General features: G+C 35.4%; 5 protein-coding genes and 1 long non-coding RNA gene across 10 annotated transcripts in view; 1 reads left to right on the top strand and 5 right to left on the bottom strand.

Annotated features, from left to right (window-relative positions):
• LOC137003747 (serine/threonine-protein kinase NIM1) overlaps positions 1-5,065 on the top strand; it is a 10,033-nt gene extending 4,968 nt beyond the window's left edge. Inside the window, exons 2-4 of the mRNA XM_067364031.1 lie at positions 192-506; positions 942-1,210; positions 4,304-5,065. Of these exons, the coding sequence (XP_067220132.1) occupies positions 192-506; positions 942-1,210; positions 4,304-5,065 (1,346 nt within the window). The remainder of the gene's footprint in view (positions 1-191; positions 507-941; positions 1,211-4,303) is intronic.
• Positions 5,066-11,826: 6,761 nt separating this feature from the next.
• Positions 11,827-19,133, bottom strand: LOC137003292 (mucin-17-like). The gene is made up of 6 exons (XM_067363394.1): positions 19,073-19,133; positions 18,459-18,570; positions 17,956-18,038; positions 17,295-17,406; positions 16,643-16,756; positions 11,827-16,606 (listed from the first exon to the last, which is right to left on the bottom strand). The coding sequence occupies exons 1-6, from the start codon at positions 19,131-19,133 to the stop codon at positions 12,913-12,915; spliced, it is 4,176 nt and encodes a 1,391-aa protein (XP_067219495.1). The 3' UTR covers positions 11,827-12,912.
• Positions 19,134-26,987: 7,854 nt separating this feature from the next.
• Positions 26,988-28,649, bottom strand: LOC137002722 (polymeric immunoglobulin receptor-like). The gene is made up of 6 exons (XM_067362556.1): positions 28,555-28,649; positions 28,086-28,397; positions 27,686-27,994; positions 27,565-27,600; positions 27,444-27,475; positions 26,988-27,260 (listed from the first exon to the last, which is right to left on the bottom strand). Exons 1-5 carry the CDS (start codon positions 28,613-28,615, stop codon positions 27,450-27,452), a joined length of 744 nt encoding a protein of 247 aa, XP_067218657.1. The 5' UTR covers positions 28,616-28,649; the 3' UTR covers positions 26,988-27,260; positions 27,444-27,449.
• A 10,255-nt stretch (positions 28,650-38,904) lies between these two features.
• LOC137002723 (polymeric immunoglobulin receptor-like) lies at positions 38,905-40,556 on the bottom strand. The gene is made up of 4 exons (XM_067362557.1): positions 40,428-40,556; positions 39,935-40,246; positions 39,528-39,834; positions 38,905-39,345 (listed from the first exon to the last, which is right to left on the bottom strand). The coding sequence occupies exons 1-4, from the start codon at positions 40,486-40,488 to the stop codon at positions 39,318-39,320; spliced, it is 708 nt and encodes a 235-aa protein (XP_067218658.1). The 5' UTR covers positions 40,489-40,556; the 3' UTR covers positions 38,905-39,317.
• Positions 40,557-41,848: 1,292 nt separating this feature from the next.
• On the bottom strand, positions 41,849-44,784 carry LOC137003568 (uncharacterized). 2 transcript variants are annotated; one of them, XR_010891993.1, is made up of 4 exons: positions 44,638-44,784; positions 44,433-44,509; positions 43,691-43,760; positions 41,849-42,194 (listed from the first exon to the last, which is right to left on the bottom strand). It is a non-coding gene; the product is annotated as an uncharacterized lncRNA (long non-coding RNA). The 2 variants fall into 2 exon arrangements; XR_010891992.1 differs by having other exon boundaries at positions 44,433-44,772.
• A 14,539-nt stretch (positions 44,785-59,323) lies between these two features.
• ccl25a (chemokine (C-C motif) ligand 25a) lies at positions 59,324-63,632 on the bottom strand. Of its 4 annotated transcripts, none has more exons than XM_067362897.1 (6): positions 63,264-63,340; positions 63,111-63,171; positions 62,942-63,023; positions 62,058-62,175; positions 61,640-61,736; positions 59,324-60,469 (listed from the first exon to the last, which is right to left on the bottom strand). In XM_067362897.1, the coding sequence occupies exons 3-6, from the start codon at positions 63,003-63,005 to the stop codon at positions 60,455-60,457; spliced, it is 294 nt and encodes a 97-aa protein (XP_067218998.1). In that variant the 5' UTR covers positions 63,006-63,023; positions 63,111-63,171; positions 63,264-63,340; the 3' UTR covers positions 59,324-60,454. The 4 variants fall into 4 exon arrangements, with proteins under 4 accessions (XP_067218998.1, XP_067218999.1, XP_067218996.1 ...); XM_067362898.1 differs by having other exon boundaries at positions 63,095-63,171; positions 63,264-63,284; XM_067362895.1 differs by lacking the exons at positions 63,111-63,171; positions 63,264-63,340 and adding an exon at positions 63,565-63,632.
• Between the last annotated feature and the right edge of the window lie 8,266 nt (positions 63,633-71,898).

Here is a 71,898-nt window from a genome sequence, read left to right as displayed (position 1 = left end):
TATGGCAATTCTGAGCACATTTTGAGATGTTCTTCTTCTGAAAATCTATAGGAGACATGTGAGATTACTGCACTCTTTTTCTCAGAGAAGCATCTGAAGAAGAAGGCGACCACAGCAAAATCCTCAATTTAATTCCATTGCTTTCTATGAGAAATACCTGGGATATTACAGAGATCTCTTTCTCCCTACAGGGCAGGTGGCCAGGCAGACGATGCCGTCTCACCGCAGAGAGCTCATGCCTCAGCTGGCCTGGATGGAGGTTGGAAAAATAACTGGAGAGAAGAAGACAAGAGGTCAAGGACTGGGCAGAAAACCTTCAGCCGTGAGTCCAGAGGACAACGAGGAGCAGACGCCTTTCGAGAGAGCCGTCTATGACCTTGGACACAAGCAGAAGCTTGTCGATGACCTCACCTTCGGCAGACGGATCGGCTTCTACGAGCTGCGTGGAGAAATAGGCAACGGAAACTTCTCCCAGGTGAAACTCGGCATTCACGACCTGACCAAAGGTGAGAGACACTTTCTGAGCATTTGATCAAGTCACAGGTCTAAATGTCGCCACAAAATATCTAAACTTGCCTTCTTGTGTTGTGGATAATAAATGAACATGTGTTCATCACGCCTGCTGCTGTAAATCGGGGTGAGGGGGTGGTTAAATCTAGGTTAATCCAGAAGATTATAATTAATCTGTTTCAGGGTGTGTTCATTTCTATAAACCCCCCCAAGACACCCAACTTAGTGTCCTGTAAAAAGTGTCAACATATGAATGTCACCTGTTCAGGAACAAAACCACAAAAATCCAAAGGATGTGACGGTTACGCGTGCTCCCGAGAGCCTCTCTTCAATTCAATCTATCATAACAATATAATTTTAATGGCCTCATCTGTCGACAGACATTGGCGATGCATTTTCTCCCCATTCTCTCTTTTATTCCTCTCTCTCAGAAAGGGTTGCTGTTAAGATCCTGGATAAACTGCGTTTGGACAAGCGCTCACAGAGGTTGTTCTCGTCTGAGATACTCTGCATGGAGAAACTGTCCCACCCCAACATCGTGCGTCTGTATGAGGTGGTGGAGACCTTTCGCCGGCTTCATCTGGTGATGGAGTATGCACCTGGAGGAGAGCTGTTCTCCAGGATCGCCACCAGAGGACGCCTGTCTAATCTGGAGACTAAACTGGTCTTCTCTCAGATACTGTCTGCTGTGAAACACATGGTGAGTGGACAATGTGCTGCTGATCGCCTCAGAGTTCAACCTGTATATTTTAAACTTTATTTATTTGAACTAACTGTTGTTGTTGTTGTTTTTTTTTTAACTATATAGCCTACTAGTCGAGGGCTGTCTGTGCACTATAATTGTGCACCCCTAAACAAGCAGCTGGAAGCTTGTTTCCGCCATGGAATAAAAACATTTAAAGGATAATTGCGACTTTTTATCTCACAATTCTGACTTCTTTCTCATATTTGAAAGATATAAACTATGAGTTATAATATAATATATAAATTATGAGTTATAAAGTCAGAATTGCAGGATATAAACTCTCAATTTCGAGAAATAGTCAGAATTGAATTTCTCGCAATTGCGAGTTTGTATCTTACAATTCTGACTTTTTTCTCGCAATTTTGACTTTTTTCCTCAGAATTCTGACAGCTCTTCTCAGAATTGTGAAATATAAACTCGTAATTGCGACTTATAAAGTCCAATTTGGAAGAAAAAATACTTTTTTCCCCGAATTGCGAGTTTATATTGTGAGAAAAAAGATATAAACTCGCAATTTGTGGAAAATTATGAAAAATTATGACTTTTTCAAACAATTATGACTTTATAACTCGCAATTATGACTTTTTTCTTGCTATTCTGACTTTTTTTCTTGGAATTGCAAGTTTATATCTAATAATTCTGACCTTTTCTCGCAATTCTGACTTTTTTCTCACAATTGTGAGTTTGTATCTAACAATTCTGACTTTTTTCTCGCAATTTTTTGTGAGAAAAAAGTTATAAACTCGCAATTTGTGGAAAATTATGATGAAAATTGTGACTTTTTCAAACTATTATGACTTTATAACTCGCAATTCTGACTTTTTTCTCGCAATTTTGACTTTTTTCCTCACAATTGCGAGATTATATCTCGCAATTCTGACATCTCTTCTCAGAATTGTGAAATATAAACTCGTAATTGCGACTTATAAAGTCCAATTTGGAGGAAAAAATACTTTTTTCCCCGAATTGCGAGTTTATATTGTGAGAAAAAAATATATAAACTCGCAATTTGTGGAAAATTATGATGAAAATTATGACTTTTTCAAACAATTATGACTTTATAACTCGCAATTATGACTTTTTTCTTGCTATTCTGACTTTTTTTCTTGGAATTGCAAGTTTATATCTAATAATTTTGACCTTTTCTCGCAATTCTGACTTTTTTCTCACAATTGTGAGTTTGTATCTAACAATTCTGACTTTTTTCTCGCAATTTTTTGTGAGAAAAAAGTTATAAACTCGCAATTTGTGGAAAATTATGATGAAAATTATGACTTTTTCAAACTATTATGACTTTATAACTCGCAATTCTGACTTTTTTCTCGCAATTTTGACTTTTTTCCTCACAATTGCGAGATTATATCTCGCAATTCTGACATCTCTTCTCAGAATTGTGAAATATAAACTCGTAATTGCGACTTATAAAGTCCAATTTGGAGGAAAAAATACTTTTTTCCCCGAATTGCGAGTTTATATTGTGAGAAAAAAATATATAAACTCGCAATTTGTGGAAAATTATGATGAAAATTATGACTTTTTCAAACAATTATGACTTTATAACTCGCAATTATGACTTTTTTCTTGCTATTCTGACATTTTTTCTTGGAATTGCAAGTTTATATCTAATAATTTTGACCTTTTCTCGCAATTCTGACTTTTTTCTCACAATTGCGAGTTTATATCTTGTTTATATCACAATCTTTTCTCAGAATTGTGAGATATAAACTCACAATTGCGACTTATAAAGTCCAATTCAGAGGAAAAAATATCTTTTAACTTTCTAAAGTCGCAAATGCGTGTTAATTGCGAGATATAAACTTCAGTGAGAATAGCAAGAAAAAAGTCAGAATTGCAAGTTATAAAGTCATAATTTTCATCAAATTTTTTTTTTTTTTTCAAATCGCGAGTTTACATCTCGCAATTCCGACTTTTTGTCTTGCAATTATAAGTTTGTATATTGCAATTCTGACATATCTTCTCAGAATTGTGAAATATAAACTCGCAATTGCGACTTATAAAGTCCAATTCGGAGGAAAAAATACTTTTCCCCCCCGAATTTCGAGTTTATATTGTGAGAAAAAAGATATAAACTCGCAATTTGGGGAAAATTATGATGAAAATTATGACTTTTTCAAACAATTATGACTTTATAACTCGCAATTATGACTTTTTTCTTGCTATTCTGACATTTTTTCTTGGAATTGCAAGTTTATATCTAATAATTCTGACTTTTTTCTTTAGTTTATATCTTGTTTATATCACAATCTTTTCTCAGAATTGTGAGATATAAACTCACAATTGCCACTTATAAAGTCCAATTCAGAGGAAAAAATACCTTTTAACTTTCTAAAGTCGCAATTGCGTGTTAATTGCGAGATATAAACTTCAGTGAGAATAGCAAGAAAAAAGTCAGAATTGCAAGTTATAAAGTCATAATTTTCATCAATGTTTTTTCCAAATTGCGAGTTTACATCTCGCAATTCTGACTTTTTTGTCTTGCAATTGTAAGTTTGTATATTACAATTCTGACATCTTTTCACAGAATTTTGAGATATAAACTCGCAATTGCGACTTATAAAGTCCAATTCGGAGGAAGAAATACTTTTTTTCTCGAAATTGCGAGTTTATATCGCAATTAACACACAATTGCGACTTAAGGCTATATCACACAATTATGACTTTACACTTGCAATTGCTAGTTTATATATTGCAATTCTGACTTTTTTCTTGCAATTGAGGAAAAAATACTTTTTCTCCAAACTGCGAGTTTATATCTTGCAATTCTGATTATATACAATTTTATATACAACTTTAGGCTATATCACGCAAATTCTGACTTTTTTCTGATGTATTTTAAATACATTTTTATCAGATTTTTCTCCAAATCATGCAGGACTACTATATACTGCATGCCTACTATATATATATATTTTTTTAATATGTGAAACCAAAGATGTAACTAATATTACAGAGACCAAATGTAAAAGTAGGCTATAAGAAAATATAGCTTCATAACTGATCCTGCAATTTTTTTTTTTTAATCTTAAGCATGACAACAACATCATCCACAGGGACCTGAAGGCTGAAAATGTCTTCTACACCACCACATACTGCATCAAAGTGGGCGACTTTGGTTTCAGCACTGAATGCAAACCCACCGACATTCTCACCACCTTCTGCGGCTCTCCGCCCTACGCGGCCCCTGAACTCTTTCGAGACAAAGGTTACATCGGACCACTGGTGGATATTTGGGCTCTGGGCGTTCTGCTATACTTCATGGTGACGGCCACGTTTCCTTTCAATGCCTCTAGCATGAGAAGACTGCGCTTCTGTATCCTCAGGGGCTCCTTCACCATTCCCACTTACGTCCCTGACATCTGCCAGTATGTTATCAAGGGCGCGCTGAGGCTTGTTCCCGGGGACCGCATTTCCCTGTCGCAGATCATGTCCAGCGCTTGGCTGAGGGGAATTGAGTACCCTCAGCCATACCCACCTGCTCTGCCCACACCTGCGCACCTGGCTGACCCCTCACGGACGCTTTCTAGTGATGAGCACTCGGTCAAGCTTGCGCTCGAGGATCTGGGCATCACCGAAACTCACCTGAAGAACAATGTGGTGATGGACTGCCGTAGCCCGCTGACAGGGATTTACCGGATACTTCTGCACCGAAACCAGAGGAGCAGATCCGGAGAATCTGCGGGATACGCAACGCTCTGTTCCTCCAACACCTGCCTCGGCAGGAGATGCTGGTCTCACCCTACGACAATCTACAGGAAAGAAGAGCAGTCCGCGTTATGTGCCATCCTATAGACAACATAAAGAAACAGACAGAGAAATATGATTGATTGGTTGTGTCTTCTTTTGTTCTTGTTTAAAATGTATGAGATATTTAATGTGTTAAGTGTTCATTAATTGCATGCCAAGCTAAATTAATACATTTAATAAGTGTTGGGGCATAATAATAATTACAGCATTGACAGTAACACGGTTGAGTTTTATTGTATAATTTTATATTACAAGCCTTTATCAATCAGCATTTATCATTTACTGTAAAAATTGTATTAATTGATAAATAAATATGCCTAAATATTCCATAAATCTTCTTATCTTTGGACTTGTGGAATATTTTATGTTTTAAAAAGGGGGAAATATAATGCATAAACTGGACACACAATTCCAGTCTTATTAATACAGTGCATACATTTTTTTGTGATAACATCAAATTAGAAAATTTTTCTATATCTATATTAAAAAAAGAAGCACAACGAAAGATGGAGAATCAATGAAATCACACACACACACACACACACACACACACACACACACACACACACACACACACACACACACACACACACACACACACACACACACACACACACACACACACACACACACACACACACACAAAAATATTTTTCTTTTTTCTATTTTCAGTAGTTGAAATAAAGCTGAAATAACATAACATATAAATGTTAGATTTAACTTAAAAAGCTTAAATGAAAATTAGAAAAGTTGCATTGGAAACTAACTAAAATAAACAAGTCAAATTTTAAGTACTAAAATTACCAAAAACTACTAATTTTATCAAAATTAATTAAAGATATCTAGAAATGTGTTTTGTTTGTTTGTTTGTTTCTTTGTTTTTTAAAAAAGCACATAACAAAATTACTAAAACTTAAACTAAATTAAAATGAAAACTGAAAAATATAAAAAATTAAAAGCTAATTCAAAATGATTAAATACTCTAATCAGATATAAAAATTACTAACATAACAGTATTAGTAATAAAACATTATAGCAGCCATTTTTTTAACAAATTCTGATTGGCTGTCAGTGTTTTATCATTCAGCAGCTGGAAAAAAAAAAATTCTGAAAGTGATTCCAATCGTTTCGCTATATTGTTATCATTATAGCTGTGCTGTGGACAGTGCTATATTTAGGACGATTTTTAGAACTATATCTTTTTCGTTATCTTTATAGTTATCGTTCTTGGTGTGAACGGGCCTTATATTTCAAGTCGTAAAATCATGCAGAGAAATTCCCATAGACTTACTAAAGGAGGTCAGCAACCACCTGGACGCATAGCAACGCCCTAGAAACCAACCAGAACACATAGCAAACCGCTAAAAAAACAATCGTTTTGCACAGCAGCATTAGCAGAGGGCGACAGAGACTGATATTAATGCACAGCCAGTTTGATGTCAATGCTGTGAAAATAGAACTGATATAATGTGCATTGCATCTGTTTTATATATATATATATATATATATATATATATATATATATATATATAGAGAGAGAGAGAGAGAGAGAGAGAGAGAGAGAGAGAGAGAGAGAGAGAGAGAGAAATTTTAATAAAGAAATTAGTTGACTACAATACATAATGTTAAAATATCTTTATTTGGAATGCATTTAATTCAGTTAACTAAGAAAAGTGACAATTTTATGTCTACTTTACATAGAGTTTTGCATACTCTTTTGTTTAGACTTATGGGCCACATTGAAGTTTTGATAACTGGCAGAGACTTGAAGAGAGGAACTACAGGAGATTTTAAGGCTGCTGCTGTGAATGGATCAGTTAGAGAGAAGCTTGTCAGGTCTGGAAATCAATTTAGGTATTCGAGGTATGGCAGGACACACAGATTTTCCATCTGACAGCCTGTCCAAAATCACACCCACATCTCAAATTACAGTCAACAACAACTGGACAGAACCAAGTCGCTGCCCTACAGTTGTTCCTTTCCCGATAATCTGTTGCGCAAAGATGTAGGCCTATGTCAAAATACAGGAAAACATATGAATCACTGCTGTCGTTTCCTGAACATGTAGTGGAAGTTGTAAACAAGATGTTTTAACAGAAAAGGCTTCTTGCATATTTTGCTCTAAATAGCAGCAGGAATTAAACATCAATTATAAAATATAACTGTCACAGACACGCCAGGCTCTTCACTCACCCAATCACAGCGCACTCCCTCCCCTGAGTATTAACTAGCTCCACCTGACACACATCACCTCACTCATCAGCGACACTACAAAAGACACTCTTGTCCAGTCTCGTATACCTACATGCTATGCTTACCTTAAGGACTCCTTAAGGACTACCTTAAGTTACTCACCTGCACTCATCCATTCATCCTCTGGTTGTTCAATAAACTCATCTTAACTAATACCTGTGTCTCTGTCCTCTTGTGTGTGTAACATTTGTACATTTGTTACTGTATTTACTAATCTCCATTAACATTCATTGTTTGTTCATGTTAGATCACAGTGCATTAACTAATGATAACAAGATTTTAATAATGTATTAGTAAATGTTGAAATTAACATTAACAAAGATTAATAAATGCTGTAGAAATACAGTTCATTATTAGTTCATGTTAACTAATGTAGTTAACTACTGAACCTTATTGTAAAGTGTTACCAATATTTTTCTCATATATTGATGGTTTAAGCAAAATATTTGGGTCATTAAAAAAAAAACAAAAAACAAACAAAAACTTTGTACATCAATTTTGGCCACAACTATATGTGGTAAGTTTCGCAATTGTACTTTTTAAGAGCCTGTCATCACCGCTGCACTGCTACATTTTTCCACTCACCAAAAAATGTAATTACTATTTTCATTTCTATGGTTACAGCATTGATTTGTAGAGTGGGATAAGTTATTACATTCAAAGTCATTAAATTTATTAAAATTGTATTAATTACTAAGTTATAATTAAGTAATATTTATTAAATTGATTACATTTATTTTAAGTTATTACATTTCTTATTAGGTCAGTTACAAAAAGAATTGTCAATCAAATTTATATTGTTTTATCAACTATATGTCATCAACACAAATTCATAAAATCTTTATTAAAAAGTGTGTGTCTCCCCTCTGCTGCCATCTTGTTACTCCTAACTAGGTTAGGACACCTCTCTAGCACTCTTAATGGTGCCCTAGAATCAAAAATTGAATTTACCTTGGCATAGTTGAATAACAAGAGTTCAGTACATGGAAAAGACATCCATTGAGTTTCAAACTCCATTGCTTCCTCCTTCTTCCTTCCTTCTTCTATAAATTTCATTTGTTTAAAAGACCTCCGAAGAACAGTTGAATCTCAACCGTTAGTTACGTAACAGTCGGGATCATTAATATGTATGACCCCAATATTTGCATATGCCAGCTCATGTTCAAGGCATTACACAAGGGCAGCCAGTATTAACATCTGGATCTGTGCACAGCTGAATCATTAGACTAGTTAAGCAAGCAAGAACAATAGTGAAAAATGGCAGATGGAGCAATAATAACTGATATGATCCATGATATCATGATATTTTTAGTGATATTTGTGAATTGTCTTTATAAATGTTTCGTTAGCATGTTGCTAATGTACTGGTAAATGTGGTTAAAGTTACAATTGTTTATTACTGTATTCACGGAGACAAGAGCCGTCGCTATTTTCATTATTAAACACTTGCAGTCTATATAATTCATAAACACAACTTCATTCTTTATAAATCTCTCCAACAGTGTGTAATGTTAGCTTTAGCCATGGAGCACTATCACTATTATGAATCATACTTATTCTTAAGTCTAGGAATAAGAGTAAAATTACTTCATTCTTAGAATTTTGACACACTTAAGATGCACTTCAGCAGCTTTATGGCCCCCGAATCCATGTATGTTTTTAAAAAATGATGATTTGTTTATAATGATTTTGTATTATTAGTATAGTTTCATAGTATTTTCATTTAATTGGATAGCTGAGTGGGAAACCCTCGGGTGATCTCCTACCTAAATTAAATTGGAGGGGCGTAGTCAAGACAAGAGCAGTAAAAGGGACAATATTTATTTTTTTGCCGCTAGAGGTCACGTACACTCTAAAAAATGCTGGGTTAAAAACAACCCAAGTTGGGTTGAAAATGGACAAACCCAGCGATTGGGTTGTTTTAACCCAGCAGTTGGGTTAAATGTTTGCCCAACCTGTTGGGTAGTTTTACTTAACTGAACTATTGTTTAAAAATTACAGTATTGCTTACTTAAAATGAACCCAAAATATCTTGAAAATTAACATTTATTAATATGTTTAATAAATTAACATTTTAATTTCATTTTAGATTCATTTGAATCTATAGCCATATAGTCATTTTCAAACAATAGTTGGGTTAAATAAAACTACCCAGCAGGTTGGGCAAACATTTAACCCAACAGTTGGGTTAAAACAACCCAATCGCTGGGCTTGTCCATTTTCAACCCAACTTGGGTTGTTTTTAACCCAGCATTTTTTAGAGTGTAGCTTGAGTGTGGAATCATGGGAGATGTCGTCTTCTCCTTAAAGCCAGGGGAAAACAATCCGACAGGACTGTAGAATTTGTGTTCATGGATGAGAGGGGGACTTTAATATCAATGACTGCCACAGATTTATTAGGATGCTGTCACTTTAAGAGCTGCATGGATCCAATATTCTGTTACACATGCATTTTCTTTCTCAACTGTTTTACATTAATTTAAGACATAACCAACTATGTTTACGAGGATACTGGCCAGAACGGCATTTTGACATATTTGTGTGTAGGCTATTTGACAGTTTAGGCACTTATCTGAAATCCACAGTATACTTCGCTTAATCGCGTTCCCGCTCCGTCTCGGAGCGCACACACAGAAAGCCACCTAGGGAACAGTGCGCTGGACGGAATGCGCCAGTGGCCAAAAATCATTTTACCTTAATTATCTTGTTTTCATCATAGTTGGATGCCAAAATCAAAATGGAAAAATCATTCAGCTTTTCACAGCCCAATTTTAAAATATGTTATATTCAATTCAATTCAATTCAGTTCACATTTACTTGTATAGCGCTTTTCACAATACACAATTTACAATACATTAAAAATTACATAACAAAAAATTACATAAAAAAAAAAAGACAAGACAACAACACGCCCAAACAACTACCTACTTCCGCCTACTCCCCACATGCCCGAATTTATCAAAGAAATAGAAGTAGGAATAAGTTAATGTTTGTACCTGTTACTCCTTACTGAAGGAAATCTTAACCTTAAATTTTAAATTTGTTATAGATTATGTTAGCTATATATATGTACAAACTAAAAAAAAAAATTCTCAGTCATATAATGTTTACTTGCTTTGTACTTTTTGACTGTGTATTATAAATACTGTGAACGGCAAAATAAATTGCATGCAACCTGTCAGTCAATCACTGACTGACTTGTTTATCCCCTTGAATGCTATACATCAAACAATTATTTTTAAATAAAAAATACATTTCAGGCAGGGCAGTGTGATGCATACTCATATAACATTAAGCAACTATGTGGAATATTTCAACTTTACATTTTTACATTTACAAGGCAGGACTATTTATTGTCAATAGCAAACATTAAAAAATAAAAGATATAGTAACCAGTAGGGGTGTGACGAGATGAGATTTTTACACACAATTTTTAAGAAATCCTCAAAGATGAAATAAATGACTAGAAAAATAATCTGCTGGTGCATTTGAAATGTTTTATGAAATTTAAACTAATCATCTTGTAATGAATGACATTTCAGCTCTTTCTGAGTATGAATTATCATATGCAGTAAAAGACAACAATACTCAAGGACTGTAAAAGGTTTTGACACAAACTAAACTGACTAGCTTCTCTTCTGTATTATGTCAGTCTTTTCAGACCTTACTATACATGAATTATGAGCTTCTACAACTTTTGACCTCCTAACTGAACTCCTTTCCACAAATTGATTATAGCAATAAAAACAGTATAAATAAAAATAGTAACACTTTACAATAAGGTCTCATTTATTAACATTAGTTAATGTATTAACCAACATCATGTGCAATATATAATTCACAGTGCATTAACTAATGTTAACAACTTTTGATTTTAATAATGTATTAGTAAATGCTGAAATTAACATTAACTCAGATTAATAAATGGTGTAGAAGTATTGTTCTTCCTTAGCTCATGTAACTAAATTTGACTAATGTTAACTAATGAAACTTTATTGTAAAGTGTTACCATAAAAATTAATAATAGTTTTCTCTTAGTCTTATTAAGTGCAAACAATAAGTGCAACCATAATCAAAGTACTCTCTCAATATTCAAAGTGTAAATAAGGCCAAATTGTTCTTCAAGCATGATACAGAGCTAAAAGATGGTTAACACTACACTGCCCAGCCTAAGGTAGCTTTCATATTGGGAAATATTTGCATGCATCAGGGAGCCGCTTTCAAAATGCGGGGTATTGAAATTGCACTTTAATACGTGCTCGAGTTAACTTTCACTTTCGCAATCATGCGTACTCTGTGAATATGGAGCAGCGGCGACCATTATCCAACTGAATTGAATGGTTTTTATTTCTATAAAAAGCAAAACGACAGTGAAGGTGCAATGTAAATGTAGCGGCACCTCAACGAGAAATCTCATCACAAATTAGTCTTGTGAGATCTCGTCACACCCCTAGTAACCAGCTATAGAATCTAAAAATATACATTTTCTCTTAAAGTTTACATAAATGACAAAACATGATGCTGACATGTATGAAAATATTTGTGCATGGATTTTGAAATTTTAATATACAAATTATATTGAATGAAATTGATCACAATACATATAGAAATAAAGGTAATAAAGGTAAATATATATAAAGGGAAATAAAGGTAAATATATATATATATAATTTTTTTTTTTTTTTTTTTTGGAATGCAGGCAAGTTTTCAATTATATTGTTCATTTATATTTCATTTACGTGATTACACTTTTATCCTCATGGTAAATCAGTCAATAAATCACCAGTCATTCAGAGAAATTACTAGGGGGAGCTACACAGGCATTTCAGGCATCAGAGGCATTTCAAGCATCCGAGGCATTTCAGTCATTTGAGGGATTTCAGTCATTTCAGTCGTTCCTGGCATTCAGGTTGTTGAGGCATTTCAGATGATGGAGGGATTTCAGGCATTTGAGGATTTTGAGGCATTTCAGTCATTCCAGTGTTTCCAGGTATTTCAGTCGTTCCAGGCATTTCTGTTGTTCCAGGCATTTCAGACATTTCTGTGATTCGAGGCATTTCAGCCCTTTCAGTCAGTCGAGACATTTCAGTTGTTTGAGGCATTTCATTCATTTGAGGCAATTCAGTCACTCGAGGCATTTAAGGCATTTCAGTCATTTGAGGCATTTCGGTCGTTTGAGGTATTTGAGGCATTTCAGACATTTGAGGAGTTTGAGACATTTCAGTCGTTTGAGGGATTTCAGGCATTTCAGTTCGAGAAATTTCAGGCATTTCAGTCGTTCGAGGCATTTTATTAGTTTGAGGGATTTCAGGCATTATGGTCATTCGAGAGATTTCAGGCATTTCAGTCATTTGAGGCATTTCATTAGTTTGAAGCATTTCAGGCATTTCAGTCGTTCGAGGGATTTCAGGCATTTCAGTTGTTCGAGGCATTTCATTAGTTTGAGGCATTTCAGGCATTTCAGTCGTTCGAGGGATTTCAGGCATTTCAGTCATTCGAGGGATTTCAGGCATTTCAGTCATTCGAGGGATTTCAGGCATTTTAGTCCTTTGAGGAATTTCAGGCATTTCAGTTGTTTGAGGCATTTCATTAGTTTGAGGGATTTCAGGCATTTCAGTCGATCGAGGGATTTTAGGTGTTTAAGACATTCCTGGCATTTCAGTTGTTTCAGAGATTTCAGGGATTTCAGATGTTCGAGGGATTTCAGGCATTTTATGCATTTCAGACATTTGAGAAGTTTGAAGCATTTCAGTCCTTCCAGGCATTTCAGTCATTGCAGGCATTTCTGTTGTTCCAGGCATTTCAGACCTTTCAGTCAGTTGAGGCATATCAGTTGTTTGAGGCATTTCAGGCATTTTAGTCGTTCGAGGGATTTCAGACATTTCAGTCATTCGAGGGATTTCAGCCATTTCATTAGTTTGAGGGATTTCAGGCATTTCAGTCGATCGAGGGATTTTAGGTGTTTCAGACATCACTGGCATTTCAGTTGTTTCAGAGATTTCAGGGATTTCAGATGTTCGAGGGATTTCAGGCATTTTATACATTTCAGACATTTGAGAAGTTTGAAACATTTCAGTCATTGCAGGTATTTCAGTCATTCCAGGCATATCTGTTGTTCCAGGCATTTCAGACATTTCTGTGATTCCAGGCATTTCTGTCGTTTGAGAAATTTTAGTCATTTGAAGCATTTCAGTCATTTTAGGCATTTCAGGCATTTCAGTTGTTCGAGGTAATTCTGTTTGAGGGATTTCAGGTATTTCAGTCATTCGACGCATTTCAGACGTTCTAAGGATTTCAGTAGTTTGAGGCATTTTAGGCTTTTCAGTGGTTTTAGACATATCAGGCATTTCAGGCATTTGAGTCGTTCGAGGAATTTCAGTCGTTTGAGGCATTTGAGTCATTTGAAGCATTTCCGACATTTCAGTTGTTCGAGGTAATTCTGTTTGAGGGATTTCAGGTATTTCTGTCATTCGATGCATTTCAGACATTTCAGACGTTCTAAGGATTTCAGTAGTTTGAGGCATTTTAGACTTTTCAGTGATTTGAGACATATCAGGCATTTCAGGTGTTTCAGGCATTTCAGTCATTCGAGGCATTTCAGTTGTTCTAGGCATTTCAGGCATTTCAGGCATTTCAGTCGTTCGAGGAATTTCAGTCGTTTGAGGCATTTCAGTCGTTTGAAGCATTTCCGACATTTCAGTTGTTCGAGGCAATTCTGTTTGAGGGATTTCAGGTATTTCTGTCATTCGATGCATTTCAGACATTTCAGACGTTCTAAGGATTTCAGTAGTTTGAGGCATTTTAGACTTTTCAGTCATTCGAGGGATTTCAGGAATTTCAGTTGTTCGAGGGATTTCAGACATTTTAGTCCTTTGAGGGATTTCAGGCATTTCAGTCGTTTGAGACATTTCAGGCATTTCAGTTGTTCGAGGCATTTCAGTCATTCGAGGGATTTCAGTCGTTCGAGAAATTGTAGGCATTTCAGTTGTTCGAGGCATTTCATTAGTTTGAGGAATTTCGGGCATTTCAGTCATTCGAGGCATTTTAGTAGTTCGAGAGATTTTAGGCATTTCAGTTGTTCGAGGCATTTCAGACATTTCAGTCGTTCGAGGGATTTCAGGCATTTTAGTCCTTTGAGTTGTTCGAGGCATTTCAGTCATTCGAGGGATTTCAGTCGTTCGAGAAATTTTAGGCATTTCAGTTGTTTGAGGCATTTCATTAGTTTGAGGAATTTCTGGCATTTCAGTCATTCGAGGCATTTTAGTAGTTAGAGAGATTTGAGACATTTCAGTCGTTCGAGGGATTTCAGGCATTTTAGTCCTTTGAGGGATTTCAGGCTTTTCAGTCGTTTGAGACACTTCAGGCATTTCAGTTGTTTGAGGCATTTCAGTCATTCGAGAATTTTTAGGCATTTCAGTTGTTCGAGGCATTTCATTAGTTTGAGGAATTTCTGGCTTTTCAGTCATTCGAGGCATTTTAGTAGTTCGAGAGATTTTAGGCATTTCAATTGTTCGAGGCATTTCAGAATTTTCAGTCGTTTGAGGAATTTCAGTTGTTTGACGTATTTTAGGCATTTCAGTTGTTCGAGGCATTTCAGACATTTCAGTCGTTCGAGGGATTTCAGGCATTTTAGTCCTTTGAGGGATTTCAGGCATTTCAGTCCTTTGAGACACTTCAGGCATTTCAGTCATTCGAGGGATTTCAGACATTCGAGAAATTTTAGGCATTTCAGTTGTTCGAGGCATTTTAGACATTTCAGTCGTTCGAGGGATTTCAGGCATTTTAGTCGTTTGAGACACTTCAGGCATTTCAGTTGTTCGAGGCATTTCAGTCATTCGAGGGATTTCAGTCGTTCGAGAAATTGTAGGCATTTCAGTTGTTCGAGGCATTTCATTAGTTTGAGGAATTTCGGGCATTTCAGTCATTTGAGGCATTTTAGTAGTTCGAGAGATTTTAGGCATTTCAGTTGTTCGAGGCATTTCAGACATTTCAGTCGTTTGAGGGATTTCAGGCATTTTAGTCCTTTGAGTCCTTTGAGTTGTTCGAGGCATTTCAGTCATTCGAGGGATTTCAGTCGTTCGAGAAATTTTAGGCATTTCAGTTGTTCGAGGCATTTCATTTATTTGAGGAATTTCTGGCATTTCAGTCATTCGAGGCATTTCAGTAGTTCGAGAGATTTGAGACATTTCAGTCGTTCGAGGGATTTCAGGCATTTTAGTCCTTTGAGGGATTTCAGGCTTTTCAGTCGTTTGAGACACTTCAGGCATTTCAGTTGTTTGAGGCATTTCAGTCATTCGAGAAATTTTAGGCATTTCAGTTGTTCGAGGCATTTCAATAGTTTGAGGAATTTCGGGCATTTCATTCATTCGAGGCATTTTAGTAGTTCGAGAGATTTTAGGCATTTCAGTTGTTCGAGGCATTTCAGACATTTCAGTCGTTCGAGGGATTTCAGGCATTTTAGTCCTTTGAGGGATTTCAGGCATTTCAGTCGTTTGAGACACTTCAGGCATTTCAGTTCGAGGCATTTCAGTCATTCGAGGGATTTCAGTCGTTCGAGAAATTTTAGGCATTTCAGTCATTCGAGGCATTTCATTAGTTTGAGGAATTTCGGGCATTTCAGTCATTCGAGGCATTTTAGTAGTTCGAGAGATTTTAGGCATTTCAGTTGTTCGAGGCATTTCAGACATTTCAGTCGTTCGAGGGATTTCAGGCATTTTAGTCCTTTGAGTTGTTTGAGGCATTTTAGTCATTCGAGGGATTTCAGTCGTTCGAGAAATTTTAGGCATTTTAGTTGTTCGAGGCATTTCAGAATTTTCAGTCGTTTGAGGAATTTCAGTTGTTTGACGTATTTTAGGCATTTCAGTTGTTCGAGGCATTTCAGACATTTCAGTCGTTCGAGGGATTTCAGGCATTTTAGTCCTTTGAGGGATTTCAGGCATTTCAGTCGTTTGAGACACTTCAGGCATTTCAGTCATTCGAGGCATTTTAGTAGTTCGAGAGATTTGAGGCATTTCAGTTGTTCGAGGCATTTCAGAATTTTCAGTCATTTGAGGAATTTCAGTTGTTTGAGGCATTTCAGACATTTCAGTCGTTCGAGGGTTTTCAGGCATTTTAGTCCTTTGAGGGATTTCAGGCATTTCAGTCGTTTGAGACTCTTCAGGCATTTCAGTTGTTCGAGGCATTTCAGTCATTCGAGGGATTTCAGGTATTTTTGGCCTTTGAGGCATTGCAGTAGTTTGAGGCTTTGGAGGCACCACAGGCCTCTGAGGCTTTGGATGCACCGGAATCACCGGAAATGTGTGAGGCCTCAAAGGCACCAGAGGCTTTGGAGGCCTTGGAGGGCTCGGAGGCCTCGGAGGCCTCGGAGGCTCCGGAAACCACACAGGCCACCCATCTGACAGCCCGTCCAGCCTCTGCATGAGAGAACTGACCCATCTTTCCATGGGATCAGCACAGAACTCCTGATCATTTTCCAATGTGAATCTGCAGGACAATTGCATTAAACATCATTAATTGTGATGTCTGAAAGAATCATAAAAGTTTCTAATATTTACTGTGCTTCAAGGCATTTTATTGCACCACTGTCTCATTTGCTCTCCAGTAATGTGAAATAATTTATCTAGTAATTATTTCACAGTCACACACTCTGGGCCTAAACATCTTATGGACACATTTCCCATATGGAAAATATATATGAATATGAGTATTATTTAAATAAGTAAGAAAAAGAAATTCTAATTTCACCTAAAAAGTTTCATTCCAAATTATATCATCAGCGTAACAATCTGAATAAAAAGTAAAATTAATCCTAAAACTTTCTGTAACATCTGACATCTAACATCTGAATAGAAATGGTGGATGTGTGTGAGTCCAATGGATAGAAAATAATAAAACTCATCATGAGAAACTTAATTTCTTTACATTATTTGCAATTTCTTTATAACAGTCAGAATTGATTCATACTGTATGAACAAGTTTCATACCACTTTCATAGAGCTACATATACAGACGGGTATCTTACACAATAGCAGCGATCCTGCAGCGTCTGCCCGGATTTTGTCTTCTGTAGCTGGTCACTCTATTCCTTGTGGACAGTTTAACACTCATGGCATACTGCAGACAGCAGCCACCATCTAAGAGACACACAACAAAGACATTATGTGTTAACATACATTGACCCAAACTCACATGCAATACGATTTTATAGTTCACTAGAGACAGATGATCGTAAATATCAGCATATGATGATATGCAATGAAAAGATGGACAACCAACAGATATAAGGACTGTAAGTAGAGCCTCCCAGATGATTTTCACAGAAGTGAAAGTGAATTCAGTGACTATTTAAAGTACACAAATGTTTGAGAGATGAGATTTACACTGCAAAGAAAACAAAATGTTCAATAACCAGTGAGACTGAGTTTTAAAACATCATTAGAGGAACATGAACACCGTCCAGTTTTGTTTTGTTGGGGTTTTATTCAGGATTTTTCCATTGTTATTATTTTTATTATTTATTTTTATATATTATTTTCCATAAGAGCTCAATAACAGAGAATGAAGTGTCTTTAATTTAATCTTTTAAATTAATTTAAATTTCTTTCGTTTAAAAAATAGCCAGAACTACTTTTAATTTTACTTTTATGTAAAATTAAGCTTCTTACCCATAAACGACCCTGGAAACAATTTGTTCACCCTCCGCACGAGATTGTGGACCCAATGCTCTCTAGGGTCAGCACAAAACTCGGAATGATCCAATCTGAAGCTGCGGAGAGAGAATTGCAGTAAACATCATGAACTGTGATGGTTGAAAGGATCACACATAAAAGCTAGAAAGCTTCTGCAATTCTTACTGACCCCGAACTTTTGAACAGCAGTCTAGAATTTTACAATTTTTTTTTTTTTTTAATACTACATCAAATAATCATGAAAAATCTGAAAAGTTTTTTGAGCAGCAAATCAGCATATTAGAGTGATTTTGATCACAGGAATAAATAATAATTTACAAAATATTCACAAAGAAAACAATTATTTAAAATTGTAATAAAATTTCACAAAATTACAGTTTTTACTGTATTTTGGATCAAACAAATGCAGCCTTGGTGAGCAGACGAAACTTCTTTTAAAAGCAATAATAAATCTGGCCAATCAAACGTTTGAACAGAATGTATGTGGTGTTTCTTACATGACAGCAGGTAACGTGCAGTGTTTGCCCATCTCTTGTATTCTGTAGCTGGTCACTCTTTTCTTTTCAAAGAGTCTAATTTTAGAGACATAGTTCTGACAGCAGCCCTTAACTGAGAGACACATGACAAAGACATTACACATACTGATAAACACTGACACAAAACTAGTGTTACTTTAGTATCACTGAGATACTATCATATTTTTTATTAATATTCTGTATTAAGTTTTATTTTTATAGTTCCTTTTAGTAATTTTGTTGTTTTTGTTATTATTATTATTATTATTATTATTTAAAATAGGTATATATAGTTTATTATTATTATTTGTTTAGTTGTTTTACTACATCAACTGAAACTAAATAAAAATGAGAACTGTTCCCTTGGTAACTAGCTGAAAAAAAAAATGTTATTTCATTTAAAATATTTTACTTCAAGTAACAATTTTTTTTAATGTAGTTTTAGTTAAATATACCAAACCCCAAACTGTATGCAGTTGAACTACTTTATACTTCGGTATGTTCCAGTATGTTTTTTTATACTTCAGCATTGCCATTTCTAAAATCATTTTCTGCATAAGGCATCTCAAATATCTACTTCATTTGAGGTGTTTTACCTTGAGCCAGTGTGAAGTTGATGAAGCCCAGCAGAACGATGATGAAGATGCTAAACCGCATGATATTCCAGTGTCTTTACTTTACAGTTACTTTACTCAAAATCATGAACCACTTCACTAGATACGCTTACAATAATGAGGGAAATGATAACAAATAATGGGCATATCACGCCCACATCTCAAATTTCATTCAACAACAGCTGGAAAGAGCCAAATCATCCTTCTACAGTTGTTCCTTTCCCGAAACTGTTGCACATAGATGTCAAAATATGAGGAAAAAATATGAATCACTACTTTCGTTTCCTGATCATATAGCGGAAGTTGTGAATGTTGACAACTTTTGATGTTTTGACAGAAAAGGCTTCTTGCATATTTTGTTTCTAAATAACAGCTAAAATTAGACATTTTAATCAGTAATCAGGACCATACAAAGAATACAACTTCCACGTAGGATGTGGAAAACCTTTGGATGCATGAACAATGGTTATATTTGTTGCCTGTATCTACTGGATAATGTTATAATTGGAAGTGTATTCTCAATTGCAAAATCCAAAATAGGTCTACAGTTTTTATTTAATTTTTTTACAATCACTGGAACCCAATTCTCAAAATGATCAGAACTGGCTGTGTCCCAAATCGCCCCCTATACCCTTAAATTGGGCACTATTTCAGGGGACAGCCATTTGTAGTGGTGTCCAAAACCATAGTGGATGTTATCTAGTTGAGTGCACTCATTCAATCCCATAATGCACCGTAAAAACAAGTATGAAGTGAAAAGTTTTTTAAAAACAATACCGTTATCCTCTCTGTATAAACTACAAAAATGGAAATTTGTGAAAAATGGTGACGTCAGGTTTAATGCAACACACCTTTGACTGGTTTGGTAAATATAACGGTTTGGTTATTTGCAGGTGACACAAGGGAGAGGAAAAAGTTGGAGAATGATCATTGGAGGGAATTGCTGGAGATAGAGGCCGGAGAACAGGTAAACCCTGGTTTCCACCAAAATGATCTGGAACAATTTGTCCCAGGAAGTTTTTGCCCCCCAGACCTGTCGTTGTCTGTGTTTCCATTACGGTCTGAAGTACTGTGTAGATTAGACTGCACGTGACATTTCATCCTGTGCATATAAGCTTAATAAAGCCTGAACCTTGTTGTCGGTCCATCTGTCGTATTTTTTAAACTCCATTGTCCATTAGAATAACAAACAACTCTTACTGCATGCACCCCAACAGACTTTTAAAAATGGTGCTTGAAATAAAAAGCTGCACGGAGTGAACCATTTAAAATGCTGTGTGAACTGAACCAATCAGTTCCATCTTGAGCTGTAGTTAGAAGCATAGTTTCCTGTTTTTATGACATGTGGACTTAATAAATCGTTATCTTGAGCAAAATAAGCAAGCTGACATTAAGTACAATGTATATCTTTTATTTCAAATATATAGAAATGTCATTTACAGGTGCTGGTCATATAATTAGAATATTTTGAAAAAGTTAATTTTTTTATTGTAAATTATTAAAAAAAAAGAAACTTTCATATATTCTAGATTCCCTACATGTAAAGTAAAGTTTTTTATTTATTTATTTTTTTTTATTTTGTTGATTAGAGCGTACTGCTCATGAAAGTATCTCAAAATATTAGAATATTTCCTATCAATCAAAAAATGGATTTTCAAAACAGAAAGAAAGAAGTATGTTCATTTGTGCACTCAATACTTGGTCGGCAGCACATATTACAGCAAATGACTTGCTCCTAGCACAAATTACAGCATCAGTCAAGTCAAGTCACCTTTATTTATATAGTGCTTTTTACAATGCAGATTGTGTCAAAGCAGCTTTACATTGATAACTGGTACATAATTTGGCTGCACAGCAGCTCTTAAATAATAATGTCAATGCAGGCAGATCAGAAGCACTGTTGAATAAATGTCAAGAATACTATTGAATATCAAATGTCAAGTCAAATGTCTAGTGTCCCTAACTAAGCAAGCCAAAGGCGACAGTGGCAAGGAACCCAAACTCCATCAGGTGACATCAGGTAGCAAACAAGTGGCAAATAGGTGTTAAAATGGAGAAAAAAGAAAAAAAAACCTTGGGAGAAACCAGGCTTAGTCGGGGGGGCAGTTCTCCTCTGGCGAACAGTGCTTTGTTACAATCAGGTTGCTATCATAAGTCTGATAGGATCGCAACAATCAAAGTATTTATTTCAGTTCCATCCAGTTGAGGATCATATTCATCACACCGGAATGGACGGTCTGTTGAGGAACTGTGCTACTGGCTGTCTTACCGATGAGGCTTTCACAATGGATGATCCAGTTGACTCGATCTCTGCTGATACTTCAGGGCTGCGTTGTGGTCGTGTCATGGCACCGGTCCTTGGTCTCAGCTGGATACGGCCCAGATCCTGTTGACTACGGAAAAACCTCGGGATAAACAGAAAGACTAATATTAGCATAGATGCCATTCTTCTTCCAATGTAACGAGTACATCTGGTGTTATAGGAAGTGTTCCCAGTTCTGGCTGACCTAATTTATGCAGCCTAATAATCCTTTTACGTATTTGAAAATATAAATTGATAATGTGTTATGTGTATGCAAGAGCAAAGAGATGTGTTTTTAGTCTAGATTTAAACTGACAGAGTGTGTCTGCTTCCCGAACAATGCTAGGAAGATTGTTCCAGAGTTTAGGTACCAAATAGGAGAAGGATCTACCGCCTGCAGTTGATTTCGATATTCTAGGTATTATCAGCTGGCCTGAATTCTGAGATCGCAATAAACGTGAAGGACTATAATGCTTTAAGAGCTCACTCAGATACTGGGGAGCTAAACCATTTAGTGCTTTGTAAGTAATTAGCAAGATTTTAAAATCTATACGATGTTTAACAGGAAGCCAATGCAGTGATGACAGAACTGGGATAATATGGTCATACTTCATAGTTCTCGTAAGAACTCTAGCTGCCGCATTTTGTACGAGCTGTAGTTTATTTATCAAGCGAGCAGAACAACCACCCAGTAGAGCGTTACAGTCATAAAAGCATGAACTGTTCTGCATGAACTGTTCTGTATTTTTCATTGAGAGCATACGTCGTAGTTTAGATATATTTTTCAGATGGAAGAATGCAGTTTTACAGATGCTAGTAACATGGCCTTCAAATGAAAGATTGGTGTCAAAGAGCACACCCAGGTTCCTAGCTGACAACGAAGACTTAACAGAGCAGCCATCAAGTGCTAGACAGTATTCTAGATTATTGCGTGAAGAAGTTTTCGGTCCAAAAATTTGATTAGAATCTCTGTTTTTCCTGAATTTAGTAGTAGGAAATTACTGGTCATCCAGTTTTTTATATCAGCTATACATTCTGTTAATTTAGCGAATTGGTGATTTTCGTCAGGTGAGTTTCATCAGCGTAACAATGAAAACTAATGCCATGCGTCCTAATGATATCTCCCAAGGGTAGCATGTACAGAGTAAAAAGCAATGGTCCTTGTACTGAGCCTTGCGGTACTCCATGTTTAACTTGTGATTGATATGACATCTCATCGTTTACTACTACAAACTGATAACGGTCAGATAAGTATGATTTGAACCATGCCAATGCAATTCCACTAATGCCAACATCATTTTCGAGTCTGTTTAGAAGAATATTGTGATCAATAGTGTCAAATGCAGCACTAAGATCCAGTAACAGTAATAGAGAGATACAACCATGATCTGATGATAAGAGCAAATCATTAGTAACTCTAATGAGAGCAGTCTCAGTACTACGGTATGGTCTAAATCCTGACTGGAAATCCTCACAGATACTATTTCTTTCTAAAAAGGAACATAGTTGCGATGAAACTGCCTTTTCTAGTATTTTTGACAGAAAAGTGAGATTTGAAATCGGCCTGTAATTGACTGATTCTCTAGGATCAAGTTGTGTTTTTTTAATAAGAGGTTTAATAACAGCCAGCTTAAAAGTTTTTGGTAGGTATCCTAGTGATGAATTAACAATATTAAGAAGAGGATCTATGACCTCCGGAAGCATCTCTTTCAATAGCTTAGTCAGTATCGGGTCTAACATACATGTTGTTGATTTTGATGATTTAACAAGTTTAGACAATTCTTCCTCTCCTAAAGCAGAAAATGAATTGAATTTTTTCTTCAGGGACACTACAATGCACTGTCTGACACAATACTGTAGTAGACGGTTGCATGGTTATAATTTTCTCTCTAATATTATCAATCTTGCAAGTAAAGAAGTTCATAAAGTCATTACTGCTATGCTCTTTGTAAACATCAGAAGTTGAAGCTTTATTTCTTGTTAATTTAGCCACTGTATCAAATAAATACCTAGGGTTGTGTTTATTTTCTTCTAAACGTTTTGAAAAATAGGCAGATCTAGCAGTTTTTAAGGCCTTTCTGTACTCAATCATTCTCTCTCTCCACGAAATGCGAAATACTTCTAGTTTTGTTTTCTTCCAGCTGCGCTCCATTTTTCTAGCTGCTGTTTTTAGGACCCGAGTGTGCTTATTGTACCATGCCGTTGGATTAATTTCCTTAATCTTTTTTTAAATGCAAAGGAGCAACTGAGTCTAATGTGCTGGAAAGGACAGAGGCAATAGTTTCTGTTGCAACATTGAGGTCTTCTAAGCTGTCTGGTATGCTAAGGTGATGAAACTGATTAGGAAGATTATTTATGAAGCGATCTTTAGTGGTAGAAGTGATGGTTCTACCATATTGATGGCAGGGAGGCAGTTTAGCCTCTTTGACTAAATGTAGTATACACGAGACTAGATAATGATCTGAGATGCCGTCACTCTGCTGCAGAATTTCAACAGCATCAATATCTATTCCATGTGACAATATTAGATCTAAAGTATGATTCCGACAATGTTTGGGTCCTGACACGTGTTGTCTAACACCAATAGAGTTTAGAATGTCTGTAAATGCCAATCCTAATGAGTCTTTTTATTATCTACATGGATATTAAAATCACCAACAACAAGGACTTTATCTGCAGCTAGTACTAATTCTGATAGAAAATCGGCAAATTCTTTGATAAAGTCAGTATGGTGCCCTGGTGGCCTGTATACAGTAGCCAGCACAAATGTCAACTTACATAATGTTACATAAAGCACCATCACTTCGAAGGAGTTATATTTGAAAGACTTCTGGCTGATACTGTAAATATTACCATAAATTACAGCAACACCTCCCCGTTTTCCTTTCTGTCGAGGATTGTGTCGATAATCATAACCTTGAGGACTAGACTCATTTAAAGTAATGTAATCGTCCGGTTTTAGCCAGGTTTCTGTCAAACACAGCACATCTAGATTATTGTCTGTGATGATATTGTTTACAATAAGTGCTTTTGAAGAAAGTGATCTAATATTTAACAACCCAAGCTTTATCATTTGTTTATCATTATTATCTCTATTTTTTATTTGTTGAACATCAATTAAATTTTTACCATTAAATGGGTTTGGAAGTTTTTGTTTTTACTAATTCGGGGTACAGACACAGTCTCTATGTGTTGGGATATATCTTCTGTAACGTGAGGCGGCTAGCAGACGGTCTGTTTAGCCAGTCTGTCTGCTTCCTGTCCTGGGCCCCAGTTTGTCATGTTTCAGCTCTAAGATTATGTGCCATATTAATAGAGAGAAGAGCAGCACCATCCCGGGCCGGATGAATACCATCTCTTTTCAACAGGTCAGGTCTGCCCCAAAAACTTTTCCAATTGTCTATGAAATCTATATTATTCTGCGGACACCACTTAGACAGCCAGCCATTGAGTGATGATAATCTGCTAACTATCTCATCACTCCGACGAACAGGAAGGGGACCAGAGCAAATTACTTCTCCTGACATTGTATTTGCGAGTTCACACACCTCTTCAATGTTAATTTTAGTGATCTCCGACTGGCAAAGTCGAACATCATTTGTGCCGACGTGAATAATAATTTTAGAATATTTATGATTAGCATTAGCCAGCACTTTTAAATTTGCTTTGATATCAGGTGCTCTGGCTCCCGGCAAACATGACTATGGTGGCTGGTGTCTCTATTTTCACGTTCCGTGTAATAGAATCGCCAATAACAAGGGCACTTTCAACAGGATTCTCAGTGGGTGCGTCACTGAGTGGGGAGAACCTGTTTGATGTTCTTAATGGAACGGAAGAGTGGTGTTTTTCGTGGCTAGGCCGCCTCACGGTTACCCAAGTGCCCTGCTGCGCGGGCTCTACAACCGAAACCAAACAATGTACAGAGTTCACTAAGCTAGTCACATCCAAAACAGTATCTGAAGCCCCTGCATTCTTACTACCCTCGATTAAAGTTTGGGTGCGTGTCTCTAATTCTGAGATTCTCTCTGTCAGCCTGACTATTTCCCTACATTTATGACATGTAAATCCCTCATCGCTGACAGAGAGAGCTATACTGAACATGTGCCAAACTGAACACGAAATATCACTGGGAGAGGATGACATGACTCACCGTGTTTGTAGACTGATCCGAGTTACCAAAGCTGTTTGATGAACGTGTTGAAAAGGAGCACACGCGAGACTGATGACAAGTTAACAAGCTAGCGAGATGCAAACGCGTTGTAACAGCGATTTAGATTCAAAGATTACAAGCCAGCGACGTCAGATTAATGTGGTAGGCAATAATAATAATATAAACAACAATGAATAAAAGTAAGAGAGCAGAGGCAGACAGGAGCAATCGACTGAGCTCCTGAGAGCGACCCATTCTTTCACAAATGTTTGTAGAAGCAGTCTGCATGTCTAGGTGCTTTATTTTATACACCTGTGGCCATGGAAGTGATGGGAACACATGAATCAATAATTTGGAATATAGTGTATAGTGGAATATAGTGTATATGGGTCATTCTATGGAAATGTCAATTTTTCTGTCCCCATAGCCTTTACAGAAATATTACACTTATAAAAAAAAAACACTTTGGAGTTACAATTTCATTATATTTTAAAATTAATGATTGATTAAAAGAAGAGACTGAACTGATTTTACAGTAAACTTGTGAAGTATTTATTTGGCTACTTTGTAGTTGTACAGAGTATCAAAGATATTGGCAACTTTTACTCTCTACTCGTCTACATTTTGGAACAAGTAAATGTACTTTTTACTCCACTACATTTGTAATGCAATTACAAATTACATTTTTCATGACACCTAACTTTTCCTGCAGTAGTTTGTTTCTGATATGAAGAAGCAATATCACCATCTAAGGGCAGTGAAGGTATTATATCTTGTGCGTTTTGCCTTTACTCACCCATACTTGTCAACAATGATACTTTACGTGAATGTGAGTGCATTAGCGGGTAGTTTCTGATCGCAGGTGTTTGATTTATTAGATGAGGAAATGACTGCAGCTGGTGATGAGGCTCAAACCAGCACATACAGACTTTGACTATTTCATTTTACTTAACATTGTTTTATTTATCCGCTATATTGACAAGACCGTTTTGAAGGATATTGGTTTACTTATGACCTTTCTGTGCACTTGAGCTCAACTGAGACTTGAGAGTTTGTAGACGTTTAAAAGATTGATTTATTGCATTATTGATGTGTTCAGTTTTATTTTGATTTTAGAAAATAAACTTGATTTCTTACAAATCAATTGTTTCTTATTTTCACTGGTATGTCTCTCAGGACTAGTGCATCTCTGAGCATACATTCAGCATGAGTAAAATACTGCAGTACTGTTAAAATCACATACTTGAAGACTTTTACTCAAGTCGTATTGGAATTGGTTACTTGTTACTTGTATTCGAATCATTTTGTAAGGTATCAGTACTTTTACTGTATGGTTTTCAGGTACTCTTTACACCTCTGTAGTTAAGATCAAGTTATTGATATCAAAGATGAAGGCTGATTTGAAAAAAAAAAAAAAAAATCTTTAAAATGAAAAATTATAATATATATTTTTTTATTTTGTAGTTTTATTTGATATGTTCCTCAATTGTAAGTCGCTTTTGATCAAAGTAAAAAAATACAGTTGAAGAAAAATGGTGAGAAAAAAATGCATTACAGACATTTAAGCATTCAGCAAATGTAGACGTGTAACACATTCTACACACAGATCTTTAGTTGCTGACTGAGAGAAAAGCAAAAGCAGAAGCAGTTTTCTAATCATCAGATCTTTCTGGTTGATGTGAAGAAATCTCTAGTTCTGTGACAGACTGAAACGCAATCTGAAAGATAAACAACAATAACACAATATCAAGAGGCAATTATTACAACTGAACATGTTTCTCTGTCACATCATGTCAATTTTCAAGAAAGATTTGAAGAACTGTTTTATAATATTAAAGACATTAAAAGTTTAGATGTTGCTAAAGAATAAAACACATAAATGATAATTTGTTAATACTTACTCCTTCTCAGTGCTGGTCTGTGGTCACACTTCCTGTCAAAATCACAGCAAAAACTTTATAGTATTGATTATAGCTTTACCTTTCTATTCAGTTTTTAAATACAGCATTAAATAGGTTTTACCTGGTTCTGCCTCAGTTACAGTGAGATGAACAGTTACTGTCAAAAGTAGAAAGCAAAGCAATTTAGTTGTGTTTCATTTGAAATATATATTTTAAATGTTTATTAGTGATTTTTTTAAAACCTGGTTCTGCCTCAGTTACAGTGAGATAAACAGGGTTCATTGCCTCTCCAGCAGAGCAGAAGAACCATCCACAATCACTGAGTCTCAGTCCAGTCATCAGCACAGAGAAGGAGCTTCTCCCATCATCACTGATCTGGACTGATGAATTCTGGGATGTGTCAGTCCTCCCCGCTGTGTAACAGCTCTGATCTTTATATCTGCACCACTGTTTGAGACTATTCTGATATCCAGAACTGTAGAAACACTGGACACTGACATTACCACCTTCATGTCCAGATACGCTGCTGCTCACCACAGACACATCAGGAGCTGAACACACAGAGAGATTATATAATACATGTTTGTGAAGTCAGACAATTAGACATTATAATGTGATTTAAACAATTACAAAACCTCATACAAGACTGAACCTTCAGAAAAAGCTCATATGTGACAGTCGGCTGTCCTTCAGTCTCCACAACGCAAGAATAACCTCCAGTGTGTTTGTTCTGCAGGTTTCTCATAGTCGCAGTAAAGAGACTCTGATCAGGATGATCAATTACTGACAGATTCTCCTCTATTGTGTTTGTGTATATTTTAGATTGATCATATTCTGAGTACCAGTATTTCTTCTGCGGTGGGTTTTTCTCATCATAATGACATGGGATGGTGACAGATCCTCCAGTCTTAATAGTTAAAACATGATTTGACCAGCCACTGTAACATTCAACACCTAAACAAAACCACACTATTTTAATGTCCAGGATTAACAATAAATCACTTCTTAATTGTTCAATCTTCACATGAAACACATTAAAGCATAAAATGTCATTTTGAAATCATAAACAGGATACATTAGAAATAAACAAAGCACAACATCTAATACTCACCTAAAATGAGCCAAAACATGACTGAAATGTAGAATAATTTTGCCTTTGCATATGCAGCCATTGTGTTTCTTCTTGCTTGTGTTTCCTGTGTGAGGTTTTCACTGCAGTACACAACTGGTACACTTCTGCTTTCTGCCCTTAAATGTCTTGCGCCACCTGACTAAGGAGTGTACAGACTCATAAAATAAAGTGCAATCAAAATTTCTTCCATTGTTTGATGTGTGTTCAGTATCAGTTATCAAAAAAGTTTAAATTTGTGAACATTAATTAAAGGGTTAGTTCACCCAAAAATGAAAATTCTGTCATTTATTGCTCATCCTCATGCCGTTCCAGACCCATAAGACCTTCGTTAATCTTCAGAACACAAATTAAGATATTTTTGTTGAAATCCGATGGCTTCGTGAGGCCTGATATATATATATATAGGTAGGTAGCAATGACATTTCCTCTCTCAAGATCCATTAATGCACTAAAAACATATTTAAATCAGTTCATGTGAGTACAGTGGTTCAATATTAATATTATAAAGCGATGCAAATATTTTTGGTGCACCAAAAAAAACAAAATAATGACTAGGATGGACGATTTCAAAACATTAAAGATGCTCCCCTGCTGACAAGTGATAAAAATAGGTGAAAAAGTTTGCTTTTATTTTCCTTCAATTATTTATTTATTTATTTTTTAATCAAAATATGCATTTTGCCTTTACAGAATAGCATAGTAAGCAGTCGTCAGTTATTCATTCTTCATTCTTGAGCTCATCTTACACACATGCGTTTGAGGGACTTAAATGGCCCCTTAATGACCTGTCAGGCACAATTTATGGGTTTTAATAGTTCATCTATTGACATAACAGATTTAGTGTGATTTCTGTCACTAACATGAAACGCTGTGATGAAGCAGTTAATGTCATACTATCAAGACTTTCACACCCGCGTTTCAATAAGCATAATAGAGCTGAAATCTGTGCCAAATACTTTTCATTTTGATTCACTGTAATTTTATGAATTCTAAGGCCCAGAGATGAAAACACATGAGTCACGCTCTCTACTGTTTGATCAGTCGAGCCCTGCAGTGATACTGTACAGAAACACATCCAGATCTGATCTTCAGCTTGACATTTACCTGCTTAATTTATTGAGCAAAGATCCAGACATGCAGATCTTCTACAGAAACAGCATGTTCCATGCCAGAAGCCCTATAATACTTCTTATCAGCACAAATACAAGTTTAGGAAATTTAGGGAGTTTATGGAGTTTTGAGGAAATGTGCTTTCATCATTCTAAATATTAATTTTAAGGAAATTAATAGTTTATTTCAGCAAATATGCATTAAACTGATTAAAACTGATAGCAAAAAAAAAAAAAATTTATAATGTTAAAACATTTCAAATAAATGCTGTTCTTCTGAACTTTCTATTATCGCAGAATCCTGAAAAATGCTGATAAATCAGCTTTAATCACAGGAACATTTGAACATATAGAACAAAACAAGATCATGTGCATTCTGCTCACTACATAAACCCTCTTTTTCTCCTTGCTGATGCTATCAGATGTGTTATATGTGTCAAAAATTGTAATTATTGTCAATGGAGTCTATTATTATATCTCTGCAGCAAAACCGATTCATTATGACCTGCGCACAGGTATGAAATTAAAGGATTGTCATAATTATCAGAGAGGATTATACATCTTGTCGTAAACTCATCAATCCATTCCCCAGAGCTTTTATCGTGTTTTAGCCGGCACACATTTTTGGCAAGGAGATTGTTGCAGATCTTGGAGTTCTGCCAGATATTTTGCTATATATAAAACAGCAAATAGGTATATTTGAGCTAACAGATGAAATAAGGTCTCTTACTTTCTTTTTTGCAATAATTTTATTGTTTCTGTTTGCATATGATGCTCTGAGTTTCCATTTCATACAAAATAAAAATCCAGTCATACTTTCCTATAAAAAAAACAAGCATATCACTGAATACATAATAACTGAAACAATATATTACAAAATTCATGACTCCATTCTAAGAGGTCAAGCCATGTTGATGCATCATATGTGTATTTATTGTGTGTTTACTGGACAGCATGTTAGGATTAGAAGTCATTTGCAACTGCAAAGTCAAACATAGTGAATTTTAGAGCATATGCTCAACATGATTCTCTAAGAATGCATGAACTGATAATATTTCAGCGCAATACATTTATGCATTTGGCAGATGCTTTTATCCAAAGTAACTTACATTGTATTCAAGGTATATATTTTATCAGTTTTTGCATTCCCTGGGAATCAAACTCGTGACCTATCAGAGCTACAGAAATTATGCATGTTGCTTTAGATAAAAGTGTCTGCCAAATGCATTGATGCAAATGATACTACAGGGCTGTTGAATGCTTGAATCTGATTGGTTGATGAACTTTCTAAAGTGTGCATTTATTTTCAGGGAAATGCACAGATAGTTCCAGCAGGTCTTGACTGCATTACATGTCCATATCAATTCCCAAATTATTTCAGTTCTTGCTAGTGAGGCAATAACGGCGTTCTTGAAGCAGATAAACATACAGTTTTGCTATAATTAGAGATGCTGCTGCCGAACACTGTAGAGAACTGCACAGACTCAGATAATCCACACACACTTAATCTCTTGAGGTGTGGTAACCATAGAATAAGCGGGATAATTGACTCCAGTCTGTTGAATTAATAGAAAATAATACACACTCAAGGTATGAATTATCTTCTATGAATTCAACTGCCCATAGTCGATTATTCCTTACTTTAAGTTTCTTGTAAGACCTATAAATAATGTGCATAATCAACATACAAACATGTAAGTAATCCATTGCAATTATGAAAACTACATCAAAGCCTCACCAATATGTTCACAAAGTAACATTCAGATCAGGAACAAGAAAACATTTCTCATTCTTCATTAACTTTCACATCATTCCAGAGCTGTTCACTTTGACCCTCTCATCCAAAAGTTTTCTCTAACCTCAGAGTCTAATCATGTTCCTCATAGTTGGCATGAGGTGAAGTGCTTGTGTATTCCTGCATGTTCTTCAACATGTTCAGAACTGAGTCGCCTTAAATAAAACCCCTTTGAAGAGGAAATCTAATCCCTCTAAGCCATGCCAGCGTTCCCGAAACCACCAACGATAACAGTTGTCTCGGATTAAAAAACAATGAAAATGTATGAAAAAACATTAAACACAAAGAACTGTGGTTCCTTTGGCAAAATGAGCATTGAATGATGTTTTTGCATTCGTGGCCTAGATATTTAACCTGACCCACATATTTGGACACTGTTTGTTTTCCTAATATTCTGCATTATTAGCTCTGAAAGGATGAGCTTATTGCACATCTAAATTGTTTTTTATGGATTAATCCCTGATGATAATAGTTCCCCCGAGGGTCTGATCACCTGCAGGGTTGGGCAGAATAGACTTAAAGGAAGTTGTAGAATAATAACTACTTTCTCTCCAAGTATGCAGTGACATTAGACGCACACTTTATCATATCATAAATCTATAACATTATTATCATCGTATTTTCTTGTTGATAATCCATGTTTTTGGCTGGCATCTCTTTGAAAAAGTGGTTGCACCTAAAAAGGACAGTACTTTCAATTTATATTCAATAAAATTATATTAATTACTTTGACTTAGCTGCATCATATTACTATCTAGGGGTGTAACTGTCCATTCACCTGGATCAACAATTTTCATAACCAACTGTCCAATGTAACCTATGATTCAATAATGACAATTTCTCAGGCCACCAAAGATGAAGAATTAAAAAAAATAATAATAATAATAAAAAAAGATTAAAAGACTTCATATATGCATGCTAGACGTGTTTGCAAAAGCAGATGTGCTCAGAACATGCAATTTATTAAGGCTGGGTAAAAAATATTGATTTCTCGATTTTAATCGATTCTCATTTTTATGAACCGATATCGATTCTTAAATCAGTTGATGAGTGAACATCCATCCAATAAATCACAATAATCTTTGTGCTTTGTTACTTTTGATATGAAGCAAAGTCTCAGATTTCAAATGACGTCCATCTTATTATGAGATTCAAAAAATAAATAGCGTTTTGGCGCCGTTTAATGTGGCGTGACAGATCGCTTTAGCGCCTCAGTTAAAGAGAAGCATGTGATCATCCTCTCCTCCGCTTTAATACCAGTTACAGCGCGAAATAAACATGCATGAACATCTGAAGGTATGTTAAAATATACAGTACAACTTACTGAAATCCTCATCATATCTCGTGTAATCGCTCAATCAGTGTTTTGATCTCGGAAAGAGGTCAGTAAAACAGCTTGTAAACAATGTCACGTGACGTCACAGAAAAACATATTCAGTGACCATAAACTCATTAGTCAGCTAGAAAAATGAACTCTAGAAAGCAACATTCTGATAAATATAGCTATGCACCGTTACATATTCATTATAATTTTAATGTTCAATATTTAATGCATGTTTGAATAAATCAGTTGTCAGCCGTGATTTAAATATTTATATTTAAAAAAACAAAAAAAAAACAAATTGTAGTAGAAATATGATTATGTAATTCTAAACTTTATTATAAAAAACACCACTGAGTGTAATTTAAGTGTTTGTATATAAATAAGTTAATTTTAACCTTCAATATTATAGTAAAGTAGTACCAACTGACTTTAACAAGTGTAGTTTACAGCATTAGTTGAGAGATTTTGTCCTCTAGAAAATTTGCCATGTGCTGTAACTGATATACATCCAAAATAATCTATATCAAATCACAAGCATGTGAATTGAAATCTAATCGAATCGTGAAAATTGTGCCAATTCCCAGCGCTACAATTTATCATGTTGGTTATATTCTCGTCTCATGTGTTTTCTTGTATAGGCCTGTATATAGTTTCATCATCAATAAGGTGTAGGTCTACAGGCTGGCTAATGAATTCGATCACTGTCTTGATGTAGTCATCCTTGTTAGAGTGTTCAATGTTCAACATTTCAAAAGAGACGGAAATAATTGCGGTACTACCACACATGAATGAAGACCTCATACACTTGAATGGACTTTGTTATAAATAACTAATCTTCCTTGGTTTAAACAGATGGAAAACTGAACATCACCTGCTGCAGTTTTCAGTGCTTTGCTCTCAGTTATGTGACTGAACACCGTTTAGAAATTTTAACTGTTATGCCCTGAGATGTATTTTATTTGTGCTTTGAAAAAAATCTGTAAAATATTAATCAGCATTTTATGTAAAAGTACACATTATGTAAAAATTACAGGAGAGGATTAGGGCCAAGCAATAATAAAAAAATAAAACCATCTCGAGATTAAAGTGGTAAAATTTCAAGAAAAAAATGTTGAGAATAAATTTGTTAAATTACGAGAAAAAACTCATTAAATTTCAAGAAAACAGTCGTTAAATTATGAGAACAAATTCGTGATTTAATGAATTTGTTCTCGTAATTTGAATGACTTTTTTTCTCAACATTTTATTTTGACTTTTTTCTAGAAATTTAACAACTTTAATCTCAAGATGGTTTTATTTTTTTATTATTGCTTGGCCCTAATCCTGTTCCATAAAAAATACAGATTGTTTCCTTTTAAAAAACAGAAATTTGATGTAATACAAAAATACAAGCAATTACCTGTAAATTTAATAGTGGAAATTTAAATTACAGCAAATATCTGTAAAACAACACAGTAAAATTATATTAAAAAATATATATTGTTGACAATTCCTGTAAAATTACATTTAATTTTAACAGTGCAAGTAATAACTTTGAACAGTTGTTCTATTATTGTTTGTGGAAGAACGTTTGTTCAAACCTCTCATGTTGACATTTTTAATTTTCATATTCAGAAAACTGAATACACAGATTATATATATATATATATATATATATATATATAAAAATAACCACAATGCAAATAGAAATAAAATATTTATTTGCCATTTATTGCTGTTTTAATGTACAAAAAAAAAAAGAGAAAAAGAGAATTTTTTTTTAGACATTTCAGCCACAAAACTGTTTTGATGATTGTAGGAGTAATAGTCAGGAACAGGAATCTTCTAAAGCCCGATAAGACTGGGTTTGATTGGCTTGATAGGTTGAGGTCTAGGTCTAACCCTGATAGCCCTGGTAGGTCAGATATGTTGAGATATTACATGTTGTTCCTCCTCAAGACTGCTCAGATCGCCTAAACCTGGATGCGCTGCGCACATTCCTCATCACAGGCGACCCTTTTGACAGTCCGTCCACCCTCTTCATGAGATCTTGGACCCATTTTAGTTTGGGGTCACTGCAAAACTCTTGTTTACGACCCCATTTGAAGCTGCGGAGAGAGAATTGCACTGAACATCATGTCTGAAAGAATCACATATAAGTGTCTTGTATTCATTGCGCTTCAAGGCTTTTTATTGCATCACTGTGTGTCTCAATTGCTCTCTTCATTTATCTAGTAATTATTTCACAGACACAACATGATCCCAAACATTCTATGAACACACTTCCATATGGGAAATATATATGAAAACTGAACCAGATTCTTATATTTTCTACCTAAACATACAGAGGATAAAAAATAATGAAGCCCATTTTGTAAGCACAATGTACTTTAAATTAAAGACATTTCTGACGACAGTTAGATGTGATTCATACTGTCTTCATATAAAAAAAAATACAGTAAACGACTGTCAGATAGACAGATATTTCTTACACAACACCATAGTAACAGTGTGGTCCCCCAAACTCCTGTATTCTGTAGCTGGTCACTTTTTCCTGTATGGACATTTTAACTCTATCGATGAACAGCACACAGCAGTCTTCATCTAGAGACACACAGACATTATCCATATGCAGCTAAACTGTTTATAGTCCATTATAGATGGATGATATAGTGAATGTATAACCTCACCTAAAGAAAAAAACATACATTTCCAATGATTTGAAAAGGTAAAATTCTATGGAAGCTTATGGAATTGCAACTTTTTATTTCACAATAGTGACTTTTTTCTCACAATTGCAAGTTTGCATCTCACAATTCTTTTGTTCTCAGAATTGTTTGCGAATTATAAAGTCAGAATTGTGAGATATGAAGTTGCAATTCTGAACTTTTTCTCGGAATTCTGATTTTTGTGCGTTTATATCTCGCAATTCAAAGAAAAAAAAGTCAGAATTGTGAGGGAAAAAAGTCACAATTACCTTTTATTTTATTTTTCATTTCATGGTGGAAACAAGCTTCCAAACACATCCTTGAGAGAAATTTCATTTTTGAATTTATTTAGAAAAGCTATTTAATGGTTGTTGTTCTGAATCTCAACATGAAAACTTGAGATGATATTAGACACAAAGCTTCTGAAAATGTGTTTCATCATGTTTTCATAAGCTTCATTCTTAAAACTTCAGTGTAAAGGATCCTGATTATTTGAAATCCCATCATCATCATCATCATCATCATCATCACATGTGGTGTTTTACCTTGAGCCGATGTGAGACAGATGAAGCCCAGCAGGACGATGATGAAGATGAACCGCATGATATTCCAGTGTCTCTATATGAGACAGACAATCATTATACATTTACAAACACATGCAGAGCTTCTATAAACCGTATCACATTAGACTGCTCACCTTTTGTTAAGAAAAGGTGAAAAGTTTTGTAAAGAAGAGCGTAACGCCGTTTCTTCCCTGTTTCAGGATTCTGTGCACGTTTCCCAGCTGCATTTATTTATAACATACCCAACCCTGAAACCTGAGCCAGGTAAAGCCACATCCCTCAAGGAAAGATGGGGAATTATGAGATAAGCTTTCACCTGTTGATGTTTATGTTGTTAATGATTGGTCAAACTGTGGATTTAGTATTATTATAAGCCTCATAATCCAGAAGAGCTTTATTAGACATTCATCCATACAAAATCCACAATAATGGCTAAAAACTAGGCTATAGTGTTTTTTAAAACTTATTATTTAAAAAAATAAAATAAAGTTAAAGCTGCATTTTCTTTCAGCTTTATGAACAGGGACCTTTGGCTAACATTCTGCTAAGGTTCTTTCAAAGTTGTAGAATGTTTGTTCAAATTTTAAAAGTACATTATGTACACTATGTAAAAAAAAAAAAAAAAAAACCTTCTGCATTTTATAGAAGAACATTGTTTTGGTTGTGCTTCATCTCTGTGTGATTGTGGATGAATATAGTTATTCTACTGCTTATAAAAACTCACTACTTGAAAAGGATCTCAAGCTGACTAGCTGAAGATGTTACGTAGTTTTACCCATTAACCCTTATGCTGTGTTGAAATCTGTGAAGTTACTGGTTAAAAATGACAGACTTTTAAGAAATTGCTTGTAAATCACTCTTTATGTCATATTATCACCAGATACTGGACTAAATCTTTTTGTCAATTTGTTTTCTTTCACTTATGACAGGTTTTATATTTCTTTTTGGAACTGATTGATAATTGGCCTCATTAATCTGAACTTATGCACCTCAGTTTTTGAGTGAAAAAGCATTTTTTGTGGATAATTTTGTCAATAGTCAACAAAATATGGAAAAAAAAAATTGTGCTTCAATGTTTAACCAGAAAGTTTGTTTTGAAAAACTTTTATTTTATACAAAATGGCACAAAGTCACACTTGTATTCCCAGTCAAAAAAGAAGAAAAGAAAGAAAAAAAAAAAATGTATAAATGTCTTGTAATGCTATATATTATCACCAAATATTTGATTCAATCTTTTTGACAATTAAAAAAAAAAAAAAAAAAAAAATTAAAAATAAATAAATTCTTTAATAAATATATATTTTTAAATTACTTATTTGAAATTCTTAATTCATTATATGAATAATATGTAACGGTTGTTGTGGGATTCTGTGGATTTTACTATAAAATTGAAATTCATAAATCTTAAAAAGGCTTACATTTTTTGAGTGCATAGAAAATAACATGTGGGCGTATAGCCTACAAAAATACATATTCATAAGAAAAGCATGATATCAAAAGTAAACATATCTTTAAATAAACTCTCGTAAAGTCTTAAATCTAGCATTTTTGTTAGTGTATATAAGTCTGAGAGATGAAATTATAGAGTTGAATTCAAGAGGAAAAGTTGGAAGACACAAAAAAGAATATGACAGTTTTAATTTTTGTTTGTGAATGAAACAATTTGCATACAGTATAAAGAAGTTGGCAACATATTCACGAGATAAATGATCAAGGTTTTTTTAATAAAATATCTCCATGGCTGAAAATGAAAGAGTTTAAATCAGCCTAAAATACAACAGAAAAGAAATTTCTTCTAATGCACCACAATGCGCATGTCTAATTATAATATGCCAATGTCTAATGGCAGGATATTTACAAATGGAAGATTTAGCAGGATAAATTTTATGAAGGAAATACAAATCTTGTAACATCACCAGAGCATTAATGTGGCAGAGAGTTTTGCACAGCAGCATCACTTCTTCTTCTAGATCATTTCTGACTGATGAGCAGCAGAGGGAGACAGAGACGGTTTGATGTCAAGAATTGATGTAACGTGCAGTGCATCTGTAATCATTTCCTTATTTGTTTGGACAGAATATTTTTTATTATAAATATGAATTAACAGTAATAGTCTGATCTGATCCATTAAAATTCATTTTTAAAAAGGTTTTTGCTAAAGTTTCCATTACGTTATCGAAACAAATGTTCCCTGAACTTTCAAAAGGTCCAGTTTTTTTATGTTATTAAAATGTTTTTACTTTGTTGTGGACAATGAAGAAACATTCCATTTTATAATCCCATAATGTTTGCAAAATCATAAAATGGAATGTTCCTTCATTTAGTCGATAGCAGAGGATGTTTTATATCATGACCTGTTTCTCTCAAATGCTTCTGTGGTCACAACTGCTGTCAAAAAGAAATTTAAAAGGAGGAACAAGGGTATATTCTCAGAGCATCTGTATGTTTAGTAAACATTCACACATTGTTCACACAGATCTGCAGTGTGTTCATTGAGAATAACCATCCATGAGTGTGAACACATCCAACAAGGCTTGTACTTATAGGCAGATAGACATACATGCCATAAAATATTTATTATTAGCTGAGAAAAGTGGGCATTTACACTTAGGGTTATCTCTGAGCTATAGTGTGTTCAAAACAATGCCAAATTTTACATTGGAGATATATTCTATAGGTCATTCTATGGAAATGTAATTTTTTCTGTCCCTAGACTTTACTGAAATATTACACTTGAAAAAACACTTTAGGGATTCAATTTCTTTATATTTTAAAATTAATGATTGATTAAAATAAGAGACTGAACAGATTTTACAGTAAACTTGTGAAGTATTTATTTGCATCTCTTTGACATATATATTTTTTGTATACTGTATGCAGCATTTTTAATTTATAACCTTTGATGACTCTAAATTTAAACCAAAATCTTTTTTATCTTGTTAGTTAGTTAACATGTATATCAAGTTATTGATATCAAAGATGAAGGCTGAATTAAAAAAAATGTTTAAAATGAAAAATTGTCATTTTTATTTATTTATTTTTTAATTTTACAGTTTTATTTGGTATGTTCCTCAATTGTGTCACTTTTGATAAAAGAAAAAAAAAATACATTTGAAGAAAAATGGTGAGAAAAAAATACATTACAGACATTTAAGCATTCAGCAAATGTAGACGTGTAACACATTCTACACACATATGAGAGAAAAGCAAAAGCAGAAGCAGTTTTCTAATCATCAGATCTTTCTGGTCGATGTGGAGAAATCTCTAGTTCTGTGACAGACAGAAATGCAATCTGAAAGATAAATGACAATAACACAATATCAAGATGAAAATATTACAACTGAACATGTTTCTCTGTCACATTATGTAAATTTTCAAGAAAGACTTGAAGAACTGTTTATTACATTAAAGACATAAAAAGTTTAGATGTTGTTAAAGAATAAATCACAAAAATGAGAATTTGTTAATACTTACTTGTCCTTCTCAGTTACAGTGAGATGAACAGGGTTCATTGCCTCTCCAGCAGAGCAGAAGAACCATCCAGAATCACTGAGTCTCAGTCCAGTCATCAGCACAGTGAAGGATCTTCTGCCATCATCACTGATCTGGACTGATGAATTCTGGGATGTGTCAGTCCTCCCCGCTGTGTAACAGCTCTGATCTTTATATCTGCACCACTGTTTGAGTTCATTCTGATATCCAGAACTGTAGAAACACTGGACACTGACATTACCACCTTCATGTCCAGATACACTGCTGCTCACCACAGACACATCAGGAGCTGAACACACAGAGAGATTTGAGATTATTAAATACACATGTGTGTGAAGTTAGAGAATTTGTCATTATAATGTGATTAAAATAATTACAAAATCTCATACCAGACTGAACCTTGAGATGAAGCTCATATGTGACATTCGGCTGTCCTTCAGTCTCCACAGCACAAGAATAACCTCCAGTGTGTTTGTTCTGCAGGTTTCTCATAGTCGCAGTAAAGAGACTCTGATCAGGATGATCAATTACTGACAGATTCTCCTCTGATGTGTTTGTGTATATTTTAGATTGATCATATTCTGAGTACCAGTATTTCTTCTGCGGTGGGTTTTTCTCATCATAATGACATGGGATGGTGACAGATCCTCCAGTCTTAATAGTTAAAACATGATTTGACCAGCTACTGTAACATTCAACACCTAAACAAAACCACACTATTTTAATGTCCAGGATTAACAATAAATCACTTCTTAATTGTTCAGTTGTTCAATCTTCACATAAAACATTAAAAGCATCATGAACAGCTGAGCATAAAATGTAATTTTAAAATCATAAACAGGATACATTAGAAACAAACACAGCACAACATTTAATACTCACCTAAAATGAGCCAAAACATGACTGAAATGTAGAATAATTTTGCCTTTGCATATGCAGCCATTGTGTTTCTTCTTGCTTGTGTTTCCTGTGTGAGGTTTTCACTGCAGTACAGCAGAACAACTGGTAAACTTCTGCTTTCTGCCTTCATATTATCATAAACGGGTGAGAAAATGCTCTTAGATGTCTTGCACCACCTGACTAAGGAGTGTACAGACTCATAAAATAAAGTGAAATCTAAATTTCTTCCATTGTTTGATGGGTGTTCAGTATCAGTTATCAAAAGTATCAGTTTCAATTTGTGAACATTAGTTAATTCTTCAGATTTCTATAACGAACAGCACTGTTACAGCATTTAAATTTGTTAATTTCTGCATATACTAATACACACGTTTTCTAACTTAGTGTATTATGAACAAACATGAATTAACTGCAAACTAATGTATATCTCTACACTGTTAAAAATTGTCCTGTTAAAAAACAGTAAGTAACTGGCAGCACGGTTGCCAGCAAGTTACTGTTAAATTAACAGTGTCTTGCTGTTGTTGAAATTTACAGTTTGTTACTGTTTTTGTAAATACAGCATAAAGCTGTTATTTTCTACATTAACAGTAAATTACTGTCAAAAGTATTAACAGTTAATTAATGTTTATTTGCACTTTTTAACTGTAAGCTACAAATGTTATTATATTGAGAAATGGACTGCTAAGAAAAAAAGGTGTAACTATTTTTCTAGATATTTCTTTGATTTTATTAATTACCCCTTAGAAGTCTTGCTTTAAAACCATAATACAATGTACAAATACATCCTTTGAAACATTAAAAATTTAACACAATGCAGAGTAACTTCAAAATGTGCTTTATTAAAACTTGAAAAATAAAGCCACTTTAAATCACAAAATATTCTCAAAATTACTTACCCCCATGCCGTTCCACACCCGTAAGACCTTCATTCATCTTCAGAACACAAATTAAGATATTTTAGTTGAAATCCAATGACTTAAAGAGGTCTACGGTTATCATTGAAATCGATGGCTCCGTGAGGCCTTCATAGGGAGCAATGACATTTCCTCTCTCAAGATCCATTAATGTACTAAAAACATATTTAAATCAGTTCATGTGAGTACAGTTGTTCAAAATTAATATTATAAATAGATGAGAAATTTTTGGTGCGGTAAAAAACAAAATAACGACTTATTTAGTGATGGTCAATTTCAAAACAATGCTTCAGGAAGCATCAGATCATTGTGAATCTGTGTGTCGAATCTGCAGTTCGGAGTGCCAAAGTCATGTGATTTCAGCCATTTGTCGGGTTTGAACTGCGATCTGATTCATGATTCGATAGACTGATTCATAATGCTCCGATGCTTCATGAAGCAGTGTTTTGAAATCGGTCATCACTAAATAAGTCATTATTTTGTTTTTTTGCCGCACCAAAATATTCTTGTCGGTTTATAATATTAATATTAAACTGATTTCGATGTGTTTTTAGTACATTATGGATCTAGACAGAGGAAGTGTTATTACTCCCTACGTAGGCCTCAAGGAGCCATTGGATTTGAACTAAAATACCCTAATTTGTGTTCTGAAGATTAATGAAGGTCTTACGGGTGTGAAACGACATGAGTGTAAGTAATAAATGACAAAATTTTCATTTTTGGGTGAACTAACGCTTTAAGTCCATTAGCTTCTTAAGTAGACTGGCAACCCGAGTGTGATAAGTCTTGTCCACCCTTGGTGCCTTTTTCAGGATTTATTCCAATGAAGTGTCTGAAAAACAAATGCATACATTCAGAATTAGTGTGGGTAAAAGTTTACATAACGAGAATGTGAATAGAAATTAAGGTAACACTTTACAATACGGGTAATATGCATTAATTCATGCTTAACTAATGCACAAATAATCAAGTTAATGTATGACTTATGAAGAACTAAACCATTAATTAATGATTACTGCATCAGCAACTAATAAAGTTTCTATATGATTAATAGATTAAGTAATCATTATATTGTTATTAGTTAAATGTGTCATAATATATTAATTCCCTAATAGCATATTATATTAACTAATAATGTAAATGAACGTGTTAATTACCACAATCGGTCAAAGCCATGCATTTCAACTTCCAGTTGTCTGCTTTAAATAATCTTTAGCTAATGATTTACAAAGGTATCATGTTATGACTTTACTTGTTGAGGCACATGACTATTAACTAATTCAAAATTAATTCAAAACCCATAACCACAATGACATATTACTTAAACGGTAAGTTCACCCAAAAATGAAAATTCTGTCATTAATTACTCACCCTAATACAGCTTCACACCCAGAGACCTTCATCTTCAGAACACAAATTAAGATATTTTAGTTGGAAATCCGATGGTTCCGTGAGGCCTTCATAAGGAAGAAATGACATTTCTTCAAGATCCATTAATGTACTAAAAACATATTTAAATCAGTTCATGTGAGTACAGTGGTTGAATATTAATATTATAAAGTGACAAGAATATTTTTTGTGCGCTAAAAAACAAAATAACGACTTATATAGTGATGACCGATTTCAAAACACTGCTTCAGGAAGCATCGGAGCATAAATGAATCAGTGTGCGGAATCATGGCTTGGATCGTGTGTCAAACCGCCAAACTGCTGAAATCACGTGACTTTGGTTCTCTGAACTGCAGATTCGACACTTTGATTCATTTATGATTTTGAAATCAGCCATCACTGAATAAGTCGTTATTTTGTTTTTTTGGCGCACCAAAAATATTCTCGTCACTTTATAATATTAAAATTGAACCACTGTACTCACATGAACTGATTTAGATGTGTTTTTAGTACATTAATGGATCTTGAGAGAGGAAATGTCATTGCTCCCTATGAAGGCCTCATGGAGCCATCGGATTTCAACTAAAATATCTTAATTTGTGTTCCGAAGATGAACGAAGGTCTTACAGGTGTCAAATGGCATGAGGGTAAGTAATAACTGACAGAATTTTCATTTTTGGGTGAACTAACCCTTTAACAATTAGTCATGTGCCTCAAGTAAAGTCATAACATAACAAATATTAATAAAAGTCTTGAGGGCTTGGAATGACATGAGTGTGGGTAAAAGATGGCAGCATATTTATTTTGTTTGAACTGTCCCTTTCAGTGTTGTACAAAAGCATTTACCATGTTTGCTGAAATACAAAAGAAAAAAAATGAAAAAAAAAAAAAAACACCCTTAGAGGCTTATGTAATAAAATAGACTAGATCTATACATACCAAGGAGTATCAGTCGAGGAGTTGCAGGTTGTTCAAGTGTCCTTTCTACATCAGCTGCAGTGGAAGAGGCCTAAGACACAGTTACAATGATGAGGACAGACTCAATACACTAACAATAATGCCTGTAATGTATGCATTTAATTTTTAAATTAGGAAAGAGCATGTCTATTTCAGTTGTTAGGACAATAATACCATGATAGAACATAAACAACAACAGCGAGTCAAATTGGACAGTCTTTGGGCACGAAAATCTCAACAACAACAAAGTCTCCACTGAAATAAAATGTCATTTAGCCTACTGTACTGGGCCAAGTAACATTACAATACAAACCATCAACATAATAACTTACTGAGTAGTAACGCGCAACTTATTCTATCAAGCTAACCTTGGTCGAAGTAATCCAAAATACACCCAACGCTAAAGAAGCAAAACAGCAACAAAAGAAAAACTCCCCTCATAATACAGTTATGTACAAATTAGAACAAGCTTACCCAAATTTGCAAGCACAACGTTATCGAAATCAACGTTTTGTCTAATATAAACTAAATGTAGGCTATATTATCCAATAAATGAAAAGATCTTAAGCTAAAATTAGCAAACGAGATGACGACAATTTCAGCGCGTTAGAAATAACTTACATCGATATTACTTTGTTGCTATGATGTTAAAGGCTTACTTTGCAGAAGAGTTTATAGTATATCATATTTGAAAAACTTGTATAGGTATACATAGTGAACTCACCTCGTACTCGGGAAATATATGAATCCGAAATTCAGCTCCACTCTGTGACGCAGTTTGCACGGTTGGCAGGTTTGGCACTGAAATGGACGTATAAAACAGTTACAAGCTCAGCATCCACAATTATTACAGTTATTTGCACAGTTATTTGCAATTGCAAACGTGTAGCCTATCTTGTGTAAAAGGAGCAAGGCAAAGGTGCACTCACCGGTTAAATCACAGTGTAAAGACGGATAAAAATCCAGATGTGTTCGCTGCAGTTTTCAGTTCCAAAAATACTGTTAAGTACTGTTTTCTTTCCTTTGTGGAATAAATACGGTAAAATGCTGTTAAAATTTGTGTACGTCATTTCACCAACCGTAAAAAAACAGTAATGCGCTGCTTTTTAATATAACAGGATTATACTGTTAAAATTTTGCCGTAAATTAACAGCAATTTTTAACAGTGTATATTAAAACAAACCTATACATAAGTTACAAAAGCAATATATTTTAAAAAATGACACACAGTAATGCATTAACTAATTATGATGAACTAAACATAACTGTAATACCAACTAAAATATTTTTTCTTCTTATGCATGTCTGTCACAGGTATTAATGCATCTTCAGCACATATTAAAGGTCACATATAGTTCATCAAATAAAGCACATTTTTGTACAAGTTCTGTGTATGTCTGTGCTTATTATAAAGCTGTTAATTTTTCACGATTAGCTTGCAGATTTAACAAAAGGAGAGATATTGGTGTAACACATGATGATTGATTAACCAAACACAACAGGAACAAATAAACCATTAAAGGACTATAATAAAAGTCTCCAAATACTGACATTTCAGCTCATTTATGACTGATGAGCAGCAGAGGGCGACAGAGACTGAGTGATGTCAATGCTGTGAAGTAGAACTGATAAGATGTGTGGAGCATCTGTAATCATTTCTTTATTTATTTGGACAGAACAGATTGTATTATAAATATGAATTATCATTGTCAATATCATAAAGCATAGTAATGGCATGATTTGATCCATGGAAATTAATATTTAAAAGGTTTTAAACATTTCATGAGTCAAATGTGTTCCTATCTAGCAAAAATAACACTATATGTATGAAGATTTTGCTATATCATGTATATCCCGGTAGGCTATGTGAATATTGTCACCCAGTGCAGGACAAACTAAAGTTTTTGACAAGTTAGAGTGACAAAGAAACATGCATAAATAAGCAATGAAAATGCAGGACGTGCTTTAGGTTAAAAGAGATCACTGAGCACAATAAGCCTAGAAAAATAATGCAATGCAGTACTCTCATCATCCCGACATACACCCAAAGTACGCACACAGAAAGCTTGCAGCATGTGATCATGACATCAGTTCTCTTGTGCTTGAATGGTCAAATGCTCGAATCTGAGTCCAAAAGGCCCTGTCTGAATACTCACCAAAGTGTGCGCTATTTTGCGATAGATCATTAAACTGTTACGCTGCCTCAGAAGTGTGTCTGAAATCAGTTTTGTGAGGTGAATCATGCACAAATGCTGCCTTACAAGTCATTGCCTGATAGGCAGCGAGGCAACAAGTCAGCTGCCTTGGTTTTCAGATGCAGCCATTGACACAAAGACGAATTTAAACCCGGAAGTTGAAAATAGCGCAAAAAGGTTTAAAATTAACTACTTAAAACTAACAGATGGTAACACTGACTACTATGCTGTTCAACACATATAACTCAAACAGTGGTTAAAATCTCAGAAAACTTGTTTAGGGTCATGGCCATGAGAAAAATATGTCACTGCGTCAAAGGTGGCCACGACAAGGACGTTATTATGCCTCGAAAAAAATTATCTCGTGGCCATGACTTATTATAATGTTCCCACGAGTTAAAGGATTAGTTCACTTTCAAATGAAAAGTACCCCAAGCTTTACTCACCTTCAAGCCATCCTAGGTGTATATGACTTTCTTCTTTCTGATGAACACAATCAGAGATATATTAATAAATATCCTGACGCATCGATCTTTATGATGGCAGTAATGTGCTACTAAACGAGGAGTATGAGCTGAAGAAAGTGCATCCATCCATCATAAACATACTCCACACGGCTCCAGAGGGTTCATAAAGTCCTTCTGAAGCAAAGCGATGCATTTGTATAAGAAAAATATCCATATTTAAGAAGTTATGAAGTAAAATACCTATTCAAATTACGGAAAAAAATGGAACTGGCATCGCGTCAGTTTCGTAAGTTGAAAAGGGAATAAGCTTTCCTTCAGACGGCCTTTATTTACCCTCTGGAGCCGTGTGAAATATGTTTATGATGGATGGATGTGGATGCAGACACTTTCTTCAGCTCATACTCAATGGGTAATGCTCACTGCCATTATATCTCAGATGTGTCAGGATATTTATAAAAAAAAAAAATTCCATGATTGTGTTCATCTGAAAGTCATACATCTAGGATGGCTTCAGAGTGTGTAAAGCTTGGGCTAATTTTCATTTGAAAGTGAACTAATCCTTTAATATGTCGTGGCTACAACAAAACTAAGTGAACCCATCTTGATCACTGTATTGCTGATTTGTCAATCTGTGGATTTATTACCTGTTGTTTGGTTTGGCTAACCATCATACTCCTCATGGCCCAGGAGAGCTTAGCCATCAATCCATATAACAACTGCAATATTTATTTATTTAAAAATGTGTAAAGACCTATTTAAAGGTTTTTGAAAAGAAAGATATTACGTCATTGACAGGTGACAAGGGAGGGACGGGCACTATTTATAATTGTGAATTTCTCGGAATTTACAAATTCTTGGAAACATTTAGGATACTGTAAGTACACAGCTGAATGAAATATATGACACTATGCAAGTGGTTTTTGGGTATTTGAATATAAAAATCTTACATATTGTACCTTTAAAGTCTAGCCTCTGCAAATTTGCCATGCATTATTGTGGCAGTGAGATTTGCACAGCAGAATCACTTATTCTGATGAGTGGCAGAGAGCGACAGAGACTGTTTTATGTCAATAACTGATAATGTGCATCTAATCATTTTTTATTTGGTAGAAACATTTTTCTGTTTGTCTGATGTCTGATCTGATCCATAAAAAAAAACATATTTAAAAGGTTTTTCAACATTTCATGAGTCAAATGTGTTCCTAGCTAGCAAAAATATACAGTGTCCTCCAAAAATATTGGCACTCTTAGTAAATATGAGCAAAGGCGGCTGTGAAAATAAATCTGCATTGTTTATCCTTTTGATCTTTTATTTAAAAAAAAAAAAAAATGCAAAATTCGTTGAAGTAAAACAATTGAAAGTGGGGGGAAACTCACATTATGAAATAAATGTTTTTCTCCAATACATGTTGGACACAATTATTGGCACCCCTAGAAATTCTTTCGAGTAAAATATCTCTAGGTGACTCAGAGCATGAAATTATCCAGCCATGACTTCCTGTTCCACAGAAGTATTCTTAAGTATAATTAAGAAGTTCCAATCAACTAAAGATGTTAAAGAGGACCTTCCAGGCAGATTTAACATCTTTAGTTGATTGGAACTTCTTAATTATTGCCCTGATAGTGGAAATGGGGATTTTCAATGCTTTCTTACAGCTACTTTCTATTTTGTGTGTCTAAATCATACTAATGTGAAGTGAGGAGGAAAGTATGAGTGGACAAAGACTCTCCAAGGATCACAGCTGGACAATTGCAGAGATTAGTTGAGTCTTGGGGTCAGAAAGCCTAAAAAAATGATCTTACATCCCCACAAGTTGTTCGGGAGCGTTTCAAGAAAAATCCTCTGCTTTCATCCAGAAACAATCTCCAGCATATTCAGTTGTCAGAACTTCAAACGTGACCCGCTTCTATGGTCAGATGAAACTAAAAAAAGAGCTTTCTGGCAGCAAACCCACCAGATGGGTTTGGTGCACACATGGATAAAAAGTACCCCATGCCCACGGTTAAATATACTGCTGGATCTTTAATGTTGTGGGCCTATTTTTCTGCTGGAGGTCCTGGACATCTTGTTCAGATACATGGCATCATGGATTCTATCAAATACCAACAGATAAAAATCAAAAACCGCTTCTACTAGAAATCTTATAATGGGCCGTGATTGGATCTTCCATCAGGACAATGATCCAAAACAAACATCAGAACCAACACAAAAATGTGTCTCTGAGCACAAAATGAAGCTTCTGCCATGACCATCCCAGTCCTCTGACCTGAACCCTAAAGAAAATGAGTGGAGTGAACTGAAGAGAAGAAGCATCAACATGGAGCTGGAATCTGAAGGATCTGGAGAGATTCTGTAATATGAAGGAATGGTCTCTGATCTCTGGTCAGGTGTTCTCCAAACTCATCAGGCATTATAGAAGAAGACTCAGAGCTGTTATCTTGGCAAACAGACTTTGCAATAACTGGGTGCCAATAATTGTGGCCAACGTGAACTAGAGAAAAACATTTATTTCATAATGAACTTTCTCCCCCATTTTTAATTGTTTTACTTAATCGAAAGGTTAGAATTTTGTGATTTTTTTTTAAATATAAGATCAAAGAGATAAACAATGCAGATTTATTTTCACAGCCACATTTGCTCATATTTACCAAGGGTGCTAATACTAGTGGAGGGCATTTTATTCCAATGTTTTGCTAACGTTTCCATTGGGTAATGAAACGTTATTACTTAATGTTCTATGAACGTTCAAAAGTTTTTTTAGTTTTTTTTTTTTTAAAGTTCAAAAGTTTTTTTTTTTTTTATGTTTCTTGGTTATGTAAATGTTAAGGGAAAATTCCATTTTATAATTTTGGGGGGGAAAAAACATTGTGTGATTGATACTTTTGAATGTCCTCTGAACATTCCAAAAGTAAGATTAAAAGAATGTAAGTTCCCTGTTTGCTGCTAAATATTGTGCCATCCGAAAAGTAACAGGACTAACTGTTTCACAGTTTATTATGATATTACAAGCTCCTTGTTTTTGAGGTCAAGGCACTTAAGGTGTTTATGGTAACGCTTTAGATTACAGCCCGGAAAGTACTGCGTAATTACAACGAATTTACAGCATAACTTTCAATAATTATAGTGTAACTATACAGTAAATATGTGTAAGTATAGGGGAACAATATGTAAAGTATTGGGAATAAAGGGGGAACAACCTGGAAAATAACAAATTATTTATACTGTAAATATTTTATATCTAAGGTGTACCTATGACATATAACTAAGGGGTAAGTATGACATTACGGGCCGTAAATTAAAGTGGAGCTTGTTACCCTCTTATTTCATTTAGTTACAGGGTAAGTAATTAATAAAATGCAAACAATCTGATATCACTGACTCCGAAATCTTTATTTGAAAAACAACTTTATTAAAAACAGGTCTACAACACTTATTATTCATTTTTTTAAATCAACTTTTCATTTCAAACTCTAAAGTCCTGACAGAAAGTAACAAGTTTTGTCAGTTTTTTGGTTGTTGTTTTTTCTCGCTTGGCTTCCACCAGCTCTTGTTTCTCAGCTGATGAATCTTAAGAAGGAATCCCGTTGCTATTCTGTATTAAAAGAAAATACAGTACACCACGAAATTTTCTCATGGGTTAGACTATTCATCTTTTCGCTTCTGACCAACTGTCACCAGCGCCTGCATGAGAGTCGACTTCGCGTTCGATGAAGCAGCGTGAAGCTTTCATGACGTTCTCGCGGGAGATTTGTGTGAAACTCGCGCGAGAACTGCCGTCTCTGTTGTTCTGTCTTGTTTGTTTCTCATTCTCATTATCTGCTATTCTGTGTATTTTGTTGTGAGCATTACTAAAATAATAATAATTAAAAAAAAAAAAAAAAAAAACTGACGGCATCCAACATCTGCGTGAGTTTCTCGGCATGCCTACGTCACGCTTCAAGTTACGTCACGCATGAACTCTCAACCCTCGCATGCACGCGCAAGGAGACAGTTGGTCGAAAGTTTTAAAAATATTCAAATATTTGGCATTTTTATTACAAATACGTATCGTTTCACTTCAGAAGACATCGATTCATCCATTAGGGTCGTATGGATTACTGTAGTTATTGCTGTTTGATGCTTCGACTTTTAGGAACACGTGAGCTTGCATTATAAAGCGTTCCCAGATGATTTATTTTTTTCCTAAAATCCATTTTGTGTTCATCTTAAGAAGGAAAGTCGTATACATTTCCGATGGCATGAGGGTAAAAGATGAGTAAACGGTGAGCACATTTCCGGGTGTTCTGTAATTTTTAAATACAGAATAGCAAATGGGATTCCCTCTTAAGATTCATCAGTGGAAAGAAAGAAGAAGAGGAACAAGAGGAGGAGGAAACCAAGCAAGAGAAACAAATAAGAAGTGTTGCAACTTTAAATCTGTTTTGAAATAAGTTGTTTTTCAAATAAAGTTTTCCAAGTGATATGACTGTTTGCGTTTTTATTTATTTATTTTTTTATTTTTTATTAATTACTTACCCTGTAACTACATGAAATAAGAGGGTAACAAGCTCCACTTTAATTTACGGCCCGTAATGTCATACTTACCCTGTAACTACATGAAATAAGAGGGTAACAAGCTCCACTTTAATTTACGGCCCGTAATGTCATACTTACCCTGTAACTACATGAAATAAGAGGGTAACAAGCACCACTTTAATTTACGGCCTGTAATGTCATATTTACCCCTTAGTTATGTCATATGTACCCCTTAGTTATAAAATATTAAAAGTATGAATAATTTGTTATTTTTCCTGGTTGTTACCCCTTTATTCCCAATACTTCACATATTGTTCCCCTATACTTACACATACTTACTGTATAGTTACACTATAATTATTGAAAGTTACGCTGTAAATTTGTTGTAATTACGCAGTACTTTCCGGGCTGTAATCTAAAGTGTTACCGTGTTTATTAAAATAAGAATTTAATGCTAACATTTACTTTTCAATGATCAGTGTTTCAAAATCATGGTAAGAGATGGATGTTTAAGATGCTCCCTTGCCGACAAGTGATAAAAAAGAGGACACTTATAGAAAAGTATGCAGGTCAAATAAGCATCCTTTTTGATGAAAGAATTTTTTTTTTTTTTTTAAATACAACAAAGTTTTGAAAGTGATTTCTAGCATAGTAAGCAGTCGTCAGTTATTCATTCTTCATTCTTGAGCTCATCTTACACACATGCGTTTGAGGGACTTAAATGGCCCCTTAATGACCTGTCAGGCACAATTTATGGGTTTTAATAGTTCATCTATTGACATAACAGATTTAGTGTGATTTCTGTCACTAACATGAAACGCTGTGATGAAGCAGTTAATGTCATACTATCAAGACTTTCACACCCGCGTTTCAATAAGCATAATAGAGCTGAAATCTGTGCCAAATACTTTTCATTTTGATTCACTGTAATTTTATGAATTCTAAGGCCCAGAGATGAAAACACATGAGTCACGCTCTCTACTGTTTGATCAGTCGAGCCCTGCAGTGATACTGTACAGAAACACATCCAGATCTGATCTTCAGCTTGACATTTACCTGCTTAATTTATTGAGCAAAGATCCAGACATGCAGATCTTCTACAGAAACAGCACGTTCCTTGCTCTGTGTTTAAACATGCCAGAAGCCCTATAATACTTCTTATCAGCACAAATACAAGTTTGGGAAATTTAGGGAGTTTATGAAGTTTTTGGGAAATGTGGTTTTATTATTGATAATAATCAGAAATGTTTCCTTGAGCAGCATATCAGAATGATTTCTGAAGAATCATGTGACACTGAAGACTGGAGAAATGATGCTGAAAATTCAGCTTTGATCACAGGAATAAATTACATTTTAACATATAGAACAAAGCAAGATCATGTGCATTCTATATTGCACACTTAATAAATCCTGTCATTCTCCTTGCTGATGCTATTAGATGTGTTCAGTGTCATGTGTCAAAAATCATCAATTATTATATTTCTTCTGCAAAACCGATTCATTATGACCTGCGCACAGGTATGAAATTAAAGGATTTTAGTAATTATCAGAGAGGATTATACATCTTGTCGTAAACTCATCAATCCATTCCCCAGAGCAACTGCTTTCATCGTGTTTTAGCCGGCACACATTTTTGGCAAGGAGATTGTTGCAGATCTTGGAGTTCCCCGGATACTTTGATATATATAAAACAGCAAATAGGTATATATTAGCTAACTGAGGTCTACATACTCTTACTTTCTTTTTTTACAATAATTTATTCTTTCTGTTTGCATATAATGCTCTGAGTTTCCATTTCATTGAAAATGAAATCTAGTCATATTTTCTGATAACAGAACAAGCATATCACTGTATACATAACTGAAACAATATATTACAAAATTCATGACTCCGCACTCTAAGATTTCAAGCCAGGTTGATGTATCATATATATGTAGCCTATTTATTGTGTGTTTACTGGACAGCATGTAGGATTAGAAGTAATTTGCAATTGCAAAGTCAGTGAATTTTAGAGGATTGTGCTCAACACCAAAATCATGGGTTTGATTCTCTACGAATGCATGAACTGATAATATTTGAATCTAATACATTTATGCATTTGGCAGATGCTTTTATCCAACGTAACTTACATTGCAATCAAGATATATATTTGATCAGTTTATGCATTGCCTGGGAATCAAATTCTTGACCTGTTTGAGCTACAGAAATGATGCTTGTATGTAATATAAGTTGCTTTGGATAAAAGCATCTGCCAAATGCATTAATGCAACGCTTGAATGTGACTGGTTGATGAACGTTCTAAGGTGCTCATTTATTTTCAGGGAGATGCACAGCTACATGTCCATATAAATTCGCCAAATGATTTCAGTTATTTCAAGGGTCCTTACAGCAGAAAACAGCAAATAAATAAATAAAATAAAATAACACTGACCAAGCAAATAAATATAGTAAACAATAGGATAAAAACAACAAATTGTTTCCATGTTTTTTGCCACAAAAAGGAAAGGACATACTTTCTTTCTCCCTGACACACACTTGCACAGAAATGTGTTGTCAGCACTGCTCTGATGGTTTTATCAGTAAAATAGTTTAGCAACTTACTAAATTTCACACTAGCAAGGTAATAATGGCGCTATTCTTGAAGCAGATAAACTTACAGTTTTGTTATTATTAGATATGCTGCTGCCGAACACTGTTGAGAGACGCACAGACTCCGATAATCCACACACACTTACTCTCTCTCTCTTTCTCTCTCTCTCTAATAACTGCATTATTCTGCTATCAATGGCTCAAGCCTCCGTTACTAGTTCTGAAATGGCGTTTCGAAATTAGCAACAGAGGCATGTGATGAGATGCGTAAGAAATTAGTCCTACACACAAGAGTGTTTTAAGGACAAAAGCCGAAAAAACTAATTGATGTCTTGAAATACAACATCTGAATAGTGTCGTGAGTTGTGGTAACCATAGAATAAGTGGGATAATTTACTTTAATTTCATTGAATTAGAAAATAATACACACCTGAGGTGTAACAGCCCACATTACCACCTTGGGTGTGCATTATTTTTGAAGAATTCAAAGGCTGGTTGTAAATTATTCCTTACTTATAAGGCCTAAAGGTACAATCAACATACCATGTCAATAATGTGTGTAATCTATTGGAATAAGTCAAAGCCTCACTAATATGTTCACAAAGTACCATTCAGATCAGGAACATGAACACATTTCTCATTCTTCATTAACTTTCACATCATTCCAGAGCTGTTCACTTTGACCCTCTCATCCAAAAGTTTTCTCTAACCTCAGAGTCTAATCATGTTCCTCATAGTTGGCATGAGGTGAAGTGCTTGTGTATTCCTGCATGTTAAAGCTGAGCTCCAACATGTTCAGAACTGAGTCGCCTTAAATAAAACCCCTTTGAAGAGGAAATCTAATCCCTCTAAGCCATGCCAGCGTTCCCGAAACCACCAACGATAACAGTTGTCTCGGATTAAAAAACAATGAAAATGTATGAAAAAACATTAAACACAAAGAACTGTGGTTCCTTTGGCAAAATGAGCATTGAATGATGGTTTTGCATTCGTGGCCTAGATATTTAACCTGACCCACATATTTGGACACTGTTTGTTTTCCTAATATTCTGCATTATTAGCTCTGAAAGGATGAGCTTATTGCACACCTGAATTGTTTTTTATGGATTAATCCCTGATGATAATAGTTCCCCCGAGGGTCTGATCACCTGCAGGGTTGGGCAGAATAGTATGCAGTGACATTAGATTCACACTTTATCATATCATAGATCTATAACATTGTATATATTTCTTAGTAATAACCATGTTTTTGGCTGGCAGCCCTTTGAAAAAGTGGTTGTTTACACCTCAGAACTTAGAATTCATGTTCTGCTCATAGAGTTCAAGGAGGACATCAGTGAAAGTAAAGATGAATGTATATCAAAGTTTATCCCATATACCCTCATTCACTATTCCCTACATTACTCCACTAAAAAAGTTCACTTGAGGGACTTAATGAAAATGAGTCTGCAGGAAGGACTTTACATATTTTATGCTTGTTGTTTAAAAATTATTTGAAACTTTGCAAACTAGCAGCTCCAGTAGTAACGAAAATATTTATCTTGAACAATCTAGTTTTGAAATAAACTAGCATGCATAAACCTTAATTTAAGAATTTAATAATCAATTAAAAAGGAATTTATACACTGTAGCCATATTGAACCAGCAGTTAGGAAAATGGATGGATTGATGGATGATTCAGTTGCAGGCGCCATCTTCTGGTCAGACGTGGAGATTCATTCAATGTGCATTATGGAAACAACTATAAAAAAAAAACTAAAACATTTTGAGCCGGTTAAACTTAGAAATGCAAGTTCTTCTGCTGCCTTAAAATGTGAGTTAACTAAGTTAACTAGACTTGAAGATAACTTTTTTCAACTCACAAATGGTCAAGACATTACTTTAAGTTTAATTTTTAACTTAAAGTAATGAGCTGTCCTGACTATTTTTGAGTTGAAACAAAGGCTATCTTCAAGTTGAGTTAACTCACATTTTAAGGCAGCAGGTGAACTTTTTAACCAGCTGAAAATGTTTTACAGTGAAATGAGTGAATGTAATCTGGACTTACTACATTTGCCATGCTGTCATTATCACGTGACCTACAGCATCAAGTGCATTGTTTCAGTGCCATTCACAGATTCTCTCCCGTGGCCTCATGAGATTATAAAGTGTCCATCGTAGGCACACTTCAGAATCTCGCCGGACGTAGTGTCATTCAGATACTTTTCGCCTACTCTTTTATTAGTACTGTGAATTCAGACATACTACTTTTGTCACATACTGATTTTCGTCAACTAGTATGTAATTTCGAATATGAGGGTCCATGGCTCTACCACTGGAGAAAGCGTAATGGCTAGCTTAGATCACATGTTCCTTGAAAACCAATCACATTACAGCCTTGACGTCATTAAATTTCATTTCTTTGAATGGGGAAACATTACATTCTCCAAAGCTGTTTGCCAAGCTTTCCATCAAATTTCATATTTAAAATCACCAATGACATCTGATAACAACTCTCTCATAAATTAAGCTAATCAAGCTAAAGCACAGTCCCAAGTGCACGTCTCTTGTGTCTCATTTCAGTGACGTGCATCTGACTGTTTCTATATGCAACACTTTACCCTGGTCCTACTCACCCCGCTCTGCGCGGGCCTCGAACCCAGGTCTCTGGCATGGGAGTCGGACGCTCTAACAAGGAGGCTGAAGGCTGCAACCTGTAGTTGTCAGTCGCTAGAGCATCTCTTGGGATTGGAGGAGTGAGGTTTTTACTTGCATGGCCTCCGTTACATATAGGAACCGGAGAATCTAACTACAGCTGCAGTGACACTCTTTCTGCATTCCAGTTCGCCTACTGATACTACGCCCTAAAAGTATGTACTCTTTCTGTGAACAAAAAGTAATTGCTTTTGAGAGTGCAGCAAAAGAGTAGATAAGCTTTGGGACATACACTGTGTGCAGAATTATTAGGCAAGTTGATTTTCTGATTATATTTTTTTTCCAAGCACACTTTACCAATTCCAATCCACATCGGTCTTAATAACTACTATTAATATTGTTTTTAATCATTTATAAGTGATATATAATTGTTCATGAAGGCTGGAAATGAAAGATGCCTTATATTCAGGTGTGCAGAATTATTAGGCAGGTTTGCTTTTACAGGCAAAATGAGCCAAAAAATAGATTTAACTAATATTAAATACTCATGAGAAGGACGCAATACTAATGCAATACTAGAAATTGCAAAGTTAAAGCATGACCAAGGGACAGCAAAATGCTCATTGGGTCAGCGGGGTCATACAAAAACAGGTGGAAAAGAAAAGACACATGTTAACTGCAAAAGAGTTAAGAATTAAGGTGAAGAATTAAGTGTGAAACCATCAGGAACCCTTTAGTCTCCAGCACCACCATTTCCCAGTACTGAAACCTACCTGGAGTCTTCAGAAGTGTGAGGTGTCAGGATCTCAGAGACTTACGTTAGCTAAAGAATCCTAAAAAAATGACCCACTCTTAATAAGAATCACAAGCTGAAGTGTTATAAAATACATGAAGACTGGGTTTTTATAGGCCTTATAGACAGACAGCTTGAGAGTGACTCCTGAAGGACCAGCACCACATCCTCTTGTACCACTGTTTGAAGAATTTATCTTCCAGAATCTGGCAGTAAGGTGTGGGAGTTCACTTTTAGTCCATCTCTTATCCTGAAATGTCCATCTTGCAGAGATGGGCTAAAAATGATCTTCCAAAACTTACTGCCGTATTCTGGAAGATAAATGAACTCAGAATAAATAGATCAAATAGATCAATCAAAAACAAATGTTTTAGAGCAAACATGTTGAAGATTAGACAATGGGCTGTTGATTAATTAAATAAGCTATTCTCTCACAAAAGTGGTTTATTCAGTATAGTGAAGCCTCTCCTTCATTGACATCCATCCAAGGTTGCAGACCTGCCTTCAAACGGCTTTGTTGCACTCATTATTGCTGTGCATTGATTGTGCACTCCATGGTTTTAGACACCACTACAAATGGCTGTCCCCTCAAATAGTGCCCTATTTAAAGGTTTCCCTAACAGCAACATAGTGTCGGCCCAGATCCGGCCCGCATCTGATCCGTGTGTAATCCACATGTACCAGATCTGGGCCACACTATGTTGCTGTCTGGGATAGAGTGGGATTTCTTATGATTTTCTTTTTTTTTTTTATGAATGGGGCTATGCTGGTTGCACTGAATGATTTTGACTCACTATAAGGAACCAGTTCATAAAAGTAGGCTGATTTGTTCATGATTTGTGAATAGGCTAGTCGTGTTGTAAATTGTTGATTCATTGAACTCATTTATTTGAATATAAATAAGATAATTTTTGGAGAATTCTAAAAACTGCTGGGTTAAATATGGACAAACCCAGGGATTGGGTTGTTTTCACCCAGCCATTTTTTTCAACCAATTTTGGATTTATTTTTTTAGCCAGCAAAATAGTAATATAGTAAAAGGCATGTTTTTGCTCACCCCCAAATAGGAGCAAATTTGTGGGGTAATATAAGCTGAAACTTGACCAGACCAGAGACTTATAATACATCTTGTGAAAGAGGGCATAATAGGTGCCCTTTAACCCAACCTGCTGGGTTTGTCCATATTTAACCCAACTTAGGTTGTTTTTAACCCAGCATTTTTTAGAGCGTAGGTCGACTGATGCATCTGTGAAGAGCAGGAGTCCTCAGGCTTTTAAAAGATTAAGATAACAATTTTTTCACTCAATCACATCATTACCAGGGTAAATTACATTTTTACAGCCTCCATATCTCATTTGCGCGTTTGATGTATAGAAATCCAACCTTGCTGCAGGGTATTTTTGCCTCAAAGGCAGAATGAACTGCACAGACTGGAAACTATTTATCACAGAGGAAGCCAATTTCTGAAGACACAGCTCGACGAGATGTTATCTGAGCAGACATGCCTCAGCCTCCATCACCACCAGCAAGGAAGAGAGAGGGAAACTGGCGTGAAGGCGCAGAAATGGGACTTCACATGTTACACGAGAAACGAGAGCTTCGGGAAAACTGCAGCATGCTGGGACCTGCAGGAGAGGTGGATATTCAGACAGCGTGTCTAAAGCGTTTTCCATTAGCTGTGACAAGATAGTGATGGTTGCATGGCAGAGTTTGGCACATCATTCACTAAAAAAACAATAGCTTGGCAGTATGTTTTTGGAGATTTAAGTAACATATTGTATTCTTTTAGAACCTTTTAGTGCATATTAAATACCATTGTATTGTAAGTTTACAATTAAAAGACCATTTTCCCCCTCCAAAAACAGATTGGGAAAGATTTATGACAATCATCATCAAATACTATGGTACATATCACTGTACCGCCGCAGTACTTTCATGTAAAAGTTGACCTTTAGAAAGTAAACTTAACAATCTGTTTCACAAGAGCCATAGGCTGTAATTCTCTGGATTTTTATTGACCCTGTTATATTGCACAACAACAAGTCTTTTGTTTCACGGTAAAGTGAAAGTAGGTTACAACACAAATAAAACTATTTCATACTGCATATGTTCTGAAATGGGTTATTACCGTCTCCTATTGTCATGTGTCTAATTTTTCAGAAGACAATCTCAAAACATGTCAGATTTTCCAAGACACTTAACTCTGCAATCAAAATTCAGACAACTTTGTATGAACTCAAACTGATCTACATTCTCTTAGTATGACAACTATTACTCATTTGTGTCTGTTGTCTGTTGATTTTAGGAGAATCATCTGATACCGAAATAAAACATAACTCAGATTGTCTCCTGATGTGAAAAATCATCATGCATCATAAAAAAATGGATAAATCCAACTTTTTTCAAAAATTTTATTTTTCATAAATGAGCAAAAAATTGCAGTGTATAGAATATTTTATCAGATACGGAACCCAAAGAGCATGTGACCCAGTTTCAAAACATCCAACCAATAAAACTGATTGCATCACGTCCTCTATAAAGATACATTCTCACTGGATTGAGTGTTACAGTGAACAATAAATGTGAAAAAGCAGTTCCACTTCAATAAAAAAAAAAACTCTGCTAAACTTATAAAACCTCACTGAAATAATAAAGACAAAATAAAGAAATTTAGATTTATGAAAATAAATGAGATCTTTGCATATTCATTTGATCAATAACTAAATCACTTAAGCTTCTTGCATTACGCACAATAACAAATCATAATTTACAATGCATTATAATATTGTACAAACTCCAAAAATCACTCGTCGGTGCGTCAGCTGTATAATAAACTCATAAGGAAATAGAAGGATTATCTGTGTTGCTTGCAAAACCTTCCCACCCACATTTACGGCAAATTATTGCCTAATATTTTTATCACACTGACTGTTTATAGATACTGTGGGGCAAAAAGCAGTAAATCAAAGTGTGCAAAGTGAAAGTTCATAATACAATAGCTTTATATGACCCTCAAGGTGACGCTGTACATTTAAGCTCTGTTCTAAAACCTAGTGAGCTGCCTACTTAGCAAGCATCATATATTGCATATATTGCAAATATGCTTTGTATATAGATTTATTTTTAAGGTTATAATTAGATTATTGTATTGTTAGCTTAGCAACAAATTGTAAGTCTCCTGTGTGGTTTACTCGAGGAGCACTACTGAGCGCTGATTGAGTGGCTTCCTATGCAGAGTAACTTAGAAGTAGACATCAAGGCAGCTCACAAGGTTTTGTAACAGAGCCTGGAAGTGAGGGTTACAGCAGCATGTGGAAAGGGGAAATAATGGCCTTCTCCCATTCTGAGCATTAACCAGCAGTCCATCAGTGAAGCGACAAAGGTCTGGAAACAGGAAATACCACCTGATCCCACATAGAGCACAGGGCGGATTACAGGAAGTACTGAGAACATCAGTCAATCCATGCTGAAATGTGCGCTTGGAGAGCCGGAACTCAAAGAAAGAATGTGATTGGCCACGACACTTGGGCAGCATCCCTCTGGTCCTTTTGTTTAGCCCTTTACATTCTGTATATTACAACAAAAATAATTCATTTAACAACAGATTTACGTGACAAAGTTAGTATTTTATAATTATTATACATGCCATTTTTATGACTACATGGAATATTTGTACATTTAAAGCAAGACACCACCACAGGTGAATAGGGTAAAACTTTGAACTAGGTACATATCACCATACATTCCCTTGATTAAGTCTTAAGTAATTTTCCTTAATTTATGAGACAATGTTTCGAAAGCTTCCCTACCATTGACAGAATTTTTGCTTATGCACATTATAGTCTTTGAAAAAAAACATGATTTTCTCAGCTTTTTGTTCAAAATTTTGCCTTCTTTTTTTTTTTTATTAAACTTTGCTATATTCAAGTGTTGATAAAAAGAATGCATGAAGCTAGAATAAAATGTTTTAAATCAGAGGCCCTATTATACAACAAAATATTCTTGAGGCCATGATGGTTTTGTAAAAATGATCAAAAATGCTTTATGAAAACACTTGCGGGGAAAGAGTTACATTAAGACAAATGATGCATTATCTAATTAGATAAGCACTATTTTGCATACATTTCCAGAACATAAAATCTGAACACTGGATAAAGACAGGCTTTACAGTTTGCAGTTCTTACAGAGGGGATGCATTTGGGGGTCTATTTTTTATTACTCCATAAATCAGAAAATACTGTCAACAGGCAGAAAAAACTACATTTTCACTATATTTAAAAAAAAAAAAAATAATAAAATGTTTTATAAATCAGGCAAAATGATGAACAAACCCCTCAGATTATAAAAAAAAAAACTTTTAAAATATATGAATAAAACTGGAAATTTTGCTGTACAGTATAAGTGCTTCTGAAGTGGAGATGTATGTTTTGTAATTGAAATCTACAGATGCAAATAGATGAAATGTAATAAAATAATACATAATTGTACATTTTGGATGTTTTCTTTCCACTAGTCTGAAATGTTATAGAAGCAAAATAGCTCAAAATTGACCAGTGAATTAATTGTGCCTGTAGTGTCTTGCCTTATAAAAATATTTAAATAAAATGAATGTTCCACTCAGCAGAAGTATTAAAGTCAGTAGGTGATCACAAATGCTAAGAAAATTAAACAGAAATAATGACCAGTTACAAAATACATTTCTCCTGCACATTTATATCAATTTCAAAATATACACACCTTCCTCTTTGGGTGTTTGTCGACCCTCTGCGTGATTTCACGGACCCATTTTTCTCTGGGATCAGCGCAAATTACACGTCCGTGTTTCAGTGTGAAGCTGCGGGAGATGATTGCATTAAACATCATTAACTATGAGGTCTGAAGAAAACACAGAATCACATATAAGAGTCTGATTTCTCTTCTATAGGGTCACTGTGGTTCAGTGCATTATTGCATCACTCCACTGTGTGATTCGTGTCTCTCCAAGTGCCATACATTTTATGCACACACTTCCCGTTTGAAAAAGATTAAAACTCAAGACTCAAGATTTATATTTTTTCTTCCTGAAATGTGTTATTTATGAAGTGATAAATAGACAAGTAGAGTCTATTTATACACAGTCTAAAAAGTCTAAATGCACATTTATATAACTGCTTACACAACAGCAGGGATGTTGCAGCCTCCGTCCATCTCTTGTCTTCTGTAGCTGGTCACTCTGTTCTTCAAGGACGGTTTCATCTGCCTGATGTACCTAAGGCAGCAGTCCTCATACGAGCCTACATACACAAAGGCATAAATATAAATCATAACACAACTGTTTTTACAGCCTGTAACAGATGGATGATTTTGTGAATGTATCACTCTCTCATAAACGTATAGCTGCAATGGAAGGGGTGGAAAAACAACACAGGTGCTTTTCAGGTAAGAACGACCTGCCGGAAGATTTTTATAGAAGTGAAAGTGAATTAAATAATTGTTTAAATAAATGTTTAGTAACCATAGAGTGATTTATTTTTACTGTGAGGTGGACAGTACTTAATTTGCATTATTTCTTTTATACTTATTCAATTTTTTTTTTTTCCTTTTATTTTACAAAACAGAAGTGGAACAATGGGATTTCATTTAGTTAATCATTTTTTTCCCCAATAAAAAAACATTGTTCTTTATGCAATATGACTAAAACATGTCATACAACATGCATATGACAAAAAAAAACAGACTTTACATTGCATGTGATATAAATTTACATTTAAAATAATGCATTTTAACATTAACTGCTGCACCATGAAAAAAGTTAATTTTTTTTAGAATAAATTTGAATAGGCAAAATTCATAACTTGACAATTTGATTTTGAAACTCATTTATTTGCTGTTGTTCTGAATTTCAAGTGTGAACTAATGATGATGCAATAACAAATAAAGCTTAATGCAATGCTTTCCAGTATGTTTCCTCAAATTCTTAACATTGCAACCTCAAAAACAAACCTGATTATTTAAAACACAAGCTTAACAGCTGCATTATCATCATCATGTGGTGTTTACCTTGGGCCAGTGTGAGGTAGAGGAAGCCCAGGAGGACGACGGAGAAGAGGACGCTGAACCGCATGATATCCCAGAGTCTCTACTGTACAATGAGACAGAAAATCACAAACTGATACTCTTACAAACACATGCTCACACAACAGGTGTTCTTACAAGAGCTTCCATAAACCTTATCAGCATCAGAGGCCGGATTTTCCAGAACACTTATCCTTATTTCTCCAGCCTTGAACCTTGGACATAATTACCATATTAAGAGTGAACATAAAGGCTTTTTTGTGTCAAAAAGCACTTAAAATTACAACAGATGCTGTAAAATCATCACCTCTGAATAAAACAAGCAACCTCCACACTTTATGAGCGGCATACAGAGAAGAAAGAAAAAAGGAATGCAACCTCTGTGTATGAACACATTAATGTTCATTTAGCTTAAGTAAATCATTAATGAATATTGACCTGTTTTACAATTTTCCCTGTTACTCCCTCTTAATCACCAAATCAGATTTACTAGTAAACCCAAAAGGTCGGCATTTCAAAAAGAAAACAAAAATCATCTAGTTTAGATTGCTGTTAAATATTATATAGAAAGGTTGCAGTAAAATGTTGTTGCTGTCATAGCAACTCACCTTGTTTGTAAAGAAAGGAGAAAAGCAGTTTCTTCTGTGGATGTTTCCCATCTGCATTGACTTATAATGGGCCCAACCCTGATACCTGAGCCAGGTAAAGCCACATCCCTCACAAGGAAATGATGGGAATTTATTACTGAATTGTTGGTTAAATGAAAACCACAGTTACTGATTTGTCAATCATCATTTTCAGGATTTTGTATTTGTTTCCTTTAATTCTGTGGATAACCACCATATGTATTAGTTTAGCATTGGTGGTTTTCCCTCTCGTAATTATCTTTGTTGCTCATCAGTCTTTGCAAAAATTGTAATTTAATTGTACAATTTAATTGTATTTTACGAGGTGGCTAAATCGTATGAATTCATACGACCTCACTCGTACTAATTCATACGTTTTTTGCTAAATCGTATGTATTTTACGAGTTGACAAATTTGTATGAATTCATACGAATGACCTACCCCAAACCCCGCCCCTAAACCTAACCGTCACTGGGATTTAGACAAATCGTACGAATTCGCACGAGTCAGGTCGTATGAATTTATACGAAATAGCCACCTCGTAGAATAAGTACGAATTGGTCGTGAGATAGCGTTGGTAGATCTCTGACAGGGACTGAAACTTTCCTTTAGCCACCTATGAAGATAAACCACAAGGAACTGTTCCAGGATTTACACTGATGGTCAAAAGTTTGGAATAATTAAGATTTTTTAAATGTTTTTGAAAGAAGTCTCTTCTGCTCACCAAAGCTGCATTTGAAATAATATTATTACAATTTAAATTAACTTTTTCTAGTTGAATATATTGTAAAATGTGATTTATTCCTGTGATCAAAGCTGAATTTTCAGCATCATTATTCCAGTCTTCAGTGTCACATGATCCTTCAGAATCAATCAATTGTTATTGTTGCTCAATTATTAATAATGGTTCTTATTTTTATTGATCTTGAAAACAGTTTTTGCTGCTTCATAATTTTTTGCAGGATTCTTTGATTAATAGAATGTTCAAAAGAACAACATTTATTTGAAATAGATTTTTTTTTGTAACATTATAAATGTCTTTACTGTCACTTTTGATCAATTTAATGCATCCTTGCTGAATAAAAGTAATATGATTTTACTTTCCCAAAAAATGCTGTTCTTTTGCATCCTGCAAAAACAAAAGTATCACATTTTCCACAAAAATACGGAGCAGCAAAAACTTCATCAGTAGGAAGGGAATGCATCATAACCAAAAAATTATTTCTCAATTCTACCTAACATATTAAAGCATGTTTTCATTTGGATTGGATAATGAAACAAGGAGCCTAATTCATGCTAGTTTTCTGATGATTATTCAGTTCTTGCCAGGTGTTTTGTAAAGAAAAAATCTGTAACACAAGTATGGTGCAAATTTGGGCCTTGCAGCGTTTTTAGGAAATGTAAGCCAAAGCAGGGCTGTTTAAACTTGACTTGTGTTGAATGAGACTTCTAGCATTTTGCAATTATACAAAAAGCGAGTGACAGGAGAAGTTCATCAGATGTCGACCTCTGAAGAAACAAATATGCTTCAGCTGAAAAGCACAGATCATGTTTCCTACCTTAAAAACCTTTTAGCGTGGACTCTTAATGAGCGGCATTTTACTTTATGATTGTCAAGTTGCTGTTATGTAATTTTTAATTCTGTATTTCTAAGCCTTGACTTCGCAGTCCACAAGATGAACAGGGAACTTGTAAAGGAGTTCCATGGAACGAAACTCACAGCATGTGTAAATTCTACAGCTGAGAGTCACTCCAACTTTATAAGGTACTCAAACGTACTTTATTTGTTTTGCAATGCAATCAAAATTAAATGAGCAATTAAACAAAAATGAGAATATTATATGAGAGTCGGACTAATTTTTAGGGAAATATGACAACAACTTATATGTCAATTTGCATATGCGTTGAACATAGGTTATGCCCGTATTTGGTAGCTCCTTTAAGGCATTTTGAGTAAAACACCAATGATGCAAATACAAAAGACCTCAACCGGAAGTGATGCAAACTGTTTTACAGAATACGGAAGTTTGTTGCGCATTCACACAAGCTGTATTGTAAATGCTGAAATAATAGTCTCATTTACTTTACTAAGAAGTTGTTTTTTAAAAGGGATTTTAAAATAAATTTGGTAACAGATTAATATTTTGCATTTGTTTCTCATTTATTGCTTCAAATTATTTCAAAACTCAGTAACCCAAAGTGTTATAAAGTTCTTAAAGGGTTCATTCACCCAAAAATTCAGTAATTAATTACTCACCCTCATGTTGTTCCACACCGTAAGACTTTCGTTCAGAACTCAAATGAAGATCTTTTGGATGAAAGATGAGAGATTTCTGTCCTACAGCCTACGCAACTGGAAATTTGATGCCTCAAAAAGTTCATAAGGAGATCGTAAAAATTAATCCATATGAATTTAATGGTTTAATGCAATATTTTCTGAAGAGAAATGGTCACTTTATATGATGAACAGATTTAATTTAGGCTTTTATTCACATAAACATGCATCAACTCACACATCAGTTGTGGTAAACCAGCAGAAGATGTGCAAGAACCAGTGAGGTTCGTTCTCATGTTATGCAGCACGTTTGAGCTTCCTCAAGAACCAATGAGGTTCATTCTCTTGTTACGCAGCACATTTGAGCTTCAACAAGAACAAACGAGGTTCATTCTCGTGTTACGCAGCACGTTTGAGCTTCAGCAAGAACCAACGAGGTTCATTCTCGTGTTACGCAGCACGTTTGAGCTTCAACAAGAACCAATGCGGTTCATTCTCGTGTTACGCAGCACGTTTGAGCTTCCTCAAGAACCAATGAGGTTCATTCTCTTGTTACGCAGCACATTTGAGCTTCAACAAGAACAAACGAGGTTCATTCTCGTGTTACGCAGCACATTTGAGCTTCAACAAGAACCAATGCGGTTCATTCTCGTGTTACGCAGCACGTTTGAGCTTCCTCAAGAACCAATGCGGTTCATTCTCTTGTTACGCAGCACGTTTGAGCTTCCTCAAGAACCATTGAGGTTCATTCTCGTGTTACGCAGCACATTTGAGCTTCAACAAGAACCAATGATGTTCATTCTCGTGTTTCGCAGCACGTTTGAGCTTCCTCAAGAACCAATGAGGTTCATTCTTGTGTTACGAAGCACGTTTGAGCTTCAGCAAGAACCAATGAGGTTCATTCTCGTGTTACGCAGCACGTTTGAGCTTCAGCAAGAGCCAATGAGGTTCATTCTCGTGTTACGCAGCACGATTGAGCTTCAGCAAGAACCAATGAGGTTCATTCTCGTGTTACGCAGCATGTTTGAGCTTCAGCAAGAACCAATGAGGTTCATTCTCGTGTTACGCAGCACGTTTGAGCTTCAACAAGAACCAATGAGGTTCATTCTCGTGTTACGCAGCACGTTTGAGCTTCAACAAGAACCAATGAGGTTCATTCTCGTGTTACGCAGCATGTTTGAGCTTCAGCAAGAACCAATGAGGTTCATTCTCGTGTTACGCAGCACGTTTGTGCTTCAGCAAGAACCAGTGAGGTTCATTCTCGTGTTACGCAGCATATTTGAGCTTCAGCAAGAACCAATGAGGTTCATTCTCGTGTTACGCAGCACGTTTGAGCTTCCTCAAGAACCAATGAGGTTCATTCTCGTGTTACGCAGCACGTTTGAGCTTCAACAAGAACCAATGAGGTTCATTCTCGTGTTAAGCAGCATGTTTGAGCTTCCTCAAGAACCAATGAGGTTCATTCTCGTGTTACGCAGCACGTTTGTGCTTCAGCAAGAACCAGTGAGGTTCATTCTCGTGTTACGCAGCATATTTGAGCTTCAGCAAGAACCAATGAGGTTCATTCTCGTGTTACGCAGCACGTTTGAGCTTCCTCAAGAACCAATGAGGTTCATTCTCGTGTTACGCAGCACGTTTGAGCTTCAACAAGAACAAACGAGGTTCATTCTCGTGTTACGCAGCATGTTTGAGCTTCCTCAAGAACCAATGAGGTTAATTCCCGTGTTACGCAGCACGTTTGAGCTTCAACAAGAACCAATGAGGTTCATTCTCGTGTTACGCAGCACGTTTGAGCTTCAGCAAGAACCAACGAGGTTCATTCTCGTGTTACGCAGCACGTTTGAGCTTCCTCAAGAACCAATGAGGTTCATTCTCGTGTTACGCAGCACGTTTGAGCTTCCTCAAGAACCAATGAGGTTCATTCTCGTGTTACGCAGCACGTTTGAGCTTCGGTAAGAACCAACGAGGTTCATTCTCGTGTTACGCAGCACGTTTGAGCTTCCTCAAGAACCAATGAGGTTATTTCTCGTGTTACGCAGCACGTTTGAGCTTCAACAAGAACCAATGAGGTTCATTCTCGTGTTACGCAGCACGTTTGAGCTTCAGCAAGAACCAACGAGGTTCATTCTCGTGTTACGCAGCACGTTTGAGCTTCAGCAAGAACCAATGAGGTTATTTCTCGTGTTACGCAGCACGTTTGAGCTTCAACAAGAACCAATGAGGTTCATTCTCGTGTTACGCAGCACGTTTGAGCTTCAGCAAGAACCAACGAGGTTCATTCTCGTGTTACGCAGCACGTTTGAGCTTCAGCAAGAACCAGTGAGGTTCATTCTCGTGTTACGCAGCACGCTTGAGCTTCCTCAAGAACCATTGAGGTTCATTCTCGTGTTACGCAGCACATTTGAGCTTCCTCAAGAACCAATGAGGTTCATTCTCGTGTTACGCAGCACGTTTGAGCTTCAGCAAGAACCAATGAGGTTCATTCTTGTGTTACGCAGCACGTTTGAGCTTCCTCAAGAACCAATGAGGTTCATTCTCGTGTTACGCAGCACGTTTGAGCTTCAGCAAGAACCAATGAGGTTCATTCTCGTGTTACGCAGCACGTTTGAGCTTCAGCAAGAACCAATGAGGTTCATTCTCGTGTTACGCAGCACGTTTGAGCTTCAGCAAGAACCAATGAGGTTCATTCTCGTGTTACGCAGCACGTTTGAGCTTCAGCAAGAACCAATGAGGTTCATTCTCGTGTTACGCAGCACGTTTGAGCTTCAGCAAGAACCAATGAGGTTCAGTCTCGTGTTACGCAGCACGTTTGAGCTTCAACAAGAACCAATGAGGTTCATTCTCGTGTTACGCAGCACGTTTGAGCTTCCTCAAGAACCATTGAGGTTCATTCTCGTGTTACGCAGCACGTTTGAGCTTCAACAACAACCAATGAGGTTCATTCTCGTGTTACGCAGCACGTTTGAGCTTCAGCAAGAACCAATGAGGTTCATTCTCGTGTTACGCAGCACGTTTGAGCTTCAACAACAACCAATGAGGTTCATTCTCGTGTTACGCAGCACGTTTGAGCTTCAGCAAGAACCAATGAGGTTCATTCTCGTGTTACGCAGCACGTTTGAGCTTCCTCAAGAACCAATGAGGTTCATTCTCGTGTTACGCAGCACGTTTGAGCTTCCTCAAGAACCAACGAGGTTCATTCTCGTGTTACGCAGCACATTTGAGCTTCCTCAAGAACCAACGAGGTTCATTCTCGTGTTACGCAGCACGTTTGAGCTTCATCAAGAACCAACGAGGTTCATTCTCGTGTTACGCAGCACGTTTGGTTGAGCTTGTTTATGTTCGCTGATCAATGTTTATATGCAATTAAAAGGCTAAATTCGATTTGTTTACCATATAAAGTGATCGAATCTCTTCAGAAAATTTGGACTAAACCTCTCAATTCATATTGGTTGGTTTTATGATCTCTTTATGAACTTTTTGAAGGAACAAATTTCCAGTTGCATAGCTCTCTATGGAGAGACAGAAAAGCTCTCAGATTTCATGAACGAAAGTCTTACGGGTTTTGAACAACATGATGGTGAGTGAGTAAATGACAACAGAATTTTCAGTTTTTGGGTAAACTAACCTTTCAACATTTAATATAAACAGCAATACAGTGCTGCCTGTATACAAATCATAAATATACACAAACAATACAATAATTGTGCTGTTATTTTCAGATTGTACAGATACGTTTAAGGAATTTGAAATTTGTCCTGTATCGTACCAAAAATAACTTCACTGCAAAGAAACATAAGAGACTCCATAGGATTAGAGTCAAAAGGATGAATTGGAGCATTAATTTCACAAGCTGTTCTCTATCTCATGTTGTATCATGTTCTGACAGCGTTTTGCATCATATTTCAAACTCTTCTGTCACCAGAACATTAAATCATGTGTTCTAATGTGTTGCCCCTTTGGGCCCTTGTTTCCATTTCAGAGTCGTCCTGGGACGCCAGAGCTCCGATGTGGGAATGTGGGACCGTAAGGGGCCATGTGATAGCGTGGGTGACTGTTTATGATGTCTCACTCTCTTCAGAGCGTCCTCTGATCCATAGCAAGTGCCGAATCCTTTTGCTTTCGACAGAAGCAGGTTTTTTGTTTGTTTCTCACGGGATGCGTGGCTCCTTTTCTTTTCTTTTCTTTTTTTTTTTTTAATGGTTAGTCATGGACTTTTTTGCCTTTAATGACAAGACCAAAAACATGGTGAGATTGATGGGCAAACAGGACTGTGCCTGTTTCTAAAAGGTGCTACTAATTTCTAAGCATTCACACACACTAATTGTATATATATATATTACAGTTCAAAAGTTCATTATTTTATTCAGCAAGTACACATTAAATGGATCAAAAGTGACAGTAAAGAATTTCTTTTCATCAAAGAATCCCCAAAAATGTATCACGGTTTCCACAAAAATATGAAATGGCACAACTGTTGGCACAACAATTTCAACACTGATAATAATCAGAAATGTTTCTTGAGCAGCATATCATCATATTAGAATGATTTCTGAAGGATCATGTGACACTGAGAGTGGAGTAATGATGCTGAAAATTCAGCTTTGATCACAGGAATAAATTACATTTCAAAATATATTCACATAGGAAATTACTATTTTAAACTGTAATAATATTTCACAATTTTTACTGTATTTTTTGATCAAATAAATGCAGCCTTAATTGCTATACATAAGAAAATGATTGCTTTAATTAATCCATTAAGTAAACAAATTAATCCACTGCTGGAACTATAGCTAAATATATATAAAAATATTAAATGTAATTCTTTGACAATGTTTTTATTTTGTATTATTACCTACATCCCCACCCAAAAAAAATTGATTACAGGTTATGGTTTGCTAAAGGGTTCTTGAAGTTCTTTATCAATAAATTTCCAATTTGTCCAAACACTGACGTTTAGCTGGCATAACAACAGTAAAGAGGGAGTGAAAGGGAGAAAAAAAACAGTGTTGGCACTTGAATCTTTCTTTTCCCGTAAGAGATCATCAGAGCACCATCTTGATGGATTAATGGCACCGATGTCTAACGATAGCAAACAGATATTTTTACAAAAAACCCCAGAAAATGATGGTCTGCTGCCAACCATACTTGTTTCTTTTCTGCCTGAAAAAACAAATATGTACATTGTCATCTTCATTAAATAAGAATCGTTCCCATGTTATGCCAACTTTACTGCACTTAGGTCATTTTCTGTGAGTTTTAGGAGAAAATATAAATGTCATCAATCATGAGTGGATCAGATTAACCCCGGGGCAGATGACAGATTCAAAGGACCTCCATCGTCATTGCTCAAAATCAGCCATGATCTTCAGCCTGTCATAAACTATAAACTTATATTAGCTACAGCGTCTCCTGGAGACAGAGAGATGTAAGAAAACATATTCACATTTCCCATAGGAAAGAAACATCAAAACTGACATCGCTCTCTGAACTGTTACTCCTACCAATGGAAAGATAAAAATCATCTGAGCTGCTCTCCAAATTCATTTTATTGCCTAATGACAACAACTGACCCCTTTAAGTCTGTTTTTATGCAAGGGATTTTAGGAGAAGCATGAGGAAAGTTTACACTGGTGATCAAAAGTTTGGAATAATTGAATCATTTCAAACTGTCAAATGAGTCATTGAATTATAAACATTTGAAGTTCATGACTGAAATCTAAATGTCACATTTACCCTCAAAACAAATCCTTTATGAATCTCTCTGAATGTCTGGCAGCATCAAGCAGTACTCAACATAGGAATATTACATAACATGGGCATGGGGCGGCAGGAATTTAATCTAAAGGTGCACGTGAGCTGACAGTAGTGTCAAATGTCTGACAGAAAACCACAGATGTGTGCCAGTCTACCTGTGACATTATGTCTTTTGATGTCTCACTTAAATTGTGGTGATTTGTTACATAAGAAACTCAGATTCACCATATGAACCCAGAAAGATAGGAACAACATGGAAAATAATCTGTGAGATAAAACAATGA

Source organism: Chanodichthys erythropterus, chromosome 16, assembly GCF_024489055.1.
Source record: "Chanodichthys erythropterus isolate Z2021 chromosome 16, ASM2448905v1, whole genome shotgun sequence".
NCBI lineage: Eukaryota > Metazoa > Chordata > Actinopteri > Cypriniformes > Xenocyprididae > Chanodichthys > Chanodichthys erythropterus.
This window is presented reverse-complemented; position numbering and strand designations above follow the sequence as displayed.

What these genes read in the sequence shown, in the direction of transcription:
- LOC137002722 (XM_067362556.1), bottom strand. Translation starts at nt 28,615, where the DNA reads ATGGCTGCATATGCAAAGGCAAAATTATTCTACATTTCAGTCATGTTT. An exon ending in CATGTTTTGGCTCATTTTAG is followed by an intron (nt 28,398 to 28,554) that starts GTGAGTATTAGA and finishes GGTTTTGTTTAG; the next exon opens with GTGTTGAATGTTACAGTGGC. An exon ending in TGTAACTGAGGCAGAACCAG is followed by an intron (nt 27,601 to 27,685) that starts GTTTTAAAAAAA and finishes TACTTTTGACAG; the next exon opens with TAACTGTTCATCTCACTGTA.
- ccl25a (XM_067362895.1), bottom strand. Translation starts at nt 63,005, where the DNA reads ATGCGGTTCAGCGTCCTCTTCTCCGTCGTCCTCCTGGGCTTCCTCTAC. An exon ending in CTACCTCACACTGGCCCAAG is followed by an intron (nt 62,176 to 62,941) that starts GTAAACACCACA and finishes TTGTGTATGTAG; the next exon opens with GCTCGTATGAGGACTGCTGC. An exon ending in TGCAACATCCCTGCTGTTGT is followed by an intron (nt 61,737 to 62,057) that starts GTAAGCAGTTAT and finishes CATCTCCCGCAG; the next exon opens with CTTCACACTGAAACACGGAC.
- LOC137003292 (XM_067363394.1), bottom strand. Translation starts at nt 19,133, where the DNA reads ATGCGGTTTAGCATCTTCATCATCGTTCTGCTGGGCTTCATCAACTTC. An exon ending in CAACTTCACACTGGCTCAAG is followed by an intron (nt 18,571 to 19,072) that starts GTAAAACACCTC and finishes TGTGTCTCTCAG; the next exon opens with TTAAGGGCTGCTGTCAGAAC. An exon ending in TGGCCTGTGTGGTTTCCGGA is followed by an intron (nt 16,607 to 16,642) that starts GCCTCCGAGGCC and finishes GAGCCCTCCAAG; the next exon opens with GCCTCCAAAGCCTCTGGTGC.
- LOC137002723 (XM_067362557.1), bottom strand. Translation starts at nt 40,488, where the DNA reads ATGGCTGCATATGCAAAGGCAAAATTATTCTACATTTCAGTCATGTTT. An exon ending in TCATCTCAAGGTTCAGTCTG is followed by an intron (nt 39,835 to 39,934) that starts GTATGAGATTTT and finishes CTGTGTGTTCAG; the next exon opens with CTCCTGATGTGTCTGTGGTG. An exon ending in ACTGTAACTGAGAAGGACAA is followed by an intron (nt 39,346 to 39,527) that starts GTAAGTATTAAC and finishes TTTATCTTTCAG; the next exon opens with ATTGCATTTCTGTCTGTCAC.